At 37.7% G+C, this 60,948-nt stretch overlaps 1 protein-coding gene and 1 pseudogene across 10 annotated transcripts; both read right to left on the bottom strand.

Annotated features, from left to right (window-relative positions):
• Nucleotides 1-11,571: 11,571 nt before the first annotated feature.
• Nucleotides 11,572-26,054, bottom strand: LOC138442983 (UDP-glucuronosyltransferase 2B31-like; annotated as a pseudogene).
• A 10,361-nt stretch (nucleotides 26,055-36,415) lies between these two features.
• LOC138442586 (UDP-glucuronosyltransferase 2B17-like) lies at nucleotides 36,416-57,724 on the bottom strand. Of its 10 annotated transcripts, none has more exons than XM_069594257.1 (7): nucleotides 57,436-57,724; nucleotides 54,066-54,110; nucleotides 53,104-53,252; nucleotides 46,643-46,774; nucleotides 41,031-41,118; nucleotides 39,951-40,170; nucleotides 36,416-37,076 (listed from the first exon to the last, which is right to left on the bottom strand). In XM_069594257.1, exons 3-7 carry the CDS (start codon nucleotides 53,224-53,226, stop codon nucleotides 36,797-36,799), a joined length of 843 nt encoding a protein of 280 aa, XP_069450358.1. In that variant the 5' UTR covers nucleotides 53,227-53,252; nucleotides 54,066-54,110; nucleotides 57,436-57,724; the 3' UTR covers nucleotides 36,416-36,796. The 10 variants fall into 10 exon arrangements, with proteins under 10 accessions (XP_069450358.1, XP_069450351.1, XP_069450357.1 ...); XM_069594250.1 differs by having other exon boundaries at nucleotides 54,066-54,891; nucleotides 57,436-57,716; XM_069594256.1 differs by having other exon boundaries at nucleotides 57,420-57,700.
• Nucleotides 57,725-60,948: the final 3,224 nt, after the last annotated feature.

Genomic DNA, 60,948 nt, shown 5'->3' on the forward strand with positions numbered 1-60,948 from the left:
GCTGCATTTAGAAAAAGCATAGGAACCAGAGATCAAATAGCCAACATTGGTTGGATCATCGAAAAAACAAGAGCTCCAGAAAAACATCTACTTATGCTTTATTCACTACACCAAAGCTTTTGTCCGTGTGGATCACAACAAACTGGAATATTCTGAAAGAGAAAGGAATACCAGACCACCTGACCTGCCTCCTGAGAAATCTGTATGCAGGTCAAGAAGCAACAGTTAGAACCGAATATGGATCAGCAGACTGGTTTCAAATTGGGAAAGGATTACATCAAGGCTGTATATTGTCACCCTGCTTATATGCAGAGTACGTTATGTGAAGTACTGGGCTGGATGAACCAAAGCTGAACTCAAGATTGCCGGGAGAAGTATCAATAACCTCAGATATGCAGATGACACCACCCTTATAGCAGAAAGTGAAGAACTAAAGAGCCTCTTGATGAAAGTGAAAGAGGAGAGTGAAAAAGTTGGCTTAAAACTCAGGATTCAGAAAACGAAGATCATGGCATTCAGTCCCATCACTTCATGGCAAATAGATGGGGAAACAATGGAAACAGTGAGAGACTTTTTTTGAGGGGGCTCCAAAATCACTACAGATGGTGACTGCAGCCATGAAATTAAAAGACACTTGCTCCTTGGAAGAAAAGCTATGACCAACCTAGACAGCATATTGAAAAGCAGAGACATTAATTTGCCAACAAAGGTCCATCTAGTCAAAGCTATGGTTTTTCCAGTAGTCATGTATGGATGTGAGAGTTGGACTATAAAGAAAGCTGAGCACCGAAGAATTGACCCTTTTGAACTGTGGTGTTGGAGAAGACGCTTGAGAGTCCTTTGGACTGCAAGGGGATCATGCCAGTCATTCTGAAGGAAATCAGTCCTAAATATTCTTTAGAATGACTGATGCTGAATTTGAAACTCCAAGTTTGGCCACCTGATGTGAAGAAATGACTCATTAGAAAATACCCTGATGCTGGGAAAGTTTGAAGGTAGGAGGAGAAGGGGATGACATAGGATGAGATGGTTGGTTGGCATTACTGAGTTGATGGCCATGAGTTTGAGTAAGCCCCAGGTGTTGGTGATGCACAGGGAGGCCTGGCATGTTGCTGTCCCTGGGGCTGCAAAGAGTCAGATACGACTGAGTGACTGAACTGAACTGACTTCAAATCTTGAAATAGGATGCTCCTAAAGTGCTGTACTCAATATGTCAGTGAATTTGGAAAACCCAGCAGTGGCCACAGGACTGGAACAGATCAATTTTCATTCCAATCTGAAAGAAGGGCAATGCAAAAGAATGTTTCAACTCTCGATTGCACTCATTTTGCTTGCTAGCAAGATAAGGCTCAAAATCCTTAAAGCTAGGCTTCAAAATTGCATGAACCAAGAACTTCCAGATGCACATGGTAGATTTAGAAAAATCAGAGCAACCAGAGTTAAAATTGCCAGCATTCATTGGATGATAGAAAAAGCAAGAAAATTCCAGAAAAAAAATCTACTTGAACTTCTTTGGCTATACCAAGGCCTTTAACTGTGTGGATCACAAGAAAATGGAAAATTGTTTAAGAGAGGGAAAGACCAGACCACTTTACTTACCTCCAGGTAATTCTTTATGCAGATCAAGAAGCAACAGTTAGAACCAGACATGGAACCATGGACTGGTTCAAAATTGGGAAAGGAGTATGTCAAGGCTGTACATTGTCACCCTGTTTGTTTGTTTGTTTGTTTGTTTTAACTTATATGCAGAGTATATTATGTGAAATGCCATACTGGAAGAATCAGAAGCTGGAATCAAGATTTCCAGGGGAAATATTAGCAATATCATATATGCAGTTGTTACCACCCTAATGATAGAAAGTGAAGAGAAACTGAAGAGCCTCTAGATAAGGATGAAAGAAGAGAGTAAAAAAAGTTGACTTAAAACTCAACATTTTGAAAACTAAGATCATGGCATTCAGTCCCATCAGCTCACGGGAAACAGATGGGAAAAAATGGAAAGAGTGGAAGATTTTATTTTCTTTTAAAAAAAATTTATTTAATTGGAGGCTAATACTTTACATATTGTAGTGGTTTTTTGGCATACATTGGCATGAATCAGCCATGGGTGTACATGTATTCCCCATCCTGAATTCCCTCCCACCTTCCTCCCCATCCCATCCCTCAGGGTTGTCCCAGTGCGCCAGCTTTGAGTGCCCTGTTTCATACATTGAACTTGGACTGGTTATCTATTTCACATATGGTAATATACATGATTCAATGCTATTCTCTCAAATCATCCAACCCTTGCCTTCTCCCACAGAATCCAAAAGTCTGTTCGTTACATCTGTGTCTCTTTTGCTGTCTCTCATATAGGGTCATCATTACCATCTTTCTAAATTCCATATATATGTGTTAGTATACTGTATTGGTGTTTTTCTTTCTGACTTACTTCACTCTGTATAATAGGCTCCAGTTTCATCCACCTCATTAGAACTGATTCAAATGCATTCTTTTTAATGGCTGAGTAATACTCCATTGTGTATATGTACCACAGCTTTCTTATCTATTCACCTGCCGATGGACATCTAGGTTGCTTCCATGTCCTGGCTATTGTAAACAGTGCTGCGATGAACAATGGGGTACACGTGTCTGTTTCAATTCCGGTTTCCTTGTTGTGTATGCCCAGCAGAGGGATTGCTGGGTCGTATGGCATTTCTATTTCAAGTTTTTTAAAGATTCTCTATAGTGTTCTCCATAGTGGCTGTACTAGTTTGCATTCCCACCAACAGTGTAAGACAGTTCCCTTTTATCTGCCCCCTCTCCAGCATTTATTGTTTGTAGACTTTTTGATAGCATCCATTCTGACTGGTGTGAAATGGAACCTCACTATGATTTTGATTTGCATTTCTGTGTGGATCACAACAAACTGTGGAAAATTCTGAAAGAGATGGGAATACCAGACCACCTGACCTGTGTCTTGAGAAATCTGTATGCAGGTCAGGAAGCAGAACTGGACATGAAACTGGACATGAAACAACAGACTGGTTCCAAATAGGAAAAAGAGTATGTCAAGGCTGTATATTGTCACCCTGCTTATTTAACTTCTATGCAGAGTACATCATGAGAAACACTGGGCTGGAAGAAGCACAGGCTGGAATCAAGATTGCCGGGAGAAATATCAATAACCTCAGATATGCGGATGACACCACCCTTGTGGCAGAAAGTGAAGAGGATCTCAAAAGCCTCTTGATGAAAGTGAAAGAGGAGAGTGAAAAAGTTGGCTTAAAGCTCAACATTCAGAAAACGAAGATCATGGCATCTGGCCCCATCACTTCATGGGAAATAGATGGGGAAACAGTGGAAACAGTGTCAGACTTTATTTATTTGGGCTCCAAAATCATTGCAGATGGTGACTGCAGCCATGAAATTAAAAGACACTTACTCCTTGGGGGAAAAGTTATGACCAACATAGACAACATATTCAAAAGCAGAGACATTACTTTGCTGACTAAGGTCCGTCTAGTCAAGGTTATGGTTTTTCCAGTGGTCATGTATGGATGTGAGAGTTGGACTGTGAAGAAGGGTAAGCACCAAAGAATTGATGCTTTTGAGCTGTGGTGTTGGGGAAGACTCTTGAGAGTCCCTTGGACTGCAAGGAGATCCAACCAGTCCATTCTGAAGGAGATCAGCCCTGGGATTTCTTTGGAAGGAATGATGCTAAAGCTGAAACTCCAGTACTTTGGCCACCTCATGCAAAGAGTTGACTCATTGGAAAAGACTCTAATGCTGGGAGGGATTGGGGGCAGGAGGAGAAGGGGACGACAGAGGATGAGATGGCTGGATGGCATCACTGACTCGATGGACGTGAATCTGAGTGAACTCTGGGAGTTGGTGATGGACAGGGAGGCCTGGCGTGCTGCGATTCATGGGGTCGCAAAGAGTCAGACATGACTGAGTGACTGAACTGAACTGATAATGAGTAATGTTGAACATCTTTCATGTGTTTGTCAGCCAACTATATGTCTTCTTTGGAGAAATGTCTGTTTAGTTCTTTGTCCCATTTATTGATTGGCTCATTTATTTTTCTGAAATTGAGCTGCAGGAGCTGCTTGTATATTTTTGAGATTAATTCTTTGTCAGCTGCTTCATTTTTATAATTTTCTCCCATTCTGAAGACTGTCTTCTCACCTTGGTAATAGTTTCCTTAGTTTTGCAAAAACTTTTAAGTTTAATTAGGTCCCATTTGTTTATTTTTGCTTTTATTTCCATTACTCTGGGAGGTAGGTCATAGAGGATCCTGCTGTGATTTATGCCAGAGAGTGTTTTACGTATGTTTTTCTCTGGGAGTTTTATAGTTTCTGGTCTTGCATTTAGCTCTTTAATCCATTTTGAGTGTATTTTTGTGTATGGTGTTAGAAAGTGTTCTAGTTTCATTCTTTTACAAGTGGTTGACCAGTTTTCCCAGCACCACTTGTTAAAGAGATTGTCTTTTCTCCATTGTATATTCTTGCCTCCTTTATCAAACATAAGGTGTTCATAGGTGCATGGATTTATCTCTGGGCTTTCTATTTTGTTCCGTTGATCTATATTTCTGTCTTTGTGCCAGTACCATGCTGTCTTGATGACTGTAGCTTTGTAATATAGACTGAAATCAGTGTGGTTGATTCCTCCAGTTCCATTCTTCTTTCTCAAGATTGCTTTGGCTATTCTAGGTTATTTGTATTTCCATACTAATTGTGGAATTATTTGTTCTAGTTCTCTGAAAAATACTGTTGCTGGCTTCATAGGGATTGCATTGAATCTATAGTTTGCTTTAGGTAGTATACTATTTGTCACTATATTGATTCTTCTGATCCATGAACATGATATATTTCTCCATCTATTTGTTTCATCTTTGATTTCTTTCATCAGTGTTTTATAGTTTTTGATATATAGGTCTTTTGTTTTTTAGATAGATTTATTCCTAAGTATTTTATTCTTTTCATTGCAATGGTGAATGGAATTGTTTCCTTCATTTCTCTTTTGTTTTCTCATTGTTAGTGTATAGGAATGCAAGGGATTTATGCATGTTAATTTTATATTCTGCAACTTTACTATAATCATTGATTAGCTGTAGTAATTATCTGGTGGAGTCTTTAGGGTTTTTATGTAGAAGATTATGTCATCTGCAAACAGTGAGAATTTTCCTTCTTCTTTTCCAATCTGGATTCCTTTTATTTCTTTTTCTTCTCTGACTGCTGTGGATAAAACTTTCAAAACTGTGTTAAATAGTAGTGAGAGTGGGCACCCTTGTCTCATTCCTGACTTTAGGGGAAATGTTTTCAGTTTTTCACCATTGAGGATAATGTTTGCTGTGGGTTTATCATATTTGGCTTTTATTATGTTGAGGTATCTTCTTTCTGTGCCTGCTTTCTGGAGGGTTTTTTTTTTAATCATAAATCGGTGTTGAATTTTGTCAAAAGCTTTCTCTGCATCTATTGAGACACTCATATGGTTTTTATCTTTCAATTTGTTAATGTGGTGAATTACATTGATTGATTTGCAGATATTGAAGAATCCTTGCATCCCTGGGATAAAGCCCACTTGGTCATGATGTATGATCTTTTTAATACTTTGTTGGATTCTGTTTGCTAGAATTTTGTTAAGGGTTTTTGCATCTATGTTCATCAGTGATGTCGGCCTGTAGCTTTCTTTTTTTGTGGCATCTTTGTCTGGTGTTGTTATTAGGATGATGGTGGCCTCATAAATGAGTTTGGAGGTTTACTTTCCTCTTCAATTTTCTGGAAGAGTTTGAGCAGGATAGGTGTTAGCTCTTCTCAGATTTTTGGTAGAATTCAGCTGTGAAGCCATCTGGACCTGGGCTTTTGTTTGCTGGAAGATTTCTGATTACTGTTTCAATTTCCGATTACAGTTTCGATTTCTGTGCTTGTGATGGGTCTGTTAAGATTTTCTATTTCTTCCTGGTTCAGTTTTGAAAAGTTATATGTTTCTAAGAATTTGTCCATTTCTTCCAAGTTGTCCTTTTTATTGGCATATGGTTGCTGATAGTAGTCTCTTATCCTTTGTATTTCTGTGTTGTCTGTTGTGAGTTCTCCATTTTCATTTCTAATTTTGTTGATTTGATTCTTCTCCCTTTATTTCTTGATAAGTCTGGATAATGGTTTGTCTATTTTATTTACCTTCTCAAAGAACTAGCTTTTAGCTTTGTTGATTTTTGCTGTGGTCCCCTTTGTTTCTTTCTCGTTTATTTCTGCCCTCATTTTTATTATGATTTCTTTCCTTCTACTAACCCTGAGGTTCTTCATTTCTTCTTTTTCTAGTTGCTTTAGGTGTAGAGTTAGGGTATTTATTTGATTTTTCCCTTGTTTCTTGAGGTAACCTTGTATTGCAACAAATCTTCCCCTTAACACTGCATTTATTGAATCCCACAGGTTTTGAGTTGCTATGTTTTCATTTTCACTCGTTTCTATGCACATTTTGCTTTTTAAAAAAATTTCTTCTGTGATTTGTTGGTTATTTAGAAGCATGTTGTTTTGCCTCATTATGTTTGTATTTTCAATAGTTTTTTTCCCCTCTCTAGTTGACATCTAATCTTACTGCATTGTGACCAGAAAAGATGCTTGGAATGATTTTAATTTTTTTGAATTTATGAAGGCTAGATTTATGGCCCAGGATGTGATTTATCCTGGAGAATGTTCCGTGTGCACTTGAGAAAAAGGTGAAATTTATTGTTTTGGGGTTAAATGTCCTATCAGTTTAGTTCAGTTCAGTCACTCAACTGTGTCCAATTCTTTGTGACCTCATGAATCGCAGCATGCAGGGCCTCCCTGTCCATCACCAACTCCTGGAGTTCACTCAAGCTCATGTCCATCGAGTCAGTGATGCCATCCAGCCATCTCATCCTCTGTCGTCCTTTTCTCATCCTTCCCCCAATCCCTCCATGCATCAGAGACTTTTCCAATGAGTCAACTCTTCGCGTGACATGGCTCCAAAGTATTGGAGTTTCAGCTTTAGCATCAGTCCTTCCAAAGAACACCCAGGACTGATCTCCTTCAGAATGGACTGGCTGGATCTCCTTGCAGTCCAAGGGACTCTCAAGAGTCTTCTCCAACACCACAGTTCAAAAGCATCAATTCTTCAGTGGTCAGCTTTCTTCACAGTCCAACTCTCAAATTCATACATGACCACTGGAAAAACCATAGCCTTGACTAGGTGGACCTTTGTTGGCAAAGTGATGTCTCTGCTTTTTAATGTGCTCTCTAGGTTGGTCATAACTTTCCTTCCAAGGAGTAAATGTCTTTTAATTTCATGGCTGCAGTCACCATCTGCAGTGATTTTGGAGCCCAAAACCATAAAGTCTGCCATTTTTTCCACTGTTTCCCCATCTATTTCCCATGAAGTGATGGGACCAGATGCCATGATCTTCGTTTTCTGAATGTTGAGCTTTAAGCCAACTTTTTCACTCTCCACTTTCACTTTTATCAAGAGGCTTTTTATAGATATTAATTAGATCTAACTGGTCCATTGTGGCATTTAAAGTTTGTGTTTCCTTGCTAATTTTCTGTTTAGTTGATGTATCCATAGGTGTGAGTGGAGTATTAAAGTCTCCTACTATTATTGTGTTATTGTTAATTTCCTGTTTCATACTTGTTAGTGTTTGCCTTACATATTATAGTGTTCCTATGGTGGGTGCATATAGATTTATAATTTTTATATCTTCTTCTTGGATTGATCCTTTGATCATTATGTTGTGTCCTTCTTTGTCTCTTTTCACAGCCTTTATTTCAAAGTCTATTTTATCTGATATGAGTATTGCTACTCCTGCTTTCTTTTGGTCTCCATTTGTGTGAAATATCTTTTTCCAGCTCTTCACTTTCAGTCTGTATGTGTTCCTTGTTTTAAGATGGGTCTCTCGTGGACAGCATATATAGGGGTCTTGTTTTTGTATTCATTCAGCCAGTCTTTGCCTTTTGGTTGGGCCATTCAATCTATTTACATTTAAGGTAATTATTGATAGGTATGATCCTTTTGCCATTTACTTTTTTGTTTTGGGTTAGAGCTAATACACCTTTTCTGTGTTTCCTGTACAGAGAATATCCTTTAGCATTTGTTGAAGAGCTGATTTGGTGGTGCTGAATTGTCTCAGATTTTACTTGTCTGTAAAGCTTTTGATTTCTCCTTCATATTTGAATGAGATCCTTGCTGGGTACAGTAACCTGGGTTGTAAGTTTTCCTCTTTCATCGCTTTAAGTATGTCCTGCCATTCCCTTCTGGCCTGAAGAGCTTCTATTGAAAGGTCAGCTGCATCCTTATGGGAATCCCTTTATTTGTTCTTTTGCCATTGCTCCTTTCAATATTTGTTCTTTGTATTTGATCTTCATTAATTTGATTAATATGTGTCTTGGGGTGTTTCATCTTGGGTTTATCCTGTTTGGGACTCCCTGGGCTTCTTGTACTTGGGTGGTTATTTCCTTCCCCATTTTAGGGATGTTTAAAACTATTATCTCCTCCAGTGTTTTCTCATGGCCTTTGTTTTTGTCTTCTTCTTCTGGAACTCCTATGATTCAAATGTTGGGGCATTTGACATTGTCCCAGAAGTCTCTGAGGTTGTCCTCATTTCTTTTAATTCTTTTTTCTTTTTCCTCTCTGCTTCATTTATTTCCACCACTCTATCTTCCACCTCACTTATCCTATCTGTGGCAGAGCCTCAGTTATTCTACTGTTGGTTCCCTCCAGAGTGCTTTTGATCTCATTTATTGCATTATTCATTATTGATTGACACTATTTATTTCTTCTAGGTCCTTGTTAAACATTTCTTGCATCTTCTCAATCCTTGTCTCCAGACTATTTATCTGTAAGTCCATTTTGTTTTCAAGATTTTGCATCATTTTTCCTATCATTATTCTGAATTCTTTTTCAGGTAGACTCCCTATCTCCTCCTCTTTTGTTTGGTTTGGTGGGCATTTATCATGTTCCTTTACCTGCTGAATATTTCTCTGCCTTTTCATCAGATTGCTGTGTTTGGGATGGCCTTTGGGGTGGCTGAAAGTTTGTGGTTCCTCTTTAGTTTTGAGTTTCCTCCCTGTGGGTGAGGTTGGATGAGTGGCTTGTCAAGGTTTCCTAGTTAGGGAAGCTTGTGTCAGTGTTCTGGTGAGTGGAGTTGGATCTCCTGCCTCTGAAGTGCAATGAAGTGTCCAGTAGTGAATTTTGAAGTGTCTATGGGTTTGGTGTGACTTTTCACCACCTGTATTTTAATGCTCAGGTTATGTTCCTGCATTGTTGGAGAATTAGCTTGGTATGTCTTGTTCTGAAACTTGTTGGCTCTTGGATGGAGCTTTGTTTCAGTGTAGGTATGGAGGCTTTTGGATGAGCTCTTGTTAATTAATGCTCCCTGGAGTCAGGAGTTTTCTGGAGTTCTCAAGTTTTGGATTTAAACCTCCTGCCTCTGGCTTTCAGTCTTATTCTTACAGTGGTCTCAAGGCTTCTCCATCCCTCCTGTCGAAGAGAATGGGCTGCCTTTCTGGATGTCTGATGTCCTCTGCCTGTGTCCTCCTCCAGTGTCCTCTGCCCTGTCCTATTCCTCTGCCATCTTCAGACCACTTCCAGATTTTATTTTCTTTGACTCCAAAATCACTGCAGATGGTGATTACAGCCATGAAATTAAAAGATGCTTGTTCTTTTTCAGGAAAGCTGTGACAAACCTAGGCAGAGTATTAAAAAGCAGAGTCATCATTTGGCTGGCAGGTCCATCTAGTCAAAGCCATTGTTTTTCCACTAGTTATGTACAGATATGAGATTTGGACCATAAAGAAGCTGAGGGACAAAGAATTGATGCTTTCAAACTGTGGTGTTGGAGAAGACTGTTGAGAGTTTCTTAGAGATCAAGAAGATCCAACCACTCAGTCCTAAAGGAAATCAGTCCTGAATATTCATTGGAAGGACTGGCACTGAAGCTGAAGCGCCAATACTTTGGCAACCTGGTTTGAAAGAGTCAACTTATTGGAAAAGACCCTGATGCTGGGAAAGATTGAGGCTAGGCAGAGAAGGGGGCAACCGGGGACAAGATGGTTGGATAGCATCACTGACTCAATGGACTTATGTTTGAGCAACCCCTGGAGATAAGTGAAGGGCAGGGAAGCCTATTGTGCTGCAGCACATGGGGTTGCAAAGAGTCGGACATGACTTATTGACTGAATAACAACAAATCATCATGGGTATTATTAAGGGGGAACAGTAATTCAATATAATCAAGGCTTTCTATGGAAAATGTCTTTCTTCTTTTAACCAAATATTTTACTATTTATTTTTAGGTAGCAAGCCAGTTAGCACCATTCAGAATTTCTGAAAGAAACAAAATTTACATGAAAAAATGTTTTGTGTTTCTTGAGGTTTTTGAACTCTAAACTCCTATACAGAACAAAGAAGCTGCTTAAACACTGTGTTAAGAGACTTGGCCAACTTCAGCCTCACTTCAACCTGTACTGGATTGTAGCTTGTATCTGTAAAGATAGCCCCAACCATTATGCTGAGTTTTGTTTAAGAAAATGTGATCCCACAAACCACAAAACGTACATTGTCTAATGTACCTTGGCAAACCATTTTTAGTATTTTTCCCACTTACCCTTGTAGTGCTAGTAGTAAAGAACCCATTTGCCAATGCAGGAGACATAAAGAGATGCAGCTTCCATTTCTGGGTCAAGAAGATCCCCTTTAGAAGGAAATGCAACCCCTCCAGTATTCTTGCCTGGAAAATCCCACAGACAGAGAGACCTGACAGGTTACAGGCCATGGGGGTCACAAAAAGTTGGATATGACTGAAGCGACTTAGCATATAAGGCACCACTTGCCCTTTTTGTAATTTTCCATTTCTACATAGCACCTCATCCCTTTTTTTTTCCCTTCTCTCACTTCCCCCATAGTCTCTTTGTTCTTTATCTATTCACCCTTTAAAGACCTCAGTCACCTGTGCCTAATTTGAAGCAGAACCTCAGTTTATACTGGAATCTCTGTCTCTCCCTTTATTTAGCAGTTTGAATAAAATTTGTCTTGTTGTTCTTCAATGTGTCTAGCTCTGTTTTTCTTTGACAAGGACATCTATCTTATATTTTTGATTTTTTAATGCAGAAGATGTTTCTGAAAATACATAGTGAAAACAGTCTGTTCAATCTTTTTAAATCAACAGACTGAGATCCTAGCCAGTCTCATTTTTTCATAGTTATGAAATTATATGTAAATTGGTATGAAAAGCAGAATTGATCACTGAAAGATTTATAAAGTTAGAATTGTAAATTTAATATAATCCACTCATATCTTCAGTTACCACTTTTCTTTGTTTTCATGAACAGAACTGACGATTTCAAGAGGAATATTTAAGTATTTATCAAAAATTGCACAGAATTATTTCCATCCATGGAGCTGAATGGATTAACAAACACAATATGTTTAAGAAAGAATAAAATCTTGGGGTAAATCAGGAAAACTCACTTCTTGTTAAATGCGGAGAATAATCTTGGCATAACTTGATCCATAGTAGTTGAATTAAATGGAATAATCTTCCCTATCATGCCTACTAGCCTGAGGTCTCAAAATCTACTTATTTTTCTTCTTCCCTGTCTTAATAAACTTTTGATAGCAAAGCAAGCAACAACTTATGACAAGGAAAATAGCGGTTGCCACACAGGCCAGCCGGAACCCAATCACATCCAGAGAATGGTATTGGTACAAGTTGAGGTCATGGGTGGCTGGTTGCAGGTGCTTAGCTCCTTTGTGGTGCATGACAAATTCAAACCAGAAGACTGCTCAGTCTAGGGAATTCATGGGCTGAGTGATTGATAACCGCATAGCATTCTCTTTATACCTGAATGGAAAACAATGCAATATCAATTTATAGATAGAATTAGAAAAGATAAATATGTGAAATTTCCATGCAGATAGAAGAAATATGTGCCTCATAGACAGGAAGAGTGATAGATTATTTTCTTCAGACACTTTAGCTTATGGAATAAAATTTGTTAAATGAAAAGATTTCAAGCTATGAAGAAAAGAGAGAACATGGGAGAGGAGAAGTATTTATAACCCAGAGAATTTATAACCCAAATTTATAACCCAAAGAATGGGATGAGCTCACAGATGGAAAGAAGAATATAGAAAAGAAATGAGAAAGGAAAAGAAATACATGATCTGAGTGTTCAAAGCTTGAGTTATCCAGTAAGGTTTTGTTAACAGACTTAAGAGACAAGTTTTAAAATACAATCATAATCAAGAAATAGGAGGCAAATCCATGATGAGGTTCAGAGATGTATCCACCCAGAGCTGATCAGGGGTTGTTACTGAGCAGGAATTAATACTGACCTTATTTTTGGTAGTAGTAGCAGTAGTTTTAGCAGTTCAGCTGTGACTGACTCTTTGTGACCCCATGAACTATAGCCCTCCAAGCTCCTCTGTCCATGGAATTCTCCAGGCAAGAATACTGGAGTGGGTTGCCATTCCCTTCTCCAGGGGAACTTCCTGACCCAGTATCAAACCCCAGTCTCCTGCATTGCAGGCAGATTCTTTACCATTTGAGCTAAGTTTGGGTTTAGCCTATAAGGAGTATGTCAAGGCTGTATGTTGTCACCCTGCTTATTTAACTTCTATGCAGAGTACATCATGAGAAACGCTGGACTGGAAGAAGCACAAGCTGGAATCAAGATTGCCAGGAGAAATATCAATAACCTCAGATATGCAGATGACACCACCCTTATGGCAGAAAGTGAAGAGGAGCTAAAAAGCCTCTTGATGAAAGTGAAAGAGGAGAGCGAAAAAGTTGGCTTAAAGCTCAACATTCAGAAAACGAAGATCTTGGCATCTGGCCCCATCACTTCATGGGAAATAGATGGGGAAACAGTAGAAACGGTGTCAGACTTTATTTTTTGGGCTCCAAAATCACTGCAGATGGTGACTGCAGCCATGAAATTAAAAGACGCTTACTCCTTGGAAGAAAATTTATGACCAACCTAGACAGTATATTCAAAAGCAGAGACATTACTTCGCCGACTAAGGTCCGTCTAGTCAAGGCTCTGGTTTTTCCTGTGGTCATGTATGGATGTGAGAGTTGGACTGTGAAGAAGGCTGAGTGCCGAAGAATTGATGCTTTTGAACTATGGTGTTGGAGAAGACTCTTGAGAGTTCCTTGGACTGCAAGGAGATCCAACCAGTCCATTCTGAAGGAGATCAACCCTGGGATTTCTTTGGAAGGAATGATGCTAAAGCTGAAACTCCAGTACTTTGGCCACCTCATGCGAAGATTTGACTCATTTGAAAAGTCCCTCATGCTGAGAGGGATTGGGGGCAGGAGGAGAAGGGGACGACAGAGGATGAGATGGCTGGATGGCATCACGGACTCGATGGACGTGAGTCTGAGTGAACTCCGTGAGCTGGTGATGGACAGGGAGGCCTGGAGTGCTGCGATTCATGGGGTCGCAAAGAGTCAGACACGACTGAGCGACTGAACGGAACTGAACTGAACTGAGAGGTGGAAAGTGTGGAAGTGGATTGTGTTGGTTTGAAGATACTTATCTTGTTGCCTACATTTTAATTCTTTCTCTTCCTTACTTTTTCCTTTTTAAAAGGAGTGCATAGGAATAGTTTCTTATCTGAGTCTTTGGAGGAATAATAAATTGATTCTTAGAGGTATTCCTAAAATATAATAGCCTTTTAGAAAATGTTTGCTAGTTTTATTGCTTTTACTGTCAGTCCCTTTAGAATCTGGAGAAGGCTCAACATTTCACTTCCAGGCTTTGCAGTTACATTTGTTTCTACTGTTGAAATGATGATGGACTAACAGACAAGGAAGAAGGGGTAAAAAAAGAAATATGGCTCAGGAACTCTATCAAAAAATGCTACAACATGGTACTGTAGTGAAAACTATTGAGTTAACTTCTCTTCACATTCTGTAGAAAACACAGGAGAGCACTGGGTTTTTGGGAAGAGGGCAATAAACCAGAAACATTTTTGTTTTACCCTAGGAAAAGACTTGTGGCTACCTGGTGGCTCACCAGTAAAGAATCCGCCTGCAATGCAGGAGATAGTGGGGTCACAAGTTTGATCTCTGGATTGGGAATATCTCCTGGAAGAGGCCATGCAACTCATTCCAGTATTCTGACCTGGAGAATCCCATGGATGGAGGAGCCTGGTGGGTTACAGTCCATGGGGTTGCAAAGAGTTGACACTCCTTGCATGTATGCAGGGAATGACTATAATGAGAAGTTACTGAGTGTATGCAAAAGACTCAGTACTGAGTGTAAAGTTTCATAAACATTCAGTATATATCAGGTAATAATTTATTTTCATTTTTGGACGCCACCTTTACAGTACTAAAGATTAAGAAATGTAAAAGATTCTAGAGAGATGTACTTCTAATAAAAACCACCATATGAAAACTGTATCTCTTAAAAAAAAGAATAAAATGTGCTTCTTATGGTACTCATTTAGTCTAATATTTATACTGAAGTAAAAATTAAATAGCACTGATTTTAAGAGAGAAATGTTGATTGTGCTATTATTACCAATATATTCACAAAATGATTTTTCAAAGCCATTATGAAACAAATGGGGAAAAATAGGGACATCACAGTTATGATATTAATAATAAGAGTATTGCTGAAATTAATGTATATCTTTAAATGATTTGATAACCCAATATTCCTGGTTTCAAAATATCTGATTTTTCTACAGGAATATCCCAATTTATCTCTTCAAGTCAATTGCTTTTTGATTTTACATTCTTCCAAATAAGACAAAACAAGCACAACAAAAAAAATCAGAATGTATTTTCACTTAGAAATAGTATCTACATTGTTGTAATTGGGTAAATCAAAAAGTTCTAGCTTTTTGCCACTTATTAGTGATGGAGTCAAAATCATAGTACATAATTGGGATGTCTTAGATGTAAAGGGAATTTGAAATTGACCAAATCATGGTGGCTTACTGAAAATAAACAATCTTAGAAGAGTTGAAAACATTTGAGGAGCTCATTTGCTAAAAGAAATCTGTGACTGTGCAGCTGAGTACTCATAATATTAATTGTTCCTGCTCTAATCTTGTTCTCAATATTTCCTGTTACCTTTGTTAATCCTCCTGTTACAATTGCAGTGATTCATCTCATTCTAATGATTAGCTCTTTCAAAATTTCTCCACTATCCTTAAAACTCTGATAAACTATTTCCCTAAAAGTACTAGAAAAACTTTTGTGACCCTAACAATAAGTTACTGATTACTGTTTTCAAAGTATTGAGCAAATCTTACTCCTCATTGTGTTTATATGAAGACTCACTGCTGCCTTCCTGATCTTCCTATGAAAACTTCTCTAGAAATAGTATCTAGTAAAGAAAAAATTATACTCACAAAGGATTATTAATGGCTTGCTTCTATGCATTAAGAAAATCTGATCTTGACACTGTTTCCAAGTCTAATCTAACAGCTGCTCCCTTGACCTTCATTTGAGGGATGTTATCAGGTTGATCAACAAACATAAGCAGTCTTACCATAGGGATCCCATGGTACATTGGCTAATTAATGCCATTTGTTCTACTATATAAAGGCTTTGGTTTTTCAGTGTCCTAGGATTGAATGAATTTCAGTAAAATTATTAATTATAATATTGAGAAATAAAATAAGATATGAACATTATAAAGTAACTGAAATAAGCAGTGTCTTTTAGATAACAGATGATTATACATATGAAAGCCCGTTTAAATTGCTTCAGAACATAAAGCAAGGAACCCCTAAGTCTGCTGAAGAGGTAAGTGAAGACTTCATAGATGAAGTGCTTTGTCACTTAAACTTCACAAATGAATTCATGATTGGCAGGTGAACACCTTAAAAGAACATTCTGGGTAAAAGAAACCATACGCATAAAAAGGGAACATTCAGAAATATATTCTCTTAAAGAAATAGTGAAGTCATTTAATCTTATAGGAATGGTGTCAAGGCCATGGGAAAGGTAATCGTAGTGACAGTAGAACCTGAGAAAGGAAAAATATTTTCCCATGAAATGTGTAATTGCCTTGAAAAAATGATTGTGGATTTTTTTTCCTGCAAAAAATGAGAGTCACTAGTAATAAAAAAGGAGCTGTTATTTTTCAGTAGCTTTTAAAATACCCCTACATAGTAATGCACAAAATTCTCCAAGCCAGGCCTCAGCAATACATGAACCGTGAACTTCCTGATGTTCAACCTGGTGTTAGAAAAGGCAGGTGAACCAGACATCAAATTGCCAACATCCACTGGATCATCAAAAAGCAAGAGAGTTCCAGAAAAACATATATTTCTTCACTATTGACTATGCCAAAGCTTTTGACTATGTGGATCACAACAAACTGGAAAATTCTGAAAGAGATGAGAATACCAGACCACCTGACCTGCTTCTTGAGAAACCTATATGCAGATCAGGAAGCAACAGTTAGAACTGGACATGGAACAACAGACTGTTTCCAAATAGGAAAAGGAGTACGTCAAGGCTGTATATTGTCACCCTGCTTATTTAACTTCTATGCAGAGTATATCATGAGAAACGCTGGCCTGGATGAAGCACAAGCTGGAATCAAGATTGCTGGGAGAAATATCAGTAACCTCAGATATGCAGATGACACCACCCTTATGGCAAAAAGTGAAGAAGAACTAAAGATCCTCTTGATGAAAGAGGAGAGTGAAACAGTTGGCTTAAAACTCAACATTCAGAAAATGAAGATCATGGCATCTGGTCCCATTACTTCATGGGAAATAGATGGGGAAACAGTAGAAACAGTGTCAGACTTTATTTTGGGGGGCTCCAAAATCACTGCAGATGGTGATTGCAGCCATGAAATTAAAAGACACTCACTCCTTGGAAGGAAAGTTATGGCCAAATCAGACAGACAGAATATCAAAGAGCAGAGACATTACTTTGCCAACAAAGGTCTCTAGTCAAGGCTGTGGTTTTTCCAGTGGTCATGTATGGATGTAAGAGTTGGACTGTGAAGAAAGATGAGTGCTGAAAAATTGATGTTTTTGAACTGTGGTGTTGGAGAAGACTCTTGAGTGTCCTCTGGACTACAAGGAGATCCAACCAGTACATCCTAAAGGAGATCAGTCCTGGGTGTTCATTGGAAGAACTGATGTTGAATCTGAAATGCCAATAATTTGGCCACCTGAAGCAAGGAGCTGACTCATTTGAAAAGACCCTGATGTTGGGAAAGGTTGAGGGCAGGCAGAGAAGGGGATGACAGAGGATGAGATGGTTGGATAGCATCACCGACTCAATGGACATGAGTTTGGATAAACTCCAGGTGTTGGTGATGGACAAGGAAGCCTTGCATGTTGCGGTCCATGGGATCACAACGTCGGACACAACTGAGCAACTGAACTGAACACAGGAGAAAATAGAGATGTAAGGAAAGAATTAATATATAGAACAATAACTCATGAAGCTATTGAATATTTCACTGTGAGAAGTAATTACAGGCAAAGTATAGATACTTTTTATCTTGAACATAAGGGACATGACCAGGTGTAATACAGTGCCAACTGTCACATTTTCTCCTTTCCTCTTCTAGGGTTGGCAGTAAAAATACAGAGTTAAAGTTTTCTTTCTGAGTGTTTCAAAAATAAACTGTTGATAAGTTTGTTTGCTAATGAAGTAAAATCCCTCTGCTCAGCTGTTTTTCATGTTTTTAGCATTTGTTCTGTCAATTTTTACTGAGACGGTCATTCTGGGTGATTCAGCTATACAGCCAAGTATTGGGTCTTAAGGTGTCTGGTTTCTTGCCATTGTATCTCTGTAGAACCTGTTGGGGTAAAGGAAATATCTTATTCAATGAGTTTAAAGTTATAGTATTAGATTTCTGAAGAGATGAAAAGACAACTAGTTAAATGTCCTCCACATGGTTTGTCAGGAAGCAAGTACAAGAGATCTTATGTCTTGACAACTACTAATGCACTGACATTAGTAGGAATACCCATATTTTACGCACTTATTACTATGTTCAGTCAGGTATGGAATATAATCATGAATTTCTACACATGATGGCATAGACAAATGAAGTTTTCAATGCCAAATTTAGATATTTAAAATAATTGCTAGACGGTCTTTATTCTAATGTAAAAAGACTGGGAAATTTCTAATAATTTATATACTTTATAGCTTCATTTTCTTCTAAATTTCTTAATTTTTATATCTAATTTTCTTAGTTTTCTTAATTTCTTAAATTTTATGTCTTCTACCCTCAACTCTCATAGTTTTACACACATTATTGACAAAGTTTCAGAATTCCTAAGTTTTATAACACTTAGACATTTGTTTTATATATATATATATATATATATATATATATATATATATATATATATTTACTTCCTTAGTGGCTCAGATGGTCAAGTGTCTGCTTACAATGAGGGAGACCTGGATTCGATCCCTGGGTTGGAAAGATCCTCTGGAGAAGGAAATGGCAACCTACTCCGGTACTCTTGCCTGGAAAATCTCATGGATGGAGGAATCTGGTAGGCTCCAGTCCATGGGGTCACAAAGAGTCAGACACGACTGAGTGACTTCACTTTAATACACTAACTGTCATTTTCAAATATGATATTCACTAACATGCTACAGAAGAGAGTTAACTTATATTCACTTGTTAATATATCTTTTGATAGATGTCTTTTACTCTTTTGATATACAAGGAAAATGCATGTGTAATTAGCCATTTAAGAGAAACAACTCTTTCTGTTCATTTATAATTTGGCAATAAGTTAATGCTACTTATAAAGCATACCTTCTTAGATTATAAATTGTAAGCATTACTTCCAAGAAAAATGAAAACTAGTAAGTTTTGTCATGAGCCCAGAGTATTACCACACTTACTAGGTTTGGAAATAGTTTAAATTTAGAAAAGAAGAGCTTGTTGGTAATTTATACATATCAATAAGGTTATTGAAAATATCCAACCTTGTGATAATAAAATTTATTCAGCTGACCTTGAATACTTTAACAACAAACACAAAGCACTGACAGTAACGATCATTTAGTTTCTATGCTGCTGCTGCTGCTGTTGCTGCTAAGTCGCTTCAGTCGTGTCTGACTCACTGTGACCCCATAGACAGCAGCCCACCAGGCTCCACCATCCCTGGGATTCTCCAGGCAAGAACACTGGAGTGGGTTGCCATTTCCTCCTCCAATGCATGAAAGTGAAAAGTGAAAGTGAAGTTTCTATGCCCAGTACCAAAGTAAGGTACCAGTTTTGGAATTCTCAATCAATTCTCATACACTGGATTATAATTTATAGTTTTTAACCTCTATTTGCTGTGTGAATATAAAGTAAGTTTATAAAAATTGCATAGGTTATTAGGAGAAGACTACAATATCAGATGTCAAACTAAAAGAGTAGTTCACAAATATCCAAAGACCCCAGTGATATTTTATACATTAGAAAATAAGGTATCACTCTATTTTATGGAAAAAGAGGCTGCTAAATATTTCCATGCCAGTCTTCCTCATGCCTCACTCCTTCTTATAATCCTTTCTTCCTTCTCTATCAGGAGGGACAATGTGACAGGTTAGAAGCAGAATCCATTAAGGGCCAGACCTTACAATGCACAGGGTTTACTAAAGGGCAAGGCCCTATCTTCCCACTTTCTCTTTAATCTTCCCACTTCAGACTTTGGCAGGGTTCAGTCAACCAGGGAGGCTGATATTTCTCTTTTTCTAAGTCTTTGTGCTGGTTGGGTATCTGGAGGCAACTTGGGGAGACCTGGCCATCCTTTCTCTGAACAGGACCCTGAGAAGCACACTGGTAGGGCTATTCTAAAATTTAGGGGAAATGAAAGGGGCCAGAGCAAATACATTCTTCATAATGCATTCCAGACTTTTATCATTATTGCATAATATCATTGTGTTACTACATGTACTGTTAAAATTTAACTCTTGAGAACATCTGTATGTGTACTGTCCTCAGGAGCCCTTCATTCAAGAGGAACAAATGACAAAGCAGAATTTGGTGATTTACCTTTCAGTCCACAATCCCATTATAATACCAAAATTGACACTTACCTTTAAATATTTTTCTTTATAATAATGTTAATCCACAGTGTTGTTAATAAAAGACATTCTGTACTACTGTAGCACTTGCTATGAATATTTTGGCTTTTATAAATATCTGAGATAAGTTGGAGCTGTCATAGTAGTTTACCTTTCTTGCAGAAATTGTCTGTAATCTGACTTTTTACATTATTGAAACAAGTCATTAAATAGTTTTTCACTATTAAGCTACTTTGCCTACCTTATGTGGAATCTGGACAAGAGATGATGCAATCATATTGGCTTTTCTTCTTTTATGTTAGTGACCACTGACCCCAAAGAAAATACCATAATACCTTTTTCTCCAGAGCTCTGGGCAAACTCTTCCATATCCTGTGAAAAAAGAATTTGCTTCATCACAAAGGAGCAACAGCATAACAACCAATATTGAAATGATTGCTGCAAACAATTAAAGAGAGAAAAATCAGATATGGTCTGGAATTATTAGAGTTATAGATTTTAAAAAGATGCTACCATCTTAACCATTCCTAAATGTGTGGTTCAGTAGTGTTAAGTGTATTCATATTGTGCAACCAATAACCAGAACTTTATCACCTGGCAAAACTGAAAATCTATGTCATTAAGAAATGCTCTGGCAACCATCACTCTGCTTTGTGTTTCTACAAATATGACCAAGCTATATATACTTTTGAATTTTATGGTACTTGTCTTTCTGGACTGGCTTATGGCACTCAGGGGAAGGTGCATCCAAGTTGTGTGGTGTTTCAGAATTTCCTTTTAAAGGTTGAATAATCGTTTATTGCTTTATTGGTTGAAGGACATTTGGGTTGCTTCAGCCTCTTGGCTCTTGTGAACAGTGCTTTCATGAACATGATGTACAAATATCTCGTTGGCATCCTAGTTTGAATTCTTGTGAATACATTCCCAGAAGTGTAATTGCTGGACTATACGTAAATTCAATTTTTAAGCTTTTTAGGAAACTCCATAGTGTTTTCAATAATGATTGTTTTTTAACAGACCTCATCCCTGAGATTCTTGAGGTCCTTGGTATAAGGTGAATTTCTAGTGTTATGTGTATCTGTGCACTTGTGTGTATGAGTTAGGAAAGAAAGGAGACAGAGGCAACACACAGTGGTGAAGAGGAGATACTGTAAAACAGTGTTAGACTTAGACTCTTCATCAATATTGTCATTGGTTACTACATAGATTATTGGAAGAAGACCACATAGCAACATAGCAACCCATATTTAATTGTTTATTATTATAGTCCTGCTAAATCATTTCTTTAATTTATTCCAGGGAGATGTTCTGAATACTTTTAAGAAATAAGTCAGTAGTATTTCTTTTCCCTATTAACACTAAGAAAAATTATAATTTGAATGATTTATCATTTTCTCATCTCTATACTTTACCTTCTCTTCAGTTCAGTTCAGTCACACAGTCATGTCCGACTCTTTGTGACCCCATGTACCACAACAAGCCAGGCCTCCCTGTCCATCACCAACACTGGGAGTTTACCCAAACTCATGTCCATAGAGTCGGTGATGCCATCCAACCATCTCATCCTCTGTCGTCCCCTTCTACACCGTGCCATCAATCTTTCTAGGCACCAGGGTCTTTTCATATGAGTCAGGTCATCGCATCAGGTGGCCAAAGTATTGGCGTTTCAGATTCAGCATCAGTCCTTCCAAGATTCAACATCAGTCCTTCCAGTGAAAACCCAGGACTGATCTCCTTTAGGATGGACTGGTTGGATCTCCTTGCAGTCCAAGGGATTCACAAGAGTCTTCTCCAACACTACAGTTCAAAAGCATCAAATTTTCAGCATTCAGCTTTCTTAATAGTCCAACTCTCACATCCATACATGACTACTGGAAAAACCATAACTTGACTAGATGGACCTTTGCTGACAAAGTAATATCTCTGCTTTTTAATATGCTGGCTAACTTGGTCATAACTTTCCTTCCAAGGAGTAAATGTCTTTTAATTTCATGGCTGCAGTCATCATCTGCAGTGATTTTGGAGCCCCCCAAAATAAAGTCTGACACTGTTTCCACTGTTTCCCCATCTATCTCCCATGAAGTGATGGGACCAGATGCCATAATCTCAGTTTTCTGAATGTTGAGCTTTAAGCCAACTTTTCCACTCTCCTCTTTCACGTTCATCAAGAGGATCTTTAGTTTTTCTTCACTTTCTGCCATAAGGGTGGTGTTATATGTGTATCTGAGGTTATTGATACTTCTCCCAGCAATCTTGATTCCAGCTTGTGTTTCTTCCAGGCCAGTGTTTCTCATGATGTACTCTGAATATAAGTTAAATAAGCAGGGTGACAACATAACAGCCTTGACATACTCCTTTTCCAATCTGGAACCAGTCTATTGTTCCATGTCCAGTTCTAACCGATGCTTCCTGACCTGCATATAGGTTTCTCAAGAGGCAGATCAGGTGGTCTGGTATTCCCATCTTTCAGAATTTTCCACAGTTTGTTGTGATCCACACAGTCAAAGGCTTTGGCCTAGTTAATAAAGCAGAAATACATGATTTTCTGGAACTCTGTTCTTTATTTGATAAGCCAGCGAATGTTAGCAATTTGATCTCTGGTTCTTCTGCCTTTTCTAAATCCAGTTTGAACATCTGGAGGTTCATGGTTCACATATTGCTGAAGCCTGGCTTGGAGAATTTTGAGCATTACTTTACTAGTGTGTGAGATGCGTATAATTGTGCGATAGTCTGAGCATTCTTTGGCATTGCCTTTCATTGGGATTGCAATGAACCCTGACCTTTTCCAGTCCATGGCCACTGCTAAGTTTTCCAAGTTTGCTGGCATATTGTGTGCAGCACTTTCACAGCATCATCTTTCAGGGTTTGAAATAGCTCAACTGGAATTCCATCACCTCCACTAGCTTTGTTTGTAGTGATGCTTCCTAAGGCCCACTTGACTTCACATTCCAGGATGTCTGGCTCTAGGTGAGTGATCATATCATTGTGATTATCTGGGTCGTGAATATCTTCTTTGTACAGTTCTTCTGTGTGTTCTTGCCACCTCTTCTTAATAACTTCTGCTTCTGTTAGGTCCATACCATTTCTGTACTTTATTGAGCCCATCTTTGCATGAAATGTTCCCTTAGTACCTCTAACTTTCTTGAAGAGAGATCTAGTCTTTCCCAGTCTAATGTTTTCCTCTATTTCTCTGCACTGATCACTGAGGAAGGCTTTCTTATGTCTCCTTGCTATTCTTTGGAACTCTGCATTCAAACGTATATATCTTTCCTTTTCTCCTTTTCTTTTGGCTTCTCTTCTTTTCACAGCTTTTTCTACGGCCTCCTCAGATAGCCACTTTGCTTTTTTGGCATTTCTCTTTCTTGGGGATGGTCTTGCTTACTGTCTTCAGTACAAGATCATGAACTTCCATCCCTAGTTCATCAGGCACTCTGTCTATCAGATCTAGTCCCTTGAGTCTATTTCTCACTTCCACTGTGATGATCTGAGCCACAGTCACTCCTGGTTTATATTTGCTGACTGTATAGAGCTTCTCCATCTTTGGCTGCAAAGAATATAATCAATCTGATTTCAGTGTTGGCCATCTGGTGACATCCATGTGTAGTCTTCTCTTGTGTTGCTGGAAGAGGGTGTTTGCTATGACCAGCGCATTCTCTTGGCAAAACTCTATTAGCTTTTGCCCTGCTTCATTCTGTACTCCAAGGCCAAATTTGCCTATTACTCCAGGTGTTTCTTGACTTCCTACTTTTGCATTCCAGTCCCCCATAATGAAAAGTACATCTTTTTTAGGTGTTAGTTCTTGTAGGTCTTTATAGAACCATTTAATTTAAGCTTCAGCATTACTGGTTGGGACATAGACTTGGATTACCATGATATTGAATTGTTTGCCTTGGAAACAAACAGAGATCATTTTGTCATTTTTGAGATTGCATCTAAGTACTGCATTTCAGACTCTTGTTGACTATGATGGTTTCTCCATTTCTTCTAATGAATTCCTGCCCACAATAGCAGATATAATGGTCATCTGAGTTAAATTCACCCATTCCAGTCCATTTTAGTTTGCTGATTCCTAGAATGTCAATGTTCACTCTTGCCATCTCCTGTTTGACCACTTCCAATTTGCCTTGATTCATGGACCTAACATTCCAGGTTCCTATGCAAAATTCCTCTTTACAGCATTGTACTTTACTTCCATCACCAGTCCTATCCACAACTGAGTGTTGTTTTTGCTTTGGCTCCATCCCTTTATTCTTTCTGGAGCTATTTCTCCAGTGATCTTCAGTAGCATATTGGGCACCTACTGACCTTGGGAGTTCATCTTTCTGTGTCTTATCTTTTTGCCTTTTCATAGCGTTCCTGAGGTTCTCAAGGTAGAATACTGAAGTGCTATTTCCTTCTCCAGTGGACCAGATTTTGCCAGCTCCTGGTTACTAGCATATTGCTCTCTGCTTTTACCTTTGACTATTTTAGATTCTACATATAAGTGATATCATATGGAATATGTCTTTCTCTGTCTTTTCAAAAAGATGAAAAGAAATGAGAATCTCTGACTAGACTAACCAGGAAAAATTACAATCATGTTGTAATTGAAAATCAATTTTGATTCAATTAATTAGGCACAGGTGGCTAGCACACATTAGTTTATAGATGATATCTAATAGTAAAAAAATATAATAGTAATAACAACAGTTAGTATTTCTTCTAGATCCTTGAATATGTGCCAGTCACATTTTGGAAGTTTCAAATGTACTAAAAAAATTTTCCCCACAACAACAATGGGAGGTTGGCTCTAGGATTTTAAGAGTGAGTGGTTATATCTCTGTGAACACCGCAGTCTAGTTTCCATCATTGTTGCCTATATCTCACGAAAACCTGCTAAATGGTGTCCCTTCTGCTCTTGGCCCTTTGCAATCCAACCCAGTGACTACATCCTGTGATTTTTTTAAAAAATAAAATGTGATCCTATCTCTTCTTTTCTTAACTCTTTTAACTTTCTCCCAATTCTTCTACTAGATATTTCAAATTCCTTATGATGATCTCTCTTCAACTTATTTCTTCAACATCATCTGCCTCTTACTCAGCCTCTTTCCATTTAGACTAAGCTTGAACTTCTTGGAAACTGTCATTACTATTCTACCTGCTTTTCTTTCATGTCTGCACCCCAGCCCTATCCCTTTTACCTATCCCTGAACATCCTTCAGATTTCACCTTACTTATCAGTGCTTCAGAGATAATTTCCATAATTCCTACTGGATATTTCAACAGCCTGTGTGAAAGTGAAAATGTTAGTCGATCAGTCGTGTCCCACTCTTTGCGATCTCATGGACTTCAGCCTGCTAGGCTCCTAGTCCATGGGATTCTGCAGGCAAGAATACTGGAGTGGATTGCCATTCCATTCTCTAAAAATTTTCCCAATTCAGGAATTGAACCCAGGTCTCCCTCATTGCAAGCAGATTCTTCACCATCTGAGCCACCAGGGTAGGAATTTCCTTATGATACCGAGCATGAAATTTTTATGACTTTCTTGTATTCTGGCTTTCCAGGTAGAGTGCCAAGTGGCACAAGCTGGCTTTACACCATTTCTCTATATTAGCACTTACTTCTGGAATATGCTAATCATTGAACAATTATTCTTTTAATGAATGTCTGATGTTTTATTATCTGTTGAATAATGAAGACTTTCATTTTTTTTCATATATTCTCAAAATTCCCAGGTATCCCATTTGATTCTGTAATGATAATTAAATTCATACACTTGAGTTGGTATAGGAATTTCTTAGAGTTTTTAATTGGCTGGTAATTTTATCAAGCTTCTCACATCCAACTCACTCTAATCAAACATTCTAAATTAAGAAAGCAGAATTATTTCTGTTGAAAATGCAAAGTAAACAATGCAAAACAGGAATACCTTAGGCAGAGATTTGGCAGGTTTGCAGAGGAGGGCTCCAACAAATTCAAAATTTGGTAGCACTGGGAGTGGAAATTCTAAATCCCAGTAGGTTCGAATGAGCCATATTTCAGCCATTTTCCAATCATTGTCTCATATGTTGTAGTGGGTCTTCCTGAAAGGAGAACAAAAACAAATCTTAGAGGAAGTGACAATATTGTCAAATGCATATATTAGGTGATTTTTGGAAAAGAGCTTAGAGTACTTTAGCAAAGATGTTTTGAAGTGTCTGTTTTTTGATAAGGCAAACATATATGTGCATGTATAATATACAATATGCACGTGCCTGGCAAGTTGCTTCTGTCATGTCTGATTCTTTACAACCCTGTGGACATAGCCATCCAGGTTCCTATAGGATTCTCCAGGCAAGAATACTGGAGTGGATTGCCATTGTCTCCACCAGAGGATCTTCTGGACACAGGGGAGCCAGGGGGTGATGGTGGTGGTGGGGATGGGTGTGGGTGGGATGGGCAAAGGATTTTCTATTTTTTGCCCTCAGTTTTTAAAGATAGCTTTATCTGACATAGAATTTTTGGCTGATGGTTTTGTCTTTCAACACTTTGAATATATCATCTCACTGACATAGAGCATCCATAGTTTCTGATGAGATATAAGTAGTATCTTATTGGAGTTTACTAGTATGGATATATTATCTTCCATTACTGCTTTAAGATTTTCTATCTTTAGTCTTCAACATTTCACTAGTGTCTGTGTATGACTCTCCCATGTTTATCCTCCTTGGAATTGATTGAAACACTGGGATATGTAGACTGATATCATTCATCATATTTAGGATGTTTTCTGCCATTATTTTTTGAATATTTTGCTTTGCCTATTTTCCTTATAGCACTCCTATTTTGTGTATGTTACTGTGTTGGTTTATATCCCACAGTTTGCTACCCTTGTGTTCATTTCTCTTTATTCTTTTATATTTGTATTCTTTTGATTCTATTATCTTATTGATCTATATTGAATTTGCTGGCTTTTTCATCTGTGGCTTCAACTTGACTACTGACTACCTCTAGTGAATTTTTTCCAGTATTGTAATTTTCAACTCTAAAATTTTCATTTGATACTTTTGAAAACATGATTTCTATCCCCTACTTTGTATCTCTTACTTTCTTGGGCTCCAAAATCACTGTGGGTAGTGACTACAGCCATGAAATTAAAAGATGATTGCTCCTTGGGAGAAATGCTATGACAAACCTAGACAGCACATTCAGAAGCAGAACATTGCTTTGTTGACAAAGGTCCATATAGTCAAAGCTATGGTTTTTCCAGTAGTCATGTATGCATATGAGAGTTGGATGATAAAGAAGGCTGAGTATCCAATAATTGATGCTTTTCAACTGTGAGAAGGCTCTTTAGAGTCATTTGGACAGCAAGGAGATCAAACCAGTTAATCCTAAAGGGAAATCAACCCCGAATATTCATTGGAAGGACTGATGCTGAAGCTAAAGCTCCAATATTTTGGCCACCTGATGTGAAAAGCTGACTCATTGGAAAAGACCATGATGCTGAAAAAGACTGAGGGCAGGAGGATAGTGGGTGACAGAAGATGAGATGGTTGAATGGCATCACCGCCTTGATGGACATGAGTTTGAGCAAACTCTGGGAGATAGTGAAGAACAGGAAGCCTGGCATGCTGCAGTGCATGGGGTCACAAAGAGTCAGACGTGACTGAATGACTGAGAAACAACAATCTCTGACGTATAGATTCTGTTGGATGGGACATTATCTTTATACTTCTCTTTCTGTCTTAAGAATGGTTACTGAAGGTGGGTTGCATGCTTTTAGGAATTCATTAAGTCCTCCATTTAGGTGTAATATAAGGATTCACAATGGTCTCACGGTCATTTGCCTGGGTGCGTCTTATGTCACTTCAGTCATGTCTGACTCTTTGTGACCCCATGGACTGTAGCCCACCAGGCTCCTCTGTCCATTGGATTCTCCAGGCAAGAATACTGGAGAGGGTTGAATGCCCTTACTCCAGCAGATCTTCCCAACCTAGGGATTGAATCCACATCTCTCATGTCTTCTGAATTAGCCGTCAGGTTCTTTTCCACTAGTGCCACCTGGGAAGCCTGCGATTGTTTATATATATGTATATGTGTGTGTATATATATACACACACACACACACACACATACACACACATTAATGTGTATATTTAGTTTATCATTTCTTGAGTGTTTTGCTTTTCTCATAGTTTCCTTTGGGTCATTGGACACAATTTGCAATAGCTAATCTGAAGTTTTCCCCTGTTTGAACTATTAGTCTCTCTCATAGTCAGTTTCTATTGCATTTTTCCCCCACACGGAGGTCACATTTCCATTTTTATTTATATGTATGGTGAAATTTTTGTTAAACGGTAACATTTAGGTAATAACAGTATAGCAAGTTTGAATATTGATCCTCTCCAGGTCCATGTATTTTTCCTGCTATTCGTTCAGTAACTGAATGGACTATTTTAGTGAAGTCTTTTTCCTCTACTGTGTTAAAGCTATGATATGACTGCTTGGAAGGTGCAGCCTTTGGCATACTCACATTCCCTGGGCTGATAGTGGTTATAGTGGGACACTCTTTTTGACTGTCTCTATTTTTAACTGTTACCCCTCACTAGTTGTTGGGTGATTGTGCTATAGTTTTGGATAACATCTTGAAGTATAAATTGCTCCAGCATCTGACTCCAAAAAGTTCAGATATTTTTTCAGGGATACTTTGGAAGTCAGTGTCTGATGTGTGTTCTGACCTCAGAAAGGCTCTTCTCAGCTGTGTCTTCCATTGGTTTTCTAGGGTTTCTGGTAACTTCCCAGTGGTTTAGCTTCTATCTGTCTTAAAGCAACCAGCTTCCTCTTAGCTTCTTAGCAACAAATTCTTTCATAGCTTGTGGGCACTCATAGGCTTGAACTTCCCACTAAGTGCGAGTTGCTCAGTCATGTCGACTCTTTGCGACCCAAGGGACTGTAGTCCCTGGAATTCTCCAGGCCAGAATACTGGAGTGGGTAGCCTTTCCCTTATCCAGGGGATCTTCGCAACCCAGGGATCAAACCAAGATCTCCCTCATTGCAGGCAGACTCTTTAACAGCTGAGTTACAATGGAAGCCCCAAAATACTGGAGTGAGTGGCCTATCCCTTCTCCAACGGATGTTCCTGACCCAGTAGTCAAATTGGGGTTTTCTTGAATTGCAGGTAGATTCTTTGCCAACTGAGCTATCAGGGAAGCCCTGACCTTCCCACAGTCTGATTCAAATAAAATGAGTTGATGTTTGGCAAAACCAATACAATATTGTAAAGGAATTAATGTCCAATTAAAATAAATAAATTTATATTAAAAAAATATGAGTGCCTTGAGAATAACTTGGAGCTCTGTGTTTTATGCTTTGAATCTCCCTCTGATCAAACTCTCTGAACCTTGGCTTCCAGAGCTGGGGATATGGACACTGGCACACTTCTATCTCTCTTACATCCTTCTTTTAGGTATAAATAATAGTGTCTATTTTTAGTTTGCCTCTTTCATTATGGAAGCTGCGTTCTATGAATGAGCTGAGGAAATGACTATCTGCAATTCACTGTACTCAATATGCTGTACCTAAATTGAATCTTTGCCGTTTGAGTGTGGCTGAGAGGAAGAAGGGAGAACCTTGTTGACCACTCTTGCCTGGAACTTAGCCTCTGTAACACACAGCTGAGATATGCGTGTGTGTGTGTGTGTGTGTGTGTGTGTGTGTAATTCAAGTGGCTTGACCCTTATAAGAAGATGCTATAGCACTCAAAAGGAGTTGTGAGGAGTGAGAGCTGTGTGTTCTTTCTGAACCTACTTAGAATGGAATCTATTTTTCTGATTAAGGATAGTGAGAGAAGGAGCCATTTGAGGTTTAAATGGCGCAGGATTTCGGTGGTTTTACTGTTCTAATGTTTTTCTGGAATAAATGTGTCTTTACTGTATGTCTTCAGGACAACTTCTAGACACTTTAAATAGCTGTTTAAAGCACAATTTCCTTTAGTTATTCTTGTTTCATGTAAGAGCTGGTCCATGGAATATGTCATGGTGCCATTTTAAGAAGAAGGAGGTTCAAAGTGTTGTGAAATTTCTCTACATTCTGCTTCTTTAATATATTCAATGGAATGTAGATGTCAGTTTGCTAGGGCTGAGATGAGTGAGTGGGAAGTAACTATCTAATGGGTACATAGTTGCTTTTGGGAGATGAAAAGACCCTGGATCTAGATAGAGGTGATAGTTGCACATAGTGTAATTCATTAACTGAAGTATACAATTTATAATGCTTAAAAAGATGAATTTCGTGTTATATAAATTTAACCTCACTGGCAGAATCACAAATGGGTGCCACCAGGATTTGGCTCAGAGTTCAGTTCAGTTCAGTTCAGTCACTCAATCTTGTCCGACTCTTTGCAACCCCATGAATCTCAGCACGCCAGGCCTCCCTGTCCATCATCAACTCCTGGAGTTCACTCAGACTCAGGTCCATCAAGTCAGTGATGCCATCCAGCCATCTCATCCTCTGTCGTCCCCTTCTCCTCCTGCCCCCAATCCCTTCCAGCATCAGAGTCTTTTCCAATGAGTCAACTCTTCTCATGAGGTGGCCAAAGTACTGGAGTTTCAGCTTTAGCATCATTCCTTCCAAAGAAATCCCAGGGCTGATCTCCTTCAGAATGGACTGGTTGGATCTCCTTGCAGTCCAAGGGACTCTCAAGATCCTTCTCCAACACCACAGTTCAGAAGCATCAATTCTTCGGCGCTCAGCCTTCTTCACAGTCCAACTCTCACATCCATACATGACTACTGGAAAAACCATAGCCTTGACTAGACCTTTGTTGGCAAAGTAATGTCTCTGCTTTTGAATATGCTATCTAGGTTGGTCATAACTTTTCTTCCAAGGAGTAAGCGTCTTTTAATTTCATCACCATCTGCAGTGATTTTGGAGACCCCCAAAAATGATTTGGCTCAGAGGCCATGGTTTAATAGCCCCTGGTTTGTAATGTAAACCTATCTATGTATCATCTCTCTATGTATCTTTTAGTATAGTTTTACAATTTTGTCTGAGTTTTAGGTGCATAGCATCATGATTCAGGATGTTTTGTAGATTATACTCATCATCATTTATTACAGATATTGGGTATAATTCTCTGTGCTAGTCAACAGATTCTTATTGCTTATTTTATGTTTAATAGTTTATATTTATAACACTATACTCCTAATTTGTTCTTCCCCTTCTCCAGTTTGGTAACCATAAATTTATTGTCTATGTCTATGAAGCTGATTCTATTTTATATATAGATACATTTGTATTACTTTTTAGATTTCACATATAAGTGATATAGTATTTTTATGGATGACATATTTCACTATGAATGATCTTTTCTAGGTTCATCCATGTTGCTACAAATGGCAAATCTTTATTCTTTCTAAGGGTAATATTCCTTTGTATATAAATCCCACATGTTAAGAAAATTATCTGTTGTTGAGCACTTACTTGGCTTCCATATTTTGGCTATTGTAAATAATGCTGCTATGAATATTGTGATTCATGTAGTAGTATTTCAGTGACTTAAATCCACACTGTTTGTGTTCAGAGTGAGACCTCTTAACCATTATGGTATGGGGACTCCCTTTTCTGGGTTATAGTTACTTTCAAAATGTAACATTAACAATTTCCCATTATTAAGATATATCATCACTATGATATTATGATAAAAGCATGATTATTGTTTAGGTTATGTATTAGTGCAAAAAACTGCCCTTAGAAGAGCAATACTTATTTTATTTTTATCTCTCATAGTTCTGAGTGTTGGTGGGGCTCATTCAGGTGATTCTTGTAATCAGATTCTCAGGTGGTTCCAGTCTTATGGTGACTGGGGCTATAATCATGAGGAGCTCTGGTGACCGCTTTTAAATGGCTCAAATTGCTGGAGGGCTGGAACTACTGGGACTTCTTAGGCATGTGTATGTATCTTTCCACAAGTGGTCATTTATCATGGAAACTTTGAGTATGTTACAGACCTACACGGTGAGTAGGCAGACAGAGAGATGAAATGGAGATAGTGAGATAGATAGATAGATAGAGACATAGACAGGCTGAACGACCAAGACAGAGAGGCAGAGACAGGTTTGTGTTGTGTTCCGAAACTGAGCCTTGGAGGCTAGGCTGAAACATTTGTGAGACAGCCTCTAGAGTTACTAAAGTTCAAGAGAGAGGGAATTACTTGAGGGGAGAGCTGGCAGAGTATTTGTAGTCATGACTCAAAAACACTATAAGTATAGATGTAATCCAGCAGAGGTCCCTTAACTATTGTAAAATGCATATAATACTGCTGTTAAAACCACAGTAAAGATTTTAAAAACTAGTGGAATTATAAATATGAGGTGTTCTAAAAAACTAGAAAGAGTCCTTATTTAACACATTGAATAGTATGCTAAATTTCCAGTAGCTTTTTTAAAAAAAAATTTATTTTACTTTTGGCCCCAGCATGTGGGATGGGGATCTTAATTCACAGACCAGGGATTGAACATGTGCTTCCTGCAGTGGAAGCTGGAATCTTAACCATTGGACCACCAGTGTAAGTACGTGCTCAGTCAGTTGTGTCCAACAAGGCTTGTCTGTTCATGGGATTTCCCAGGCAAGAATATTGGAGTGGATTGTCATTTTTCCTCCAGGAGATCTCCCCGACCAAGGAATCAAACCTAGGTCTCCTGCATCTCCTGCATTGGTAGGCAAATTCTCTACCACTGAGACACCTGGGGAGCCCCTTAGACCAATAGGAAAGTCCTCAATTCAAGGATTCTGAGAGAAACTAATACATTGATAACGTGATATGAAAATCTTATGATTTAATATCTTAAGATAATAAGAACTGAATATTTTGAATCTATATGTTTATTTCACTAATTATTTAATATCACATAATAAATAAATGAAAGGACTATTATGAAAGGTCAGGTAATGAAGACGTATGTAAAATAAAAATTTAAATTGTTTTCATTGGAAATTCAGTTCAGTTCAGTTCAGTTCAGTTCATTTCAGTTGCTCAGTCATTTCTGACTATTTGTGACCCCATGAACCACAGCATGCCAGGCCTCCTTGTTCATCACCAACTCCCGGAGTCCACCCAAACCCATGTCTATAGAGTCGGTTATGCCATCCAACCATCACATCCTCTGTCATTCCCTTCTTCGCCTGCCCTCAATCTTTCCCAGAATCAGTCTTTTCCAACGAGTCAGCTCTTTGCATCAGGTGGCCAAAGAACTGGAGTTTCAGCTTCAAACATCAATCCTTCCAGTGAACACCCAGGACTGATGTCCTTTAGGATGGACTGGTTGGATCTCCTTGCAGTCCAAGGGACTCTCAAGAGTCTTTTCCAACACCATAGTTCAAAAGCATCAATTCTTCTGCACTCAGCTTTCTTTATAGTCCAATTCTTACATCCATACATGATCACAGGAAAAACCTTTTAGCCTTGACTACATGGATGTTTGTTGACAAAGTAATGTCTCTGCTTTTGAATATGCTATCTAGGTTGGTCATAACTTTCCTTCCAAGGAGTAAGTGTCTTTTAATTTCAAGTCTGCAGTCATCATCTGCAGTGATTTTGGAACGCAGACAAATAAAGTTAGTCATTGTTTCCACTGTTTCCCCAACCACTTGCCATGGAGTGATGGGACTTGATCCAGCGATCTTAGTTTTCTGAATGTTGAGCTTTAAGCCAAACTTTTCACTCTCCTCTTTCACTTTCATCAAGAGGCTCTTTAGTTCTTCTTCACTTTCTGCCATAAGGGTGGTGTCATCTGCATATCTGAGGGTATTGATATTTCTCCCAGCAATCTTGATTCCAGCTTGTGCTTCATCGAGCCCAGCCTTTCTCATGATGTACTCTGCATATAAGTTAAATAAGCAGGGTGACAATATACAGGCTTGACATACTCCTTTTCCTATTTGGAACCAGTCTGCTGTTCCATGTCCAGTTCTAACTGTTGCTTCCTGATCTGCATAGAGGTTTCTGAAGAGTCAGGTCAGGTGGTCTAGTATTCCCATCTCTTGAAGAATTTCCCATAGTTTATTGTGATCCACACAGTCAAAGGCTTTGGCATAGTCAATAAAGCAGAAATAGACGTTTTTCTGGAACTCTCTTGCTTTTTTGATGATCCAGTGGATGTTGGCAATTTGATCTCTGGTTCCTCTGCCTTTTCTAAAACCGCCTTGAACACCTGGATGTTACTGGAAATTCAGTGTATTCTAAAGATCATTTCCTCTGTGGTCTACAAATTTACACATATTTACATAAAACATGTTTATTTCCAAAGATGAGTGCCATGCTTATGTCTTTTAGAATTTCTGCATCTTTTTATTTGTTTAGTAATGTGACATGAAGAGTATTTAACAATATTGCCCTTAATTGAACTGTTTTCTTTCATGGCTGTATAACTCATATCTATGTTGTAGATTAGTGTGTTCACAAATTGATTGCCATTTAAGTGCTAGTGGGAATATTCAGTATGTAATCATGAACATGTACAAGTCTTTCTGCATGACATATAACTAGATAATGAGTTGCTATATAAAACAGTGTGTATAAATTTTATTTCAATGGTATTTCCATATTATACTCCCTCAAAATTAGTCCTCCCAGATTATTTGTTCTATAAATTATTTGCAGGAATATTACTTGATGACAATTTTAATTTCCCAGATTTTCCATACCAACTTTTATATGTCATTGGCCATTTCACTTCTGTGAATTTCCTGTTTGTACTTTTCATTTATTTTCATATTGGAGTGCTAGACTTTTCACTGGAGATTTTTAGTCTTTCTTATTGCACAGTGACTACCAACCCTTTATCTATTACACGTGCTGCCGTGTAGATTTGAGGAAAATTTTGTAAGCCTATACGCTTGATTTAAAAACATTTTCTACCATGGAAACATATGGTTCTACCTTCTTACTTTCTGTTAGTTTTAGTTTTCTTTAAATATGTGTCAGCTATCTAGGTGGGTTCTATGAGAAGTTCTTGGTAAATTTTCCTATAATTCCCCAAACATCAATGTTTCTTCTTTAAAATAAACTATGCCTAAGGCTGATGAATGTTGTTTATGTTGTGGATGGTGGTCCCCTTGACCAAAGAGACAAGACTCATTCCCTGAGCTGGACATTTTGATAATAAACTGCTTTTCTGAGGTACAGTTTTCATCAGTACCTTCAGATTGTTTTCATTTGATTCACCAATTTTTTACAAAATTTACGTGATTTTTGTCTTGTGCTCATTGTTTCTGATTATTTCAGTCATAGTGGACCTAGGTTTAAAGAAAATAATGTCTATAATATTTTCTGTCATGAAAAAGGATTGAATGTTTACATGTAAGTGTTATGGGAGGGACGACGCAGTAGCTTCCTGAGGAAAGAGACAAAAGAATGATAAATGCTGATATAAAGTGTGGTTATGATATAATATAATATGAAAGTGAAAGTTGCTCAGTCATATCCAGCTCTTTGGGACCCCATGGACTGTAGCCTGCCAGGCTCCTCTGTCCATGGAATTCTCTAGGTCAGTGTACTGGAGTGGGTAGCTATTCTCTTCCCCAGGGGATATTCCCAACCTGGTATCAAACCCAGGTCTCCCATGTTGCAGGCAGATTCTTTACTGTCTGAGCCACCAGGGAAGCCCAAGAATACTGGAGTGGGTAGCCTATCCCTTCGCCAGGGGAATCTTTCCAACCCAGGAATTGAACCCAGGTCTCCTGCATTGCAGGCAGTTTCTTTACCAGTTGAGCTACCAGGGAAGCTCATATTATAATATAATAGTAAATAATTCAGTCTGTGTTCAGCAAACCCATTGAATTTTTCATCATATCTGCAAGTAGTTAAGTGGTGCTCTGTCCTGAATTGTAAAAATATACATAGATTTAGATATGTATATAGATATAGATAAGATCATAGATATATTCAGGTAGCTTTGGAGAGAATGAAAATTCAAAAGTCCCTTTAGAGTTCAGGTAATTATTTTCTTAACATACAGTTGAGAACTTATATCCATTAGCAAAAGCTGGTTATGGGAGTGAAAATAATAGATGAATAAAAGGTGGGTGACAAAAAGAGAATTAGGTCATGAAATTAAAGATTTTTGCAAATATCTCAGTTTTATAGATGGAAGCATGTAGCAGTTGCTACATTTCTAATTCCATGAACACTCCAAAGGCAAATGAGTTTAACTGGATGAAGGCAAGTGTCTTGCCATGGCTTTAGGTAAGAAGTGTTGTTGAGGCTGGATGCGCAGTAAAAATGAAGAACTACTAGTGGTTTCACTAATAAAATTAAAGGGTGAATCTTTCAAAAGAATTCCAATTATTGAACAATCTCTATAGCAAGGAAAAGCTATAAAATTCTATACAAAAATGAAGATAAAATTCTGAATATCTACAAAGTAATATGGATACTGTGAATAGACTTTTATTGCTCTGGTTTCCACACCCAACATGTGAAAAACAGTTAAATTCAACCACATCTTTTTAGTATAGTTTTGCATTAAAATAATAAATTTCAATACATACCCACATCATTTTATGGAGGAGTTCTACTTATGAGGCAGAAGTGCTAGAGCAGCAGTACCCAAACTTTTAGGCCCCAGGAACCAGTTTCGTGGAAGACCATTTTTCCATGGACTGGGATAGGAAGCAATGGTTTTGGGACGATTCAAGCACATTACATGTATTGCTCACTTTATTTCTATTATTGCATCAGCTCCACCTCAGATCATCAGGCATTCGATCTCAGAGGTTGGGGACACCTGCGCTGAGTCTCAGATACAGCTAGTCTCTTTTCCCCTTCTTTCCTGTTTTAGCCAACTTCCGGCAACAAAATAGACAACATTTTGTGATGACAAATATGGCAGTTGCCACACAGGCCAGCAGGAACCCAATGACATCCAGAGAGTGGTACTGGAACCAGGTGAGGTCATGGAGAGCTGGCCGCAAGTGCTTGGCTCCTTTGTGGCGCATGACAAACTCGATCCAGAAGACTGCTCTGTCCAAGGGCTTCATAGGCTGATCATGTTGAATGGCTGATAATCTCATCATATTCTCTTTGTAGCTGAAGGAAAATCAAACAGTTATCATTTATGGAATGAGCTATAATAGACAAAAATGTGAAAATTCCTTGCAGATGGTAACAGAGTGCAACACAGAGTGGAAGAAAAACAGATAATTGTCTCCGAGGTGATTATTGAGATATTAGCTTATGGGCTAGGATTTCTTAAATGCACAGTTTTCAAGCTACAAAAGAAAAGAAAGAAAATGGGAAAGAACAAGATTGTGTATTCTAAAGAATGGAACAAGCTGTCCCAAAGGGAAAGAAAAGAAAAGAAATTCGTAATATGTTTGTCCAAAGTTTGAATTATCTCATAAAGAATTGTTAATAGACCTGGTAGATGTATTTCAAAATGTTATAATCTAGATATAGCAGGTAAATCAGGGATGAGGTTTGGAGACATGTCCAGACAGGGCTGCTCTTACATTAGTGAAGTGGTGGTTGAGAGTGTGGAAGTAGATTGACTCAGTTTGATTCCTGACTCTTACTTTGTTGGCTGCTTTTTTATTCTTCTGTTCCTCTGATTTTTTTAAGAAAATTAATTTTACTAACATTTTAAAACATTTTTATTTTTTAAACTTTTAATTTTACTCTGGAGGGCTCAATTATGATAGAATCTATTTCTCGGTTTTTCATTGTTATATGAAATGGCTAGGAATAGTATCTTATCTAGTTATTTTGAGAATATTGTATTGATTCTTAGAGGCATTCCTAGCATGCAGTAGACACTCAGTGAATGCTTACTAGTATTGTTGTTCTGGTTCTTGTATTGTTGTTCTGGTTCTTTGTCAGGAGCCTTCTGGAGAAGGCTCAACATTTCACTCTCAGGCATTGCAGACACACTTGTTTCTATTACTGAAATAATGGCAGACTAATAGACAAGAAGGAAGAATAAAGAGATATAGCTCATGAACTTTAAATCACAAAGCACTATAACATGGCAGTGTAGTAGTAACAATGGAAGTAACTTTTCTCCCTTTACTGTCAAAAACACAGGAGGAGCACTGGGTTTTTGCAAAGACTGCAGTAATCCTGGAAATATATTTTTAATACAAGAGGAACAGACTACAATAAAGAAGTTACTTAAAATGTGTAGTAACACTGTTTTACTAAATACAACATGTAGCATATCATGAACATTCAGTATATTTTCATTTTTGACACCAACATTACATTATTAAAAATTAAAAAGGCATATAAATATCCTAGAGATATGTACATTTACATAAAAACAGCAAATGAAAGATTTGTTTCTCTCAAAAAAAGAAAAAAAGTGCTTTTTATGCTGCTCATGTAGGACAATAGCTGTGCTAAAATTAAATTTAAATAACACTGCTTATAAAACACACAATGCATTTTGCTGCCATTACGGACACATTCTCAAAATGCTTTCTTTACAGAGTCATTATGACAAAAAAGGGGGAATATATACATCATATTTGTGATATTAATATAATTGTGTCATTGAAATTCATGTATATCCTGAAGTGATTTGGAAATTAAATACTTCTGTTTTCAGAAAATGTGGTTTTTAAATAGGGATATCCCAATATAACTCCCTATTCCAAATAATACCAAAATGAGCACGAATTAAAGAACTCTTAATATAGTGTTTATATTTACAGTATATTTATAGTGTTTACATTTATAAGCTGTATCTACATAGTTGTCATTGAGAAAATTAGAAAATTCTCGTTGTTTACCATTTATGAATGATGGGATCAAAATATTATTACAGACTAGCAGATACAGAGAACAATCTATTGGATACCAGATTTGGGGGAGTAGAAACACATAGGTGGGGGAGTAGGAGGCAAAATTACTGGGAATAACATAAGCTCAAGGAGGTTTTATACAACACTGGAAATTTAACCACTATTTGTTAATTACTTTAAATGGAAAATAACCTGTAAAAATTGTGTAACATTTTTTAAAAAAGGAATATCCCAACATATGGGATTCCCTGGTGGGCACAGATGTAAAGAATTGGCCTGCAATGCAGAGACCTGGTTTGATCCCTGGGTCAGCAAGATCCTCTGGAGAGGGGAGTGGCTACCTACTCCCATGTTCTTGCCTGGAAAATTCCATGGACTGAGGATTAGTGGAATACAGTCTATGGGGTCCAAAGAGTCAAACACAACTGAGAAATCAACACTTTCACTTTTTCATATCAACATATCCTTCCCAAGTCAATTATGTTTAGATTTTATAATTCTTCCAAACAAGACAAAATGACCACAGTAAAACAAACAAACAAACAAACAAACAAACAAACAAAACACACCAAGAATATACCCACATTTATAAATAGGATATACATATTTGAAACTGGGTGGTAGAAAGTTATAGCTGTTTATCATTTATCAGAGATGGAGTCAAAATATTAGCATAGAAAACTTGGGAAATAGTAAATGTGAGTGGAATTTGAAATGGATTATGTCATGGTGGTTTACTGAAAATAAACCATCTTTTAAGAGTTTAAAACATTTGAGAAGTTCACATGCTGAAAGAAAGTAAAGTGGGCAGATGAGTATCCATATTGTTCATGGTTCCCTACAATAACTTTGTTTTCAATGCTTCTAAATCCATGAGAATTTCAATGGTTCTTCTCATTCTAATGATTAAGTTTTCAAAATTTCTCCACTATCTTTAAAACACTGACAAACCTTTTCCATAAAACCATGAAAAAAACTTAATCTGACATTCGCAACCCATTATTTTTGTCTGTTTTCAAAACATTGAGCAAATCTTACACCTCATTGTGCTTATGTGAGGACTCATGGCTGCCTCCCTCGCCTTCAGATTAGAACTTCTCTAGAAAGATTGGCTAGTAAAGCAGAAAAAAAAAAAAAAATATATATATATATATATACTCACGAAGGATTATTAATGACTTCCTTCAATGCGTTGAGCAAATCTCTTGTTGACATTGTTTCCAAGTCCAACCTGACAGCTGTTCCCTTGGATTTCATTCGAGCGATGTTATCAGCTTGATCATCAAACAAAGGAGTGCCCACTATAGGGATCCCATGATAGATGGCCTCATAAACACCATTGCTTCCACCATGAGTTATAAAGGCTTTGGTTTTTGGATGGCCTAGGATTGAGTGAATTTCAGGAAGATTATTAATTATAATAGAATAAAATGAGAAATGGGTATTATAAGGCACTGGAAGAAGCAGCATCTTTTAGATAACATTATCATGTATATTGAAAGTGCTTTTAACTTGCTTTCAGAACTCAGAGAAGAAACAGCTATGTCTGCTGAAGGGGTAAATGAAGATTTTGTGAAAGAAGTGCTGAGTCACTTGAACATCACAAATGAATCCAGGATTGGCAGGTGAACAACTTGAAAGACCATTCTGGGTGAAAGAAACCACATGTGCAAAAAAAGAGGAGGGCATGCCAGAATTTATTCACCTAAAGATATAGTGAAGTCATTTAGTTTGATAGGAATGGTGTCAGGGGAAAAGAAGGATAATGGTAGTGGCACTGGAACCAGAGGAAGGAAAAGCTACATTTTATCATGAAGTGTGTTATTGCTTCACAAAAATGATTGTGCATTTTTTTAATAGAAAATTGAGAGTCATTGGTAATGGCAGAAGAGTTCTTCTTTTTAGTAGCATTTAACATACCTCTACAGAATGGAAATGATAAGTATAAGGAAAGAATTCAGAGACAGAACAACAATCCAGGAAATTATTGAAAAGTTCACTGTGAGAAGTAATTACAGCTGAAGTAAAGATTCTGGCCGTGAGGGATGTGACTATGTAGAATAAACTGACAACTGTTATGTGTTCTCCTTTTTTTCTCATAGCAAAGAAAATTATAATAAAGTAGTCAAGTTTTCCTTTTCAGTGTTTTAATAATTGCTTTGTAAGTGTGTTTCCTGTTGAAGCACTCTCACTCTGCTCAGCTGGTACTCATGTTTTCATTATTTGTTGTGACAAGTCTCACCAAGAAGGTCATTCTGGGGAAACCATTTATACAACCGGGTGTTGGGTCCCAAGTTATCTGGTTTTTTGCCATCATATCTCCATAGCACCTGTTAAAAGTAAAGGAAATACTTTATTTTATGAGTTGAACTTCAAAGTTATACTAATAATTTCTAAATTGACTAAGATACGTATAATTACATGCCTTCCATATGACATGTAAGGAAATGAAGACATATGAAGTAATGGTAACTAGTAATACAAAGACATAAATAGGAATACCTACATTTGATGTATTAATTATGTACACATGATGGCAGAGACAAGTGAGATTTTCAATGACCAATTCAAATATTAAAAAAAAAAACCCTGCTTTGTTGTTGCTTTACAGTCACTAAGTTGTGTCCAACTCTTTGCATGCCATGGAGTGCAGCATGCTAGGCTTCCCTGTCCTTCACGATCTCTCAGAAGCTGCTCATATTCATATCCATTGATTCGGTGTTGCTATCCAAGCAACACATCCTCTGTCACTCCCTTTCCCTCCTGCCCTTAATCTTTCTCAGCATCAAGGTCTTTTTCAATGAGTCATCTCTTTGCATCAGGTGGCCAAGGGTATTGGAGCTTCAGCTTCAGCATCAGTCCTTCCAATGAATATTCAAAGTTAATTAACTTAGGAATGACCAGTTAGATCCTGCTGTCCAGGGGACTCTCAAGAGTCTTCTCCAACACCACAATTCAAAAGCATCAATTTTTTGGCACTCAGCCTTCTTTATGGTCCAACTCTCACATCTATACATGACTACTGAAAAACCATAGCTTTGACTATATGGACTTTTCCAGGCAAGTGTTGTCTTTGATTTTTAATACACTGTCTAGACTTGTCATAGCTTTTCTTTCATGGATAGGTGGTTTTATTTCTAATACAATAAGTCAGAGGCAGATTACACATAACCTACATACTCATTTGCTTTCTTTATATGCTAGTGCTCATTTTCAAATTCAATATTCACTGATTTATTTTTGACTGCTATAAAAGAGTTTACTTATATCAAGTAGTTAAAATGGGAAGTTATATTATTAGAATTTTGCACATTTTGATTACAAAGAAGAAAACGTATGCAGTCAATAACCCAAGATAAATATTTTGGCTTATTTATAATTTATTAATCCCCTTCATAGATCACAGCCTTGTCATGGTAAAGCGGCTTGTGTAACTCAATGAAGCTATGAGCCATGCTCTGCACGGCTACCCAAGGGCAGATGGGTCACAGCGGATTGTTCTGACAAACTGTGGTCCACTGGAGGAGGGAATGGACAACTACTCCAGTATTTGTGCCATAAGAACCACATGAACAGTATGGAAAGACAAAATATATGACACTGGAAGATGAGTTCTCCAGGTCAGAAGGTGTCCAATATGCTGTTGAGGAAGAGTGGAGGGCAATTACTAACAGTTCCAGAAAGAATGAAGTGACTGGGCCAATGAGGAAATGATGCTTAGTTGTGGATGTGTCTGGTGGTGAAAGTCTGATGCTGTAAATAGCATAGGATCCTGGAATGTGAGGCCAATGAAATCAAGGTAGGTGGACATGGTCAAGCAGGATTTGGCAAGAGTAAATATCAACATCTTAGGAATCCATGAACTAAAATGGTCAAGTTCAATGAATTTAATTCAGGTGACCTTTATATCTACTACTGTGGTTAAGAATCCCTTAGAAGAAATGGAGTAGCCTCACAGTTAACAAAAAGGTCTGAAATGCAGTGCTTGGGTGCAATCTCAAAAACCACAGAATGATCTTGGTTCATTTCCAAGGTAAACCATTCAACATCACAGCAATCCAAGTCTGTGCCCCAACCGCTAATGCTGAAGAAGCTGAAGTCAATTGATTTCAGCAAGACCTACAAGACCTTCTAGAATTAAAAGTTAAAAAAAAAAAATTTAAGAAGTCTTTTCATCATGGGGATAGGAATGTAAAAGTAAGAAGTCAAGAGATACCTAGGATAAGAGGCAAGTTTGGCCTTGTAGTACTAAAAGAAGCAGGCAAAAGCTAACAGACTTTAGTTAAGAGAACACACTGGTCATAGTAAACATCCTTTTCCAACAACTGATGACTCTACACATGGACATCACCAGATGGTCAATACTGAAATCAGATTAATTATATTCTTTACAGCCAAAGATGGAGACGCTCTATACAGTCAACAAAACAAGACCTGGAGTTAATTGTGGTTCAGATCATGAGCACCTGAGTGCAAAATTCAGATTTGAATTGAAGAAAGACTTAAATTGAAAGTGGGGAAAACCGCTAAGCCATTCAGGTATGACAGAAATCAAATCCCATATAATTACACAGTGGAGGTGACGAATAGATTCAAGGGATTATATCTGATATGCAGAGTGCCTGAAGAACTGTGGATAGAGGTGTGTAACATTGTACAGGAGGCAGCGATCAAAACCAGCCCAAAGAAAAGGAAATGCCAGAAGGCAAAATGGTTATCTGAGGAGGCTTTATAAATAGTTGAGAAAAGAAAGGGAGTGAAAGCCAAGGGGGAAAGGAAAAGAAAGATATACTCAACTGAATGCAGAATTCCAGAGGATAGATAGGAGAGATAAGAAGGACTTCTTCAATGAACAGTGCAAAGAAATAGAGAAATCAATGGGGTGTGAAAGACTAGAGATCTCTTCAAGTAAATTAGAGATCCCAAGGGATTATTTCATGCAAAGATGGGCACAATAAAGGACAGAAATGGTATGGACCTAACAGAAGCAGAAGATATTAAGAAGAGGAGGCAAGAATACACAGAAGAACTATACAAAAGAGGTCTTAGTAACCTGGATAACCATGATGGTGTGGTCACTCATCTAGAGCCACACATCTTGGAGTGTGAAGAAAATGGGACCATAGGAAGTATTACTGTGAAGAAAGGTCGTGGAATTTCAGCTGAAATATTTCAAATCCTAGAAGATGGTATTGTTAAAGTGCTGCACTCAATATGCTAGCAAATTTGGAAAACATAACAGTGGCCACAGGACTGGGAAAGGTCAGTTTTCATTCCAAACCCAAGGATGCGTAATGCCAAAGAATGTTCAAACTACTGTAAAATTGTGTTCCTTTCACATGCTAGCAAGGTAATACTCAAAAATCATTTATCTCGGCCTGAGCAGTACATGAACCAAGAACTTCCAGATGTGCAATCTGGGTTTAGAAAAGGCAGAGGAACCAGAGATCAAATTGCCTTCATTCATTAGATCATAGAAAAAGCAAGATAATTCCAGAAAAACATCTACTTCTGCTTCACTGACTATGTTAACCTTTGACTGTATGGATCCCAACAAACTGTGGAAAATTCTTAAAGAGCTGGGAATACCAGACCACGTTAACTGTCTCCTGAGAAACTTGTATGCAGGTGAAGAAGCAACAGTTAGAACCAGACATGAAACAACAGACTGGTTCAAGTGGGGAAAGGAGTACACAAAAGCTGTGTATTGTCACTCTGCTTACTTAACTTACATATGCACAGTGCATCATGTAAAATACTGGGCTAAGTGACTCACAAGCTGGAATCAAGCTTGCTGGGAGAAATATCAATAACCTCAGATATGTAGATGACACCACCCATATGGCAGAAAGTGAAGAGGAACTAAAAAGCCTCTTGATGAAGTGAAAGAGGAGAGTGAAAAAGTTGGCTTCAAGCTCAACATTCAGAAAACGAAGATCATGGCATCTGGGTCCCATCACTTCATGGGAAATAGATGAGGAAACAGTGAAAAGAGTGTCAGACTTTATTTTTTGGGGCTCCATAATCACTGCTGATGGTGACTGCAGCCATGACATTAAAAGACGCTTACTCCTTGGAAGGAAAGTTATGACCAACCTAGATAACATATTCAAAAGCAGAGTCATTACTTTGTCAACAAAGGTCCATCTAGTCAAGGCTGTGGTTTTTCCAAGAGTCATGTATGGATGTGAGAGTTGGACTGTGAAGAAGGCTGAGCGCCGAAGAATTGATGCTTTTGAACTGTGTTGTTGGAGAAGACTCTTGAGAGTCCCTTGGACTGCAAGGAGATCCAACCAGTCCATTATGAAGGAGATCAGCCCTGGGTGTTCATCGGAAGGACTGATGCTAAAGCTGAAACTCCAGTACCTTGGCCACCTCATGCGAAGAGTTGACTCATTGGAAAAGACTCTGATGCTGGGAGGGATTGGGGGCAGGAGGAGAAGGGGACGACAGAGGATGAGATGGCTGGATGATATCACCAACTTGATGGACATGAGTTTCAGTGAACTCTGGGAGTTGGTGATGGACAGGGAGGCCTGGCGTGCTGCAATTCATGGGGTCGCAAAGAGTCAGACACGACTGAATGACTGAACTGAACTGAAAGAGACTCTTGATGTGGGTGAAAGAGGAAAGTGAAAAAGCTGTCTTAAAACTCAACATTCAAAACAATACGTTCATGACATCTGGTCCCATCACTTCATGGCAAATACATGGGGAAAATGTGGAAGCTGTGACATATTTTATTTTCTTGGGCTCCAAAAGCATTTTGGATGGTGATTGTAGCCATGAAATGAAAAGACACTTGCTTCTTGAAAGAAAAGCTATGACAAATCTAGACAGAATATTAAAAGAAGAGACATCATTCTGCCAAAAGAGGTCCATATAATGAAAGCTATATTTTTTTTCCAGTAATCATGTATGGATATGAGAGTTGGATAGTAAAGAAGGTTAGGTAAGGTAAGATAAGGTGAAGTCACTCAGTCATGTCCTACTCTTTGCGGCCCCACAGACTGTAGTCTACCAGGCTCCTGTATCCATGGGATTTTCCAGGCAAGAGTACTGGAGTGGGTTGCCATTTTCTTCTCCAGAGGATCTTCCCAACCCAGGGATCGAACCCAGGTCTCCTGCATTGTAGGCATACGCTTTACCACCTGAGCTACCCAGGAAGTCCTTAAAGAAGGTTAAGCATCGCTGAAGAGTTAATGCTTTTGAATTGTGGTGCTGGAGAAGATTCTTGAGAATCCCTTGGACTGCAAGGACATCAAACCAGTCAATCCTAAAGGAAGCCAATCTTGAATATTCATTGGAAGTACTGATGCGGAAGCTCCAATACTCTGGCCACCTGGTAACTGTTTGGAAAGATCTTGATCTGGGAAAGGTTGAAGGCAAAAGGAGAAGGGCTGGCAGAGGATGACATGGTTAGATAGCATCACTAAATCAATGGACATGAATCGTGGCAAACCCTGGGTAATAGTGAAGGACAGGGGAGCCCAGCATGCTGTAGTCCATGGGATTGCAATGATTCAGACGACTTAATGACTAAGCAACAACAGCATAATTTTTTAATAATGTTAATTAGTGGTGCTGAAGAAGTATGTTCTCTTAACTTACAAATTATTAAGCCCTACTTCCAAAAACAATGAAAAGTGGAATTGTTTGACTTGAATCAATATTGCATGACTATATTTATTGTTAAAATTTAACTCCCGAGAGCATCTGTATGTGTTGTGTGCTCAGAAGTCCTTTAAAGAAAAGGAACAAGTGACAAAGTGATAGGAAATGTCTAAAATCATCTCTTTACAGAGTTTCACAGACTTATTAAATAGTTGTCCATGATTAAGTTATTGTATCTACCTTTTGTGGAATTTGAGCGAAGGCTGATGCAATCACCTCGGCTCTGTCTTCTGACATGTTACTGACCATTGACCCCAAAGAAAACACCACAATACCATTTTCGCCAGAGCTCTGCACAAACTTTTCCATTTCCTGTGAAAAAAGAATTTGCCCCATCACAAAACAGCAGCAACATAGCATACATTATTGAAGGGATTGCTGTAAGCAAAAAAGAGAGAAAATCAGAAATTGTCTCGAGATTAGAGATTTCTTACAAAAATATTGTGGTAAGATACACATGGCATAAAATTTACTTTCTTAATTGTTCCTAAGTGTATAGTATAGTAGTGTTAAGTATACTCACATTGTGCAACCAATCTCCAGATCTTTTTCATCGGACAAAACTGGAAGTCTATGACCATTAAGAAACTCTGCTTTCCTCTTTCTCTAGCCTTTGGCAAGTTTCATTCTACTTTGTTTCTACAAATGAGATTAGTCTGGATACTTCTTATAAGTTGAATTGTAGAGTATTTGTCTTTTTCTGACTAGTTATTTTCACTTAATGTAAGGTTCATTCATGTTGTGACATGTGTCAGAATTTCCTTTTAAAGGTGAGTAATATTCCATTGTTTGTATATATGATATTTGTTTATTGCTCCCTCTGTTGATGGACATTTGGGTTGCTTAAACCTCTTGGCTCCTATGAATAGAGCTTTCATGAATATGTTGTACAGATATCTCATTGGGATCCTAATTTCAATTACTTTGGATATAAACCCAGAAAAGGAATTGCTGAGCTCTATGTGTAGACAGGTTTTATATTAGAAAGTACACATTATTCTTATTACATACTATACAGTTAGCTAATAGAGTGATTTCCCTTCCTCACCCACCCCACTCTCCCAATTTTCTTGAACATATTAACTTCACATCTTGGACTTTGGTCAGTTGTACTAATAAATATTTAACACTAAAAAATCATTAAAATTTTTTGAGGGACTTTATATTATTTTTTATAATTTTTTAAAAAAATTTTTTATCCTTGAGATCCTGGGAAAAGAATGGGTGATATGAGGTCCATTTCTGCCATTATATATATTTGTGCAAATGTGTTTCTGTATAAGCAGGAAATAAGATAGAGCCAGTACTAGTGGTGACAAGGAGATGCTATTAAACTATATTATCTTCAGACTCTTCATTAGTCTTGATGTTAATTACTAACATAGATTCTTGGAAGGAAGTTACTTGCCAGATTCAACTCCCTTTGGTTCTTTGTTATTATAATTCTGCTAACTCATTTATTTATTCCAGACAGACTTTTTGAGAATTATTTAGGTATTCATTAGTATTTCATTTCCTGTCTATGAGCACTATGAAAAAATACATGATCTGAATCAGTTCATGGCATTCATTCAGCTCTGTAATCCTATTCTTCATCTTAGACTTTGTCATAATTTCCAAACTCTGTCTAAAATACTAACTACTGACTTGAAGAGTCAAGTATTATAGTTTGGAAGTTCTATGAAATAGTTCTGTGAGTTCTATTTATAATCCAAATTTACACTTGTATAGTTACTTATTTGAGAGACCATATTGCTGTGTTTCTTTACATATGATGCCTTTGTCCTGAACTTGCATAAGTAATGTCACAGATGGATGTGTTATGTCTAACTGTGGTGAAGGACCTTCAACTTGACTTCAATGAGTCCTCCTGGGAGCACCTGCTCCACAGAGGAAAAGGTGCCCAGGGCTTTCTGCAGCACAGGTCTGGTCAGCTTTTGAGTAATTCAGTTCTAACTAAATAAAGCTCCAGGTGAATCCATATTTGCCTGGAATTTTTTCTGAATTATTTTGCTTTGTGGTCCTGATCCTTTCTGATTAAAAAAAAAGTTACTTTCTATACTAGAATAATTCCAAATGTTGAATGACAACCCACCCCAATATTCCTGTCTGGGAAATCCCATTGACAGAGGAGACTAGCTGGCTGTAGTTCATAGGGTCATGAAGAGTCAGACATGACTGAGCATGTATGCATATTCACTGTTCTGCACCTTAGATCTCTAGTATTTATTTTCTAAAAAATGCAAATTTGTATCCTTAAACAACATTTCTCCTGTTCTTCCAACTCTCAGTCCTGGCAACTACCATATTACTCTGTTATTATAAGTTTGGCATTTTTAGATTTCGTATACAAGTGATTTATTACAGTATTTGTCCTTCTCTGTTTTTTCAAAAAGATAGACAAAACTGAAAACCTTTAGTTAGAGTAATCAAGAAAAAAAGTGACTCAAATAAATAAGATTAGAAATGAAATGGAGACATTACAACTAATACTGAAAAATTACATAGGATCCTGAGACTACCATGAATAATTATAAGCTAAGAAATTATTAATCCATATATGAGAAGAATGGAGAACTTCTTAAAAGCAGAACCTACCAAGAATGAATCAGGAAGAAGTAGAAAATCTGAACAGCCCTAATAAGTAAAGAAATTGAATTGGTAATCAAAAACCTATCAACACACAAAAGGCCCAGGGCCTGATGGCTTCACTGATGTATTCTATGAAATATTATAGAATAATCAATGCTAGTTCTTCAAAAAATCTCAGGAATTAAAGAGGAGGGTAGGAACATTTCCAAAGTCATCCTACAAGGTCATCACCATGATCATGATACCAAATAGATAAGCACCTTGCAAGAAGATAAAACTAAAGTCAATATCCAGATTGAGTATTGTTGCAAAAATTCTCAACAAAATATCAACAAGCCAAATTCAAGAGCACATTAAAAGAATTATATAGTAAGACCATGTGAGATTTATCTCTGTGATGCAAGGATAAATAGAATGAACAATAAAATAACTTGATTATCTCAATAGATGTCCAAAAAACTTTTAACAAGATATGACATTCTTTCATGAGAAAACCCTCAACATATAGGGTATAGAAGGAACATATCTCAATGTAATAAAGAACATATATGACAAAGCCAAAGCTAATGTTATACTCAAGAGTGAACACTTGAAAGCTTTTTCTCTAATCAGAAACAAAACAAGGATGCCTACTCCCACTGTATAGAATTCAGTTTCCTTACTGTGTACTAATAATGAAACATCTGGAAAAAACTATCCCATTCACAATAGCATCAAAAGGAAGAAAATAACTAGAAATAAATTTAATCAGTGAAGTGAGAAATCTGTACAGTGATAACTATAAGAAATTGTAGAAATAGAAGAAAACACAAATAAATGGAAAGTCATCATATGACATGGACCAGAAGACTAATACTGCTAAAATGTTGACATTACCAAAAGCCCAAAGAATCACACCTTGAAATTTCATATTTGCCACAAAGTTTCAATATTTCAAATAGTGTACTGGCCCCCAAATAGACACATAGACCATGGAACAGCATACAGGGTTCAACTAATAGTCAACAAGGGAGCAAGGGAGACAAAAACACCAATTGTGGAAATGTTAGTCACTTCTTTCTTTTCTGAGAAAACTGGATAAACTATGAAAAAAACAAAAAACCAGACCACTCACGAAAACAACTCAAAATGTATCAATGTATCAATGACTTAAATGTATCAATGACTTAAACACAAGACCAGATACCATAACATCCCTAAAAGAAAATATAAGGTTAGAAACTCCTTGACACTGGTCTTGAAAATGATGTTTTTGTATAGGACACCAAGACCACAACAAAAGGAAAAAATCACAAGTGGGGCTACATCAAGCTTAAAAGCTTCTGCACAGCAAAGGAAATAATCAACAAGATGAAAATGTGATCTACAGAGTGGAAGAAAAGTTTTGTAACCACATATTGAATGAGGCGTTAAGATCCAGAATATATGCACAACTCACACAACAAAATTCAAGTAAAGAATGGGCAGATGAACAAAATAGACCCTTTACAAAGAAGATTTCCAAATGGTCACCAGGTATAGGAAAAGATACTCAACGTCAGTAATCATCAGGGAAATGTATTTCAAAATCACAATCAGATATTACCTCCCCCCTATTAGAAAGTCTATAACCAAGAAGAGAAAAGTGTTGTGAGAATGTGGAGAAAAGTGAATGCTTGTACACTCTCAGTGGGAATGTAAATTGGTTTAACCCTTATGGAACATACATTGAAGGTTCCTAAAACAGTTAAAGATAGATCTATTGTATGATCCAGCAATTCTACTTCTGGGTACACAGTCAAAGGAAATAAAAACCGGATATAGAAGAGGTATATGGGCTCCATGTTGACTGCAGCATTATTCACAATTAGCTAAGGGAAAAAATTTAAGTGCCCACCAAGGGATGAATTATTTAAAGATGTTTCATAGATACACACAGACATGCACACACACGCACACGGAGACACATGTGCTCAGAATGAAATGTTATTCACCCACGAGAAAGAAGGAAATCCTGCCATTTTGGACAATATGGGTGGACTTTGAAGACATTATGCTAAAACGTGTGCTGTCATTTTAATCTTTATTCTCTTCCTATAATCAAATAATCCACTATGCTATATATCCGAAAAGTTGTAATCCTAGCTTATGCCTTTTTAATCTTCAAGAAAACTGTGATCTCATTATATTTGTTATTTTCCAAGTAAATATTTTATTGTATCTCATTTTTATTGTATCTCCTTTAATATATTTTATTGTATCTGATTTAGTATAATTTAACATTTCCTAGTGGCTCAGATGGTAAAGAATGTGCCTGGAGTGCAGGAAACCAGGATTTGATCTCTGGGTTGGGAAGATCCCCTGGAGAAGGGAATGGCTGCCTACGCCAGTATTCTTGCCTGGAGAATCCCACGGACAGAGGAGCCTGGTGGGCTACAGTCCATGGTGTCACAAAAAGTCAGATATGACTGAAGTGACTTAGCAGCAGCAGCATTTAATACAAAGATTTTTAATGTCAGGAATTTTTAAGGTTTTGGCTATCAGATGAAGAAGATGAAATATTAAAGTATTTTTGTAAGTTTTAAGGCTTTTCACCACAGCACTAGCTAAAATAAATGCCCATTTCCAACAATAGAAATGAATGTACATATAACTGTATGTTTTCATTCCCAACCTAGAGATTTATTTAAATTTATTTAAAGTAAATCATCCTGATTCATGTCAATGTATGGCAAAACCCACCACAATAATGTAAAGTAATTATCCTCCAATTAAATTAATTTAAAATAAAGAAAAAAATGAGTTAATGTGATATCTCTGTGAATACTGTTCTCTAGTTTTCACTCATTATTGTCTATATCTAGCAATAATCTGCTAAATGGTCTCTTCCTACTCTTTACCATTTACAATCCAACCCAGTGACGACATCTTGCTTTTTATTTTTAATAATATATGACTATCTCTTTCTCAGGGTTTCTGTCATAGCTCAGTCGGTAAAGAGTCTGCCTGCAATGCAGGAGACCTGGGTTGGATTCCCAGGTTGGGAAAATCCTCTGGAGAAGGAAATGGCAACCCGCTCCAGTATTCACACTTGGAGAATCCCATGGACAGAGGAGCCTGGCAGACTGTAGTCCATGTGATGGCAAGAGTCGGACACAACTTAGAGACCAAACCACTGCCATCACCTCTTTCTTTCTTAATCCTTTCAATATTCTTCCCAATGCCCCTACTAGATGTTTCCAATCTTTACAATTATCTGTCTCCAACTTACCTCTATAGCATCATCTTCTTTATTCAGCCTTTTCCTATCTAGACTAAACTTGGACTTTTTGGCAACTGTCATTACTACTCCAGCTACCTTTCTTTTATATCTTCTTCCAACTGAGCTACGAGAGAAGTCCATATCTTCTTCCACCCCTGCCCTATTCCTCTGTTTATTCCTGAGCATCGTTCAGATCTCATAATTGTCTGTGAATCAGAGATACATTATATAATTCATGCTGAATATTTCTTTAGCACTCTGGTCTTTCCATCTTATAACATTTTTTACAACTTGATTGTGTTCTGTCATTTCAGGTGGACTGTCAGGTGGTAGAAACTGTGCCTACACCATTTGCCTATATTAGCACTCACTTCTGGAATATGCTATATACAAAATTATCCTGTAATAATTATAATACAATTATAATGTAACGTATTATAGTGAGATGAGGTGTTTGGATGGCATCACCAGGTGATAATATCGCTATTATTTTATTTATATGAAATATATATTTTTATATAGAACTATGTGTCCTTTAATGAATGATGCTTCTCTATGTGTGAATAATGAAACTGCAGTTTAATTGATGTATTATCAAAGTGTCCCATGTACTCTAGTTTATTCTGTAATGATAATGAAATTCAGATAGTTGTGTTGATACAGAAATACATCAGTTTCTAGGTGGAAGTTCCCTTTATCCAGGTTCCCACATCTGACTACCTGTAATCAAACATTCTCAATAAAGAATACAGAATATTCCTATTGAAAACACAAAGTTCACAAAGAACAGCAAGGAGGAGTAGGTGACCTTAGGCAGAGGCTTGGCAGGTTTGCAGTGGAGCCCTCCAACAAATTCAACATTTGGTAGTCGTGGACGAGGAAATGAAAAGTCCCAGTAGCTTCGAATGAGCCACATTTCGGCTTTCCCCATTGTCTCTGATAAGGTAGTAGGTCTTCCTGAAAGTAAAAAGGAAAACAACAACAAATGTTTGATCAAATGAGACTATTGTCATGTGTGTATATTAGATAATTTTTGTAAAGGAAGTTGGGATGTTTTGGCCACGATATTCGAATGTGTTTGTTTCTTGATATATCTATACATAGCATAGTATAGGATAATAAAGTATATCTGGAATACATCTGTTTCTACATAAGCAGAAACAATTTCTAAAAGCTAACTGGATACTTATACTACAAATATGTGTATAACTCTCAATGTACACGTCTTCATTTATCAAGACAGTTTATGAGATTCTTAATGACTTTAAGTTAAAAAAAGAAGTTTTGTAAGTTGGATAGTCACTTGCAGATGTCCTAGGTACTTCAGTCTGTGGTAAATGACTTCCTGGTATCCGATACTAGTAATGGGCTTTACCCTACCCTCTAATTTAAGTGTTTGCATAATATTTGTTAGATTGAGGGTCATTTTATATTTTTATTTCACTGTTTCACTTATTTGAGATAAATTTTTGTGAATTTATATTTAGACAAACTCAACTTCCAAGGCACTAGGAAAAATAAGACTTCATTCTACCAACTAAAAACATGAATTACCTAGTCGTTTTGTTGCTAAGTGATAACTGACTCTTTTCAACTCCATGGACTATAGCCCAACAGGCTTCTCTGTCCATGGGATTTCCCAGGCAAAAACACTGGAATGGAATGCCATTTCCTTTTCCAAGGGATCTTCCTGACCAAAGGATCAAACCTGTGTCTCCTGCCTTGGCACGTAGATTCTCTACCACTGAGCTATCAGGAAGCCCAACTTACCTAGTACTTCACTGTAAAACGGATTCCACTTCTTATTGTCATATGCTGTGAAGAAAAGGTCAAAATAAAGCGTATATAACATATTTTTGACCCTCTCCATGAATGTCATGCGATCACTTAATTCTGAAAACATAACAGGTACATAAGATGGTGGGAATGGAAGTCTTCCGCTATTCTTTTCAATTATATGGCCAGGTGAGGTGTAATGACTGTACACGAATGGTATTTTAAGTAATTCAGCCAGCAGTTCACCACAGGGTCCAACGGCATCTGCAATAAGGATATCAAACCTTGATTCCTGTAGTTCTGTCATTAATTTCTTGTTGGAAACAGCGTCCTTACACATACTTAAAGTAGTATCAAAAAATCCCCAAAATAAACTTTTCACTGTTGACAAATAGGACCAAAAGGAATCTTTCACCGCGTATGTCCATTCCTCAATAAGACGTTCTATAAAATTCTCATAATCACTCTTTGTTAAAGTTGTAGGAAAAGTGTCAAATCTCATAGTAGATGGTTTGCTGGAATTAGGAATAGTGGAAGCTGAAGATATCAGAACAGTCACCTCATGACCCCTCGTGACAAGTTCGTCCAGAATTGTCTTCATATTCATCCAGTGACTAAATTCCACCGGCCACACCAGCACCTTTCCACAACTCCCACCGCTAAAGCAACAAGTCAGCTGTAGCAGCAGCAGAAGCGAGAGTCTTTTCATAGACATCTTGCTCATATGCAGTCCTTTAAAAATAATTACTGTAAACTTTTGCTATTGCTCAGGCTTGTATCCAGAAGTCATCAATCAGAAGTTAAATTATAACTCCTATTCCTTAAGAAAGTAGATTACATGAATAGTCAGCAGATGTGGAAATCAAGTGAAAAGGCAAAGTGCAGAACGTTTCCAGATTATACAGTGTGTTTAGTATTGATTTGTCAGTGCTGTCACCCATCTTGTACACACACATCAATTATATTCTATGAGAAAGAAGACTAACTAGTGTAAAACAATAGCAAGTGAGAGACTCGTGTCTGCAGTCGCTTTGACACAGAATTAGAGATAAGTTGACATCAACAAAATGGAGGGTTATGAGGTCACAACAATTGTGTCCCTCACAGAAACAGCAGAAACAATAAATGATCAACTGCAAATCAATGTAAATTATTTGGGGAAAGTTCTGGACTAAAATGAAAAAGCAGCAGAAATCCTGCAGTTTGCAAAGACTGAAGATGTGTTTTGTGATTTTTTTAGTGTAATGTATTAATTCTAAAGATATCAATTAATTTTGACTGGTTAATTGCATAATTTATGATCACTATTGCCATATTGATTATTTTGTCTGAACGATCTGCCTACTGATGACAGTGGTCACTTAAAGCAGAAGGAGACAACAGAGGATGAGATGGTTAGATAGCATCACTGACTCAATGGACATGAGTGTGAGCAAACTCTGGGAGATGGTGAAGGACAGGGAAGCCTGGTATGCTGTGGGCCATCAGGTGATGTTATCAGATTGATCAGCAAACATAGGAAAGCCCACCATAGGGATCTCATGGCAGATGGCCTTGTAAGTGCCGTTGATTCCACCATGAGTTATAAAGCCTTTGGTTTTTGGATGATCTAGCATTGAGTGACTTTCAGTAGAATTATTAATAATAATTCAGAATAAAACAAGAAATGGGCCTTATAAGGCACTGTTAAAAGCAATGTTTTTAAGATAACAGATGGTTACACACAGGAAACTGCATTTAAATTGCTTTCAGAACTCATGGCCAGAAACTCCTGTCTGCTGGAGAGATAAGTGAAGACTTCATGAAAGAAATGCTTTGTCACTTGGATTTCACAAGTGAATTCAAGATTGGCAGAAGAACTTAAAGAGCACTCTGGGTAAAAGAAAGCACATATGCATAAAAAGGGGGCATTCAGAAATATATTCTCTAAATATTAAGGAAGTCATTTAATCTGATAAGAATGGTGTCAAAATCACCGAAAGGGTAATGGTAGTAACTGTGGAACCAAAGAAAAGAGAATCTTCATTTTATTAAGAAATATGCTACCTCTTCATGGAAATGATTGTGGATTTTATTTCTGTAGACAATGGAGAGTCACTGGTAATAAATAAGGAGCTATTATTTATCAGTAGTATTTAAAATACTCCTACACAGGAGAACCAATAGGTGTAAGGAAAGCATTCAGAGGTAGAACAATAACCCATTAAGCCACTCACTGTTAGAAGCAACTACAGGCAAAATGAAGATATTTTAATTTTGGGCATAAGGGATATGACCAATGTATAATACAGTGCCAACTATGATATGTTTTCCTTCTCCCCTCTAGTGTTGGGAGTGAAAACACAGAAGTAAAGTTTTCTTTCTGAATGTCTTAATAATAAACACTTGATAAGTTTGTTTCCTATTGAAGTACTATCACTCTGCTCAGCTGTTAATCATGTTTTTAGGATTTGTTCTGCCAATATTTACCAAGAAGGTCATTCTGGGGGAATTCAGTTATACAGACAAATGTTGGGTCCTAAGGTGTCTGGCTTTTTGCCATCATATCTCCATAGAATCTGTTAGGGTAACAAAAATACCTTATTCAATTAGTTTAAAGTTATAGCATTAGAATTCAAGAGATTAAAAGATAACATTAAATGTCTTCCATATGGCATGTAAGGAAGAAAGGATGCGTGATCATAAGCAACGATAACTATTAATGCACTGACATCAGTAGGAATAGTTACATTTTACATACTTATTACCATATTCATTCAGCTATGGAATATAATCATGACCATTCACACATGATGGCATAGACAAACGATGTTTACATTTACAAATGAAGCCTTTTTTTGTAATTTGTAAGTATCAATAAACTGTTGAAAAAGTTCCAACTTTGTGATAATAAAATTTATTCAGCTGACCATGAACACTTTCACAATGAACCACAAAGGAGTGACAGTGTCAATCTGTAGTTTCTACGCCCAGTACAAAAGTAAGGTACAGATTTTGGAATTCCCAATCAATTCTCATACTCTGGATTATAATTTATAGTGTTTAACCTCTATCTGCTCTGGAAATGTAAAGTAAGTCTATCAGCAAAGAAACAGCATAGGTCATTAGGAGAAGATCACAATATCAGATAGCAAATTATAAAAGTAGTTCAAAATATCCAAAGACCTCAGGGGAATTTTATGTATTAGAAAATAAGGTACCACTCTATTTTATGGAGAAAGAAGTTGCTGAATCTTTGCCATGCCACTTTCCTTATGCTTGATTCCTTCCTACCGTCCCTCTCCCTTCTCAATCAGAAGGAGCAAAGTGACAGGTTAGAAGCAGAGTCCATTAAGGGCCAGACCTTACCACGCACAGAGCTTACTTAAGGGCAGGACCCCGTCTTCTCTTCGATCTTCCTGATTCAGACTTTGTCAGGACCAAGTCACCAGGGAGGCTGATGTTTATCTTTCTCTAAGTCACTGTGTCTGGATGGGATCTGGAGGTCTCTTAGGGAGCCCTGACCATTCGTTCTCTGAATAGCACCCTACAAAGCACACTGATAGGGATACTTTAAAATTTAGGGGAAATGAAAGGGGTCAGGATTATCTGACAAGTACAGTCTGCACTATGCATTCCAGTCTTTTATCACTATTGCATAATGTCTTTGTGCTACTGCACTTACTGTTAAAATTTAACAGGAGAATATTTGTATGTTTACTGTGTCCTCAAGAGTCCTTCAATGAAAAGGAACAAATGACAAAGCAGAATTTGATGGTTTATTTTCCTGCCCACAACCCCATTATAATATCAAAATTCATACTGGATCTCTTAGATATGTTTCATTTTGATAATGTTAATCCAAAATACTGTTAGTAAAAGATACTCTAAACCACCATCAGTCAGTCAGTTCAGTCGCTCAGTCTTGTGTGACTCTTCATGACCCCATGAATTGCAGCACACCAGGCCTCCCTGCCCTTCACCAACACCTGGAGTTTACTCAAACTCGTGTCCATGGAGTCGGTGATGCTATCCAGCCATCTCAACCTCTGTCATCCCCTTCTCCTTCTGCCCTCAATCCTTCCCAGCATCAGGGTCTTTTCCAATGAGTCAACTCTTCGCATGAGGTGACCAAAGTATTGGAATTTCAGCTTCAGCAGCAGTCCTTCCAGTGAACACCTAGGACTGGTCTCCTTTAGGATGTACTGGTTGGATCTGCTTACAGTCCCAGGGACTCTCAAGAGTTTTCTTCAACATCCCAGTTCAAAAGCATCAATTCTTCAGCACTCAGCTTTCTTCACAGTCCAACTCTCACATCCGTATATGACCACAGGAAAAACCACAGCCTTGACTAGATGAACCTTTTTTGGCAAAGTGATGTCTCTGCTTTTGAATATACTGTCTAGGTTGGTCATAACTTTCCTTCCAAGGAGTAAGCGTCTCTTAATTTCATGGCTGCAATCACCATCTGCAGTGATTTTGGAGCCCCCCCAAAATAAAGCCTGACACTGTTTCCACTGTTTCCCCATCTATTTCCCATGAAGTGATGGGACCAGATGCCATGATCTTCATTTTCTGAATGTTGAGCTTTAAGCCAACTTTTTCACTCTCCTCTTTCACTTTCATCAAGAGGCTTTTGAGTTCCTCTTCACTTTCTGCCATAAGGGTGGTGTCATCTGCATATCTGAGGTTATTGGTATTTCTCCCAGCTATCTTGCTTGGTACCAGCTTGTGCTTCTTCCAGCCCAGCGTTTCTCATGATGTACTCTGTATGTAAGTTAAATAAGCAGGGTGACACTATACAGCCTTGATGTACTCCTTTTCCTATTTGGAATCAGTCTGTTGTTCCATGTCCAGTTCTAACTGTTGCTTCCTGACCTGCATACAGGTTTCTCAAGAGGCAGGTCAGGTGGTCTGGTATTCCTATCTTTTTCAGAATTTTCCACAGTTTACTGCGATTCACACAGTCAAAGGCTTTGACATAGTCAATAAAGGAGGAATAGATGTTTTTCTAGACCTCTCTTGCTTTTCCCATGATCCACTGCTGCTAAGTCGCTTCAGTTGTGTCCGACTCTGTGACCTTATAGACCCCATAGACCAGCCCACAAGGCTCCCGTATCCCTGGGATTCTCCAGGCAAGAACACTGGAGTGTGTTGCCATTTCCTTCTCCAATGCATGAAAGTGAAAAGTGAAAGTGAAGTCACTCAGTTGTGTCCAACTCTCAGCGACCCCATGGACTTGGCCCACCAGGCTCCTGTGTCCATGGGATTTTCCAGGCAAGAGTGCTGGAGTGGGGGTGCCATTGCCTTCTCCACAGATGTTGGCAATTTGATCTCTGTTCCTCTGCCTTTTCTAAATCCAGCTTGAACATCTGGAAGTTCACAGTTCATGGTTTGTTGAAGCCTGGGTTGGAGAATTTTGAGCATTACTTTACTAGCATGTGAGATGAGTGCAATTGTGCAGTAGTTTGAGCATTTTTTGGCATTGCCTTTCTTTTGGATTGGAATGGCAAACTAATCTTTTCCAGTCCTGTGGCCACTGTTGAGTTTTCCAAATTTGCTGGCATATTGAGAGCAGCACTTTCACAGCATCATCTCAGGATTTGAAATAGCTCAACTGGAATTCCATCACTTCCACTAACGTTGTTCATAGTGATGCTTTCTAAGGCCCACTTGACTTCACATTCCAAGATGTCTGGCTCTAGGTGAGTGATCACACCACTGTAGCACTTGTCATATATATTTTGGTTTTTAAAAATGTTTGAGTGAAGTTGGAGTTATCATAATAATTTACCTTTCTTGCAGAAATTGTCTGTAATCACACCTTTTATATTATTTAAGTGACTCATTAAATATTTTTCCACTATTAAATTACTTTGCTTACCTTTTGTGGAATCTGAGCAAGAGCTGATGCAATCATATTGACCCTTTCTACAAATATCTGTGGGACTCTTCAATATACATGTCTTCGTTAATGAAAAATTTTACGAGGTTTCTAGTGATGCTTTCTAAATTAAAAAAAGAAGTTTAGTAAAGTAGATATATAATTTTTTGGAGAAGTCTTAATCATTTAAATTGTGGTTTATGACTTCCTGGAGTGTTCTATGCCAGTAACGGAACACAGGGTTCTACTTGCAGTATTCCATAAAAGTTTCCATAACATTTATGAGTTTGCTGAATCATTTTGTATTTTCATTTCCTTATTTTACTTAGAGGAGACAAATTTCTGTGACTTCATGTGAATTCACTTTCAAACGAACTAGAAAAAATAAGATTTCATGCTACCAACTAAAAACATGACTTACCTAGTATTTCACTGTAAAGCTTACTCCATGTGTTCTCATTAAACATTTGGAACCAAAAATCAAAATAAAGTACATATGTTTTTGACCCTCTCCCTGAATGTCATATGATGCCTAATTCAGACAACATAACAGGTGCATAAGATGTTAAGAATGGAAGTTTTCCACCTATCTTTTCCACTGAATCACCATGCAAGAAGCAGAGATTGTACAGATAAAGATACTTTAGGTATCTCAGTGAGAAGCTCACTCCCCACAGGATCCAATGGCATCTGCAAGAACAACATTAAACCTGATTCCTGTGTTTTGTCATAAGTCACTTGTTAGAAACAACATCTTTACAGAGATCCTTAAAAACATCAAAAAATTCCCAGTATAAACTTCTTACTAATGAAAAATGTGTTCAAAAGAAATCTTTTGCCAGATATGTCCACATGCTGACCAAATGCTTGATAAAATTATTACAATGTGCTGTGTGCTGTGCTTAGTTACTCAGTCATGTCTGACTCTTTGGGACTCCATGGACTGCAACCTGCCAGGCTCCTTTAGCCAGAGGAAAAGTCTCATATTTAATAGGACATGATTCATTGGGATCA

This window comes from Ovis canadensis, chromosome 6 (genome assembly GCF_042477335.2).
Source record: "Ovis canadensis isolate MfBH-ARS-UI-01 breed Bighorn chromosome 6, ARS-UI_OviCan_v2, whole genome shotgun sequence".
NCBI classification, from domain to species: Eukaryota; Metazoa; Chordata; class Mammalia; order Artiodactyla; family Bovidae; genus Ovis; species Ovis canadensis.

Excerpts from the sequence above, each read along its gene's own strand:
- LOC138442586 (XM_069594250.1), bottom strand. The coding sequence starts at position 54,795 with ATGAGCAAGATGTCTATGAAAAGACTCTCGCTTCTGCTGCTGCTACAG. Across the intron at positions 53,253-54,065 it reads GTTTTACAGTGAAGTACTAG|GAAGACCTACTACCTTATCA; the intron begins GTAAGTTGGGCT and ends TTTTACTTTCAG. Across the intron at positions 37,077-39,950 it reads GAAGTCATTAATAATCCTTC|CTACAAAGAGAATATGATGA; the intron begins GTGAGTATATAT and ends ATTTTCCTTCAG.